Below are 72,089 nucleotides of genomic sequence, written 5' to 3'. Positions count from 1 at the left end.
CAGGCGCTGTCACTTCCCCCCCTCTGCACCACGCGTCCCCGGGCCTTGACAGCAATCCATTTGAGGGCCTCCTGGCACTAACCGAGTGCTAAAACCTAATCAAACAGGGTGGAAGGAAGAAGGGAAGAGGTACAGAGCGCCGGTCCCCTTCCACTTGTGTGAGCAATTCACCTCGGCGTGACCTGTTCAGACGTCCTAAATAAGCCGTGCGTGGAGCGCGGACGGGCTGACGACTCAGGGAAGCGCCACTCCGAGACCCCCCGAGCCCTTGCTCAAGGCTCCGCGGTCTTGAAAGGCCGAGGAATTCAAAGTCAACGAATAAGGAGACGGGTCGAACGACAGCGAATGCTTTTGAAAAATAGGGCCGCTCGCTTTCTATCCTTTTTTGAGATCATGCTTTGGTTGAAAGCCTGCTCCTTTTCTGTGTCCTTATTTCAAGCATATACTTTTTTGTGTTCTTTTTTCTAGTTATGGCTGGTGTGTTTGAAAAAAACTGCATAGATCGACTCCAGGCAACTGTTTTAGTCATGATGCTACATTACATAAATAGGCTAGGAAAGTCAAGCATTGTCTTTTGATTAGCATGCAAAAGTGCACCACACCAAATGTTTTGAGACTTAAGTAAGCGCTGCACATTATCGTATGAATAAAGGTAAGGCTAAAGTCGTTTTGTTACCTACATAGCTGAAGGGGTGGACAGAAAATGTAATTACAGTTTTGCTCCATTTTTGTATATTTTTTTGGGGGGGTGGGAATTATGTAACTAACCTGACAAACATATCCATAGCCGTATTTTAATAGGGAAAACCTGACCACACTGTCAAATAAAACATGAAATGCTGGAAATACATCTTTACATGGTACACACACTTAGATGTCAAAGATACAGTCTAAAGGAAGGAGAATGGGCCCCTGGGAGCCCACCAGATAAACACACGGATCAGGCTGGGGGCCCCTGCATGCACGGTCCCCCTCTTCCAGTCATGCTTCCCTTCTGTCAACACTTTACGCCACAAAAATGTACACACTTCCTGAACCGCGCAACGGAACCTTCCAGAATGTAATAGCAACACTTTCGCGAACGAGACGAACATTTTGACACCTTGCACGTCGACGTCGTGCAAAAACTGAGGGACGGGGTTAGGGTGGGAATAATAATAAATGATAACTATTATTAGTGTGTCTTGCGAGCACACTATTAAAAGAAAAAGTGGCTTTATTTGCAAGGCAGAGGTAGATTACTGTAAAGACTACTGGCACACTGTCCACTTTTGCCTCCTAATTCTTCTCCAGAGCTTTGGTGAGAATATAATTAGCCAGCGAGTGCTGGGCACACAAGGCCTCATTTGGGATTGGGTTCAGTAGTATTGTGCACTTCTCCTCTCCCTCCTCTGCGCCGAATGGCACAGAGAATTAACTCTGACGAACGGTAATTAATATTTCCCCTCTGCTGTATGAGGAGAGAGAGAAAGAGGGAGAGAGAGAGGTTGCCAGCACCAGGCACTTGCAGAGGGCATTGCCAACCTGGCCTCGCCAGTGTATTGTCTTTTGCAGGGGGAAACCATATTCCAATTAACAAACCTGGTGTTTGGCGATAGCAATGTTTCCCTCTATGCCCAACAGAACAGTGCTTATTTGGACACTGGGAATTGATTTTGAATAGTTGCACTAATGAATAGAACCTGTTTGGTTCCTCAGGTAAAGCATGGCGGTGTTGATAACAATGATTGTGTTGTTGTCTGTTTTTTTTTAGCTCTTTTCTGTCATTGGTTGTGTTCCAGGAAGTGGGGGACGTGGGCGGGGTCGCCAGAGAACCAGTACTGCCAGATGAGGTATGAAAGCGGCGAGCTCTGTTGGCAGGGGCCCACAAGGAACACTATGGTAAGCACACAAACACACACACAAGATGGGTGGATGGATGGACAGATGGACTGACGGACAGAAAGATGGGTAAATAGACTGGCAGGCTGACAACGGATAGATACGAAGACAGATTTGGGTTGGCAGAGGGGTGGATAGATGGATGCACAGACAGGCACACACACACACACACACAAACAAACACAATCCAAACCTACAGTGGTTGAGTCAGAACCCTATTGTATTCCTCATCATTTCCAGTAAACACAAGGCACAAGTCTAAATATTGACACACACATGTGAACAGACCAACAGGCACAGTGAAACAGACTCCCTGTTTGCTCACAGCCTTTCTACTGTCAGTCTACAATGACTGGTAGGATGGTAATACACTCCAGTCCTTTGATACTCCCACTTATAAACTTCTCCTCAACATCCACCTCTCTCTCTTTCTCTCCCTCCCTGTCTTTCTCTCTCTTTCAGTCCAACAGACCTTTTTGTCTATTATGTCACAGTTACGGGGCCCGTATTTCTGTGCGTCAAATTTGTTCAATAAAATATGTAGCTCGCCTTTTTTTGGGGGGGTTTGCCTGGAATCATGCCCCCTTCTTCAAATGGATTGAATAAACGCAATCTGCAAATGTATGTACTCATACCATCCAGGGACTCTTTGAAAAGCCTAAATTGAATTCCTTTGATACGGCACCCCCCTTCCTTTTTTTTCCCTTCTTCTTCTTTTGCCGTGTACAGGCTGCACAAATGAAGTCTGGGCCAGGAGTCGTCTCTCATTATATCTGAAACGGGTGAACCTCATCTCTGCTCTTCCTCCGCGCTGACGAGAGGCTCCTTTACCTCTTAGCGGCTGAATGGCAACGCCGAGCGGGCCCCCTTCTGCATTGTTTCAACGCGGGGTATTAAACTAATTCAAAGGCTGAGGGGGACCACGGCTAGCATGTAGAGACGCTCAGACCGTGGGAGGGGGAGTCCGACTTGCTGTTCCTAATTAGCTGCCGTGAGAAGCGCCGTCGCGCGGGCCCATTGTGTGTGAAGACGTGGGTTTTGATCTCTGGCTTCAGTTCTCCTCCGCGGCCCGCGGTCTGGTTCCGTTCGGGCGCTCGCCAGATTTCTCGGGGCTAGCGAAGGGAAGGTTTAAACGGATTGGCTCTCGACGCGAGTGATGCGTCCGGCTGGGTGTGTGCGTGTGTGCTGTATGAGGCCGGCTTATCACTACTGTTAGGACCAGCTAGATTCTGGTTCTCAATATCAAAGGAAACATTATCCTACCACTGGACACTACCTCACTACTCTACTCTACCCTTATATACTAGACTGCCCTACCACTGTACTCTAGCCCAGTATGCTACACTACCCTACCCCAGTACACTAGTGCCTTACCACAGTAAGTACCCAGCACTAGTACCCATGAACACTACACAACCCCACCACAGTAAATTACCACAGTATGCTACACTACACTGCCACAGTACACTACCTCAGTATACTACACTACCTTACCCCAGTACCCTAGTCTACCCATGTACACTATACTACTCTACCACAATACACTACCCCAGTACACTACACTACCCTACCCCAGTATACTACTGTTGGAGCCGTATCTGGGATTTTTGCGCACTACTAGAAATATGAACTCGTGGAGATTAAATTTGGTTTGATTTATGTATTGTGTACTACAAACACCTACCCTAGCCTACACCAGTAGCCCACCCCACTCCCCCCCACACTATTTTAATCCAACTTTTGGGCAAGCGAAATCACTGGTGCTACCTACCTGCCTGGAAGTTGAACACAATAAGCTCTTTCAGGTCTGTCTTTCTCTCCCTCACCTTCTCTCTCTGCCAGGTCTCTCTCTCTCTCTCTTTATTCACCAGAGGGATTGTCTGAGCAGAGAGAGACTGAGATAAGAGGGGTTGCCATGGAAACCCCCCTAGAAGTCAAATAACTTTTCCTTTTTTTTTTTTTTTTGCCTTTCGCCCCTTTTTCTTCTTGAAGAGGAAAAAGGGGAAATGGCACAACGAAAAAGTTGTGCCATTAAAGGGCCCAACAGAGGTAATGATATCCTGGCACATCCAACACCACAGTCCCACAGCAGGCTGTGGAGACGGCAGGAGGAGCAGGTCTGTAGCTGCCCTGTGTCAGTCACACCTAGACTTGTTGGATATGAAACAGCAATGGGGCGGCCCTCTCTCTCTCTTCCTCTCTCTCTCTTCCTCTCTCTGTCTCTCTCTCTGTGTGTGCTGTAATTTAATTCAGAGAGAGACCGGAACGCACTGTGTATCACAAATAACTAGGAACTAGGTGCTTCGGCATAATTCTGTCGTTTGTAGCAAGCGCCTCTCTCTCATTCCTTTCACCTCAGTGGAAGGCGCACGGTGCATGTTCCCAGACGCAGCATGGGGCAGCCGTGCTGGCTGCACAAAGGCAGGAGAATGAAGTATCAGGTCCTTGACATCGGACAATATTCCAGCCTTGCTTTCCGAGAGAAACGACACAGCTCTCGACCCGGGCTAACAACAACATCTCCTCTGCTCCGTCTCCCTGCTACCACTTCATTCCCCCCCTCCCACTCTCCTGCTTTTCTAGGTCACGCTGACATGCGGGACGGAGACAGCCTTGCGATCGGTGAGGGAGCCCAGCAAATGCCAGTACGTCATGGACCTTCAGACTCCGGCGGCATGTCATCCAGCTCTGAGGCCGCGCGGCGTACACAGCGAACTGTGACCCCCCCCCGCCAGAACCCGGAGGAGGCAGGGCCAGCGTGTCCCTGAGCGACCTCTGCAGACGATGACATGCATGGGGAAACTTGGGTACCCTTGTCCAAGTGTTTAAGTACCGCTCAGCAATAAACGCCCCTTTGCAAAGCTTGGTCCCATGTTCTGTTACAATAATTGTGGTGTTTCAGCTCACTTGTAATGTCATCTTCTCAACCTCTGATTGGATGTTGTTTTGCGTGTTCCGATACTTTGTTGTGTGTTTTACTCGGCTGTTGAATGTTTGTGGAATGTACCCAGATGGCTTTGAGGATCGTTTTGTTTGTGACTGATTGCCTGAAATTGCTTGTCCCTGAAAATGTCTTTATTTGTTTCCTTAGCTCACCTAAAACCACAACATTTCTGTTATTAGATTTTATATTGATGAGAATACCACTCGTGTACTTTATGCAAGTGTAGAGGTTTCTCCAACGTGTTCAATTAACCGTAATAACTTGTTTTTGAGGCAAGTCAAATATGACTGCGACATTTTCACTGAAATTGAGAGAGAAGATATATATATATTTTAGATGATATCAATCAATGATGAGAATAATCCCTGTTGTTTTTCAGCATAAGAAACTGCTTCTATTTGACTGAAAATCTTAAATAAACTATTTTAGATAATATAATTGTACTTTACCTTCATTCAGAACATTTATCTCAATTCAAGTGAGGGGGTCCAACAGAGATGGCTCGTGCAAGGTTAACCCAGCACGGCTTTTAAAGTAATCCATAACTTTGAGTGTATCTAATAAGAACAGCATACATGACTAAAACCACGAATCGTAGCATCTCTCAATTCATACCTGCAACGTCTGATTGTGAAGTAGCAGAGTTGCAGTATAGTTGACACATTCCTCCTGTCTGTATACAGTTGTGTGTCCTCGTGGCTGAGTCAGTGAGGCAAGTCAACTGCCAGGTATGCACCTGACTGCCTGATTGATTCCTACCCCCAGTGGGGAATCTGGGCTGATGTTTGCCTGCTAGCAGTGTCATGGCTCCCGGCCATGCGCTCCAGCCCAGAGATGTCTGTTTCTCCCTTTATCTGTCTTCAGCTCCCATCCAGTAGCTCTTCATGTGATGGCATGGATTTTTTTTTTCTTCTTTCTTGCACACTATCAACTCCAGCAATACCAGCCAGGGTTCTGGGTAACAGTGGTCATTTTTGAGGGCTGGCTATCAATGGAATGATTTGTTACAATGAGCCAGTGTGTGAATGTGGATTTTGCAAATTATGCAGGCAGCCAGCGTCTATGTGAGTTGTTAGTCAATCCTGCTGTTTACACTTGACTTATCGAGTCGTGTGCAACACTTGGTTTACCAGGTACTGTTCTCACATCCCAGCCCATCCACCTGGTCTACAGGTGGGCTATCAGGATCCGTTTAAATAGGCAAGGGAACAACCTCCCTGGTGTATTTATTGACAACTTCATCCGCTTTAAGCTACAGTGAGAACGGTGTGTATAGCCTATCTTTAGGGAGGAAGGGGCACATTGTCATTGTACATAGAACTCATCTTGTTCCATGATCAGGGGTGGGGGGTAATTTAAATTGTGCAACAGATGCCTGATTTAATGTGGACATAAAAACCTCTTTGCAGCCACTTAACTTGGGCGAACAGATGGAAATTCTGCCAATCACATGGAGGTAAAAAAAAACAAAACAAGTCAAGAGCAAAGCTACTTCAAACATTGCAGATGGCAAGTAGACATATAGGCATCTGGGGAGAGCTTCATACCGCGACGTTTTTATATACCGGTGTGAGATGTCAAACTGGGGTGAGGGAGGGAGGGGGGGGGAGGCGAGGCAGGGACACATCGCGTTGCCCCGTCGACAACAAAGACCCCATGCTGTTTCATCATTACTGAGGGGATAGGACAACCTGCTCTGCCCACACAACGCTGGGGTCCTTCTCTGCATCGCAACACTATGTTGGCGGCCTCCGACCATTTCGAACGGCTTCCTGTTCCCACACTGTTTTAAACGCTCTGCTCATTAATGTATGGGTTAGGATCAGAAGAAGGGGGGCGGGGGGAGGGTTACCCTGGGTGAGCTGTGGGTTGGGTTCAGCAGGGGAACCGAGCTCACGCACAAACACCTCCAGTCAGCAGATTTGCACATGAAGGGGAATGGATGTGGAAGTCTTTCTACACTGGGTGCGTGGGTGTGTTTGTGTGTTGACTTCAAATTGCTAAAAGGGCCCAGAGGCTTTACATTGCATTAAATCCCAGACTCAGCTCGTCTGAAACTAGTTTAGGATCCCTGAGTGGAAAGACAGTCTGCCAGGTGTTTCCTTGCTTGCCTACCTGCTTCCTTACCTGCCTGCCAGCCTACCTTGTGGTCTAGCTACCAACCCACCTCCCTGCATGGCTTGCTGCCTACTTGTCTGCCTACTTAACTCCCTGCCTACGTACCTACCTACAGTAGGTAGGTAGTACTGCCTGCATAGCTGCAAGGCTACCTGCTTACCTACCTACTTATCTACCTACTTATCTACCTACCTAACTCCCTACATACCTAATTTCTTGTCTACCTAATCACCCAGTTACTTTTCTGCCTGTCTGGCTGGCTGCCTGCTTGCCTGGACGCCTGGCTGCTTGTCTGCCTGCGTACGCCCACTGTACCTCAACACTACCCTCTCCTTGGAGATTGTTTTCTCTGCCTTGTATTTTTTGAAAAAGGCCAGTTAGACCCCCAGGGTGTGAGGGAGCGGCAGAAAGAGAGAGAGAGAGAGTGAGAGAGGGAGAGAGAGAGAGAGAGAGAGAGAGAGAGAGAGAGAGAGAGAGAGAGTGAGAGAGAGAGAAGGCCCTTTTTTTGTTGGGGGAGTCGGCGTGCGACAGTGACATCAATCTCCCTGGCGTTCAGCCCGCAGCGCCCGGAGTCACGATACCCAGGAGAACGGTGAAAAGTCAATTCTAGCCCCGGTGTCTCTCAAACCCACTATTTTCAAGGAGTTCCGTTACGCCGACTCGCCCGCACCAAACTCTTTGCTTGTCTGTCTGTGGCTAAAGCGACACGCGAGTGCCAGGGATGGCGATAGCAGCACAGTACGTGTGACCGGTTAGATATTCCAAACAAGGGCCTCGGGAAGGGCTGTACAGACCCACGTTGATGAAGATGATCTGAAGTGCGCCGCGTTGGCCGCGTCTTTCCGACTTGCTGACTAACTGAGCCGCTGGCTCCACGGTTGCTTCCCGGCTTTTTAATTGGCATCAGGTAAGACAGCGGAGAGCACGGCGGAGCCATGCCAACACAGGAGCATCTGGCGCTGTCTCTCTCTGTCACGGTCTGCCTTCGCGGCTAGGAGGGGCCGCGGGAGGAGGGGCCGGTAGGTGGGGGGGGGGGGGGGGTGGAACGAGAGATAGAGATATAGGCAAAGGTGCAGAGAGGTGGAAGGATAGAGAGAGATAGAGAGAGACAGAGAAAGAGGGATGCAGCCAAACAGGTAAATCCGATTGACAGGCGAGCTGGGGAGGCCAGAGGGAGGAGACAGACAGACAGACAGACACACAACGAGGTCAACAAGAACAATTAAATGGAGTGGAGGAGGTCAGAGGACCAGAGGTAGAGCACTGGCTTAGGGGGGGTGGTGGTGATGGGGGAGACCACGCCTTTGCGGTTGCAGCCCTCAGACTGTGGAACAGCATCCCCCCTTCGTCAGATCTGAACCCTCCATCCAATCTCTTAAGTCCCGTTGCAAAACTGACTTTTATACACCAGCGTTTGAAATGGCTTTTGCCTAGGCCCATGTGTTGATTCTTTTGTGCCTACGCTGTGTGCCTACGTGTTCATGTTGGCGTTTCCTGCATGGGTGACTTTTAGTCTTGTCTAAGTGGCACTTTGTTCAGTGTGGGTTGTTTTGTAATGTGCTTTGAAAACGTGTCGTCGTGGAAGGTTTTCTGGATATCCACACTGAAGTGTTTGTGTGTCTAGTTCCGGGCCACATCTGTCCGTCGGGCTGTCCAGCGAGGCGCTCTTCACAAACTCTCCCGCCTGTTATCCCCGCCTGGATGCTGGGAGTCAGATGGCTGAGCGGTTAGGGAGTCGGGCTATTAATCAGAAGGTTGCCGGTTCAATTCCTGGCCGTGCAAAAAAATGACGTTGTGTCCTTGGGCAAGGCACTTCACCCTACTTGCCTCGGGGGGAATGTCCCTGTACTTACTGTAAGTCTCTCTGGATAAGAGCGTCTGCTAAATGTAAATGTTATCGTTCTATCTTTTCACCCATCGACGCAAGCGCACAGCCTCACACCGCCAGCAGCCCCACCCCCCGCAGTATGTCGTATCCATTTCCACTTGACTCAATGACAAGAGACACTCTCTACACTAAAGTGAAGCACACACGCACTTACGCACGTTACAGCGCCACAACCCCAGCCTGCCCCCCCCCCCCCCCCCCCCCCCACGCCCGCCTCCACGGCACACAGATTAACATTCGGACCGGACCACCCATCAATCGTTAGGGGTGTCCTTGCCCAGTTGACGTGTGTGTGGGGTGGGGTGGTGTGTAGCCTTGAGAATGACAATTTCAGTACTTTAGGAGGGTTGGGCGGGAGGGGTCATTCGGGGGGCTGTGGGCGTCTGGCCGTGCACAATGTAAATAATGTCGGTGACACTGGTTCGGGAGCCAACATGACAGCACGGTTCAAACGGTCCCCCATCGCCCCTTCTGGAGGCAGTCTCCAACTGGTATAAATGGTTGTCCACCCCTCCCCCCCCCCCCCCCCCCCAGTTCCCATTAAGATGATAGATGACTGGAGATGCAGAGAGGCTTTAAGAGATGCTTAATCTTTCACGGAGAGGAAGAGAGGAAGAGCAAGTACACCGAATACAGATCCAACCAGCGACGGATAGAGACCGAAACCAAACCAAAACGAAGGAAGGGACAAAAGAGAATGGGAAGGGGGAAAGAGGAGAGGAGAGGTACTTTGAGGCGGGGCGCCAGGGGGTAGAAGGATGCAAATGAAATGGAAGACCCGCAAGAATGTTAAAGTCCGAGAGGAGGCCGTTTGCAGGAAAAGGTAGGGCGAGAGAGCGAGCAAGGGCAAGAAAGAGAGGGAGAGCAGGAGGCTTCTGGAAGGAGAAAAAGTAATCGGGGCTAAAGACAGGAAGGGGGCATATTCAGAGGGAGAGAAGAGGGGGAGAAAGGAGGGATGGAGGGAGAGAGGGAGGGAGAGTGAGCAGGGGATTCTGGAGGGCTATATTGAGCCCAGTCTCTCCACAGGAGCTTGGCTAATGAGCTCAGAGTTTCTAAGTAATTATTGGTTATCAACCTGATAATAGTCATTGCTCCATTTTCCATCGCAGTTTCCACATACTTATACAATTATGGAGAATAATTACTGTAGTAGATCCTCGTGTCTCTGTTGCGGCGTTTACATTTCCGCCATGCTATGGCTTAGTAATTATTTTCACATTACATAATGTATGTCAGGAGAGGTATGCTAAAACAATTTCCTAAGAGTAAACACCCACCCCACACCTTCACAATACAAGAAGAAAATACTAAGGCTATGCACAATTAATACAGGAGGGTCGTATCAAGCCAGCCTTGTCATACGACCCTTGACCTCTCGCAGCCGTTTCTATTTGCCGTGGATGTGATCCACCGAGTAAATATCGAGAGAGCCCTCGCTGCAAAGCAAACATCACAAATGTGTTTGTTGGCTTTGAAGAGGACGGGGGGGGGGCGTGAAGATGAGAGGGAGAGAAAGAAATCGTAAAATAAAGAGAGTGAGGAGGGAGAGGAGAGAGAGAGGGGAGGGGGGTAGAGGAGGCGAGAGATAGGGGGTAGGGCAAGGCTGTCGGTGTGGAGGGAAGTCATCCATTTTAAAGGGCTGTGCAGAGTACCGGCTGTTCTTTCATTACCAGGTGAGACACAGGGATGAGATCTGAGGAGACTGCACTCTGATGCATTACCCATGGACACCGCACACACACACGCACATACAGGTGCAAAGACACACACACACACTAGTGCATGGCTGTGCAAGCACACCCACAAATCACAGGCACACCATCACAGATCTGTACCCTGCCCACCATTCGGGGAGCAAACATTTCTAAATGACTCCAAACTGCCTTGGCAGTACTTACTGTGAGTTCTTTGCCACCAAGTCAACAAAACAACCCGTTTGTCTAAATGCACAGTGTAGCATACAGCATGACAGGAAGTCCATCCTGGAACAAAGGCAGTGCGGTTCAGCCTCGCCTGCTTTATTAAAGCGGAGCAATAGTCCGGTACACCTGAGAAACACTTGGTATGTCCTCTGCCATGGCTCATCTGGATCAGAGCTGTCTAGTGCAGAATCAAAGTCCACCAGATGAATATTTCATCACAGGAGAACCTGCCATTCGTCACACTCACAATGCTCGCATGCTCGCCATTCTCTCCAGTCTTGTTACCCCTCCAGCCCTGGAATTCGAACAAAAATAAATAAACACCTCGCTGAAGAGAGGAGGAGGAGCTGTGTGTGTGTGTGTGTGTGTGTGTAACAGGATTCCTTACACATATTTTCATTTTGTCAATGGGTTGCATGTCTTAATAATGAGGTACCCACATTGTTGTCACATTTGACTAGTTGTGATGGCTGGATATTGTGGAGCTTGACATGCTAAGAAGTCATGATCCACCATTTTCACAACATCTGGCTGTGGTAATTTCTTGCAAATTAAAATGTAAAGGACACCTCTCTGGTGAAATGTGGGCGCACAACACACATACACACACAGGAGATTTCATCATGAGATTTCATCATTTGAGCTTGGCTCAACCTTTCCAGAAGGAAAAGCAGATAGAGAATCCATGACAACCACATTGACACACCCTTATGACATAACCACACAATAACAGGAACTTTACATGCACAAAGAGGTTAAAAAGTCAATGGATTCGGTCGTAGTTTGCCCACTACAGTATTAAAGAAGGGAAAATGAAACTTTGCATTATTTTTATGTCTCTGCATCTCTGTAATTATAAAGCAATTCAGAGCTGACTGATAGTACTCCAGTCAGCTTTTTTTTCTCTCCCAGTCTTATCTTTCTCCCCCACAACTGCACAGGCCCGTACATGCATTTTAATATTGTAATTATTGAGTGAATTCTAAACACTATCCAAAAGAACGCTCCGGCATTTAAATGGATTCAGACAGCGTTTTTTCTTTTTCTCTGCATTAGAGAAAAAGAGAGCATTAGCACAACTCATACTTTTTTTTAAAGGGAGATTTATATAGCGTGTATTTTTAGAACTATCTCTTTTGTGTGTGTAGGCAGGCGAGGCTATTATTCCTCTCCGCTCATTGGTGTTGATTTGTACAAAGATACATTTGCTCAAAATGTTTGCATTGGAGTGCTGAGTGAGAAACCATGCTATCATCGTTTAGGCAATGGGTAAATGTTGGACACGGGAAGAAACGTAGGCTGCATTTGTGACGTTTCAGACGATAACCTTTCCTGAACTGTATAGCGAGTCCATACATTACAATAAAGCATTCTCCTGAAAAGCAGTGTCTGCAGAATGTTATTGCTCATAGTGTGTTTTCGCTCGCTTTTCCAAGGCGAGAATGTGCAAAGCTCAGTTATTTGACACCCCCAGTCTCCAAAGCCATCTTTCACTCGCTAAAATAAATGCATACATATGGAGAGAGGCTCTTCCCAGTGGATCACCTTGTCTCCAGGCATGTTTTTACTCGTTTGACAGAGATCAACAGAGTTTTCCCAATGAGCCAAAGTTAAAGGGAAGCAACAGCTCTGTGCCATGGGTGAAAATATAGCAGCTTGTGGTTTGCCAAATGCATGACATTGGAGGGAAAGCAAAGTTATTGTGGGCTTGTTTTCGTATTCGTAAGAAATCTAGAAAGGCTTGAGGATCCATTTGTTTGAAGTTACAGTTAGTGCCATTAGTGACAGTCAGAGAAAACTTGGATTTATTGCATATTTCTCTCTGAACAGTTCAAATGCATTTGCAAAGTGAAACCTAGATGGAAAAAAAGATGAAAATACCTAGATGAAGGGTAATTGACTATTGGATGCTCAAATGCCTTTAGAAATGTTTTGCATTGGGGAGTTCTGACTGTCATTTATTGTATAGGAATATAAAATGGCCATTGCATGTGAGTTGTATTCGATAAGCAGCAAAATGGGAATTGAATGGGCTGGGGGGGGGAGACGATTTGGATAAAGCAAGAGATCCATATGTCAAATCAGATTATAGGTTCACACACTCTATTGAAATTGGTTACTCTTCTGTTCGGAGTTGTATTACGTTGGAGATGCTCTATCATCTCGGCTGCTCCAGTAGCAGTAACCTACGTCTTCTGCAGCTGACAGGTTTCTCATTTCACTGGTCTCTCTTTCTCTGACTGTCTAACAGTCTCTCTCTTTCCTTCACGTAGGGTTTGCAGCATTGCCTCTGGGGCCGGGCGATGTTGTATTAATTAACTCGCCTCGCTGCACTCTCATCAAGCTGCCGGTAAATGGCCACGCTCCAAGTTTCCCTCCCGGAGCGCGCCAAGATGGCAGCATCCGTAAACAACTCAGAATTTACGGTACCGCAGTCATAGCTGAGACGGCGGCTTCGCCATTCACCGAGGGCAAGGCTTCGGCATGCTATTTTATCTAAAAGGCCGGTTCTGCAGTGCGTCGTGTTTAATTTGTAAATGCATTTCCACTACAGTCAGACTGCCATCGCTGTCATTTTTATTCTCTCTCCTGTACGACGTGTGTGATTTGCAATTGCATTCAGGAACAAAGTGCAATATTCTTTATGCGCGCCAATTAAGCCTATTGCTCCAAGGCAGCGCCGTCGTAAACAACATTGCATACCTTTTGTTATTGCACCCGTGATTAAAAAACCTCAGAATTACTATCTTTGTCAATATTAGAAGGATGTTGACAAGTGGCCTTGCAAACGCTTTCCCTCAGAGAAAGAGAGGAGTCTGTAATGAGGTAAATACTACACTGTTTCTCCTCACGAAGATGTCAAAAGAATTTGAGCTGGGCTGCTGAGGCAACTCGAGGTGGGTAAATAATGCCGTTCCCAGGGGAACTGCAGGCACCAGTTTAACTTTGATTAGCTGCTATAAATTACAGTCAGATTGGAAATTTTAATAAAATGTGTTGTCAGCAAAAGCAAACTAATTAATACCCTGGAACAAATGACTCCTTTTTTTATTTTGTCTTAGTCCCGTGAGAGCAGTTTACCCCAATGGAGGTAATCATTTCTGATTGTTCAATGAAGCTTTGACAGGGAATGCTAACCAGGCCTTGTTTCTCATTTCCGCAAGTGCAGACATCCGCTAAAGAAATAAACAAAACCAAGAATTGGAACTAGCAGTAGGCTATTTGGATTATGTTCTTCTAGGTACCAAACATGAAGAATACAACGGTTTGGCATCAACACGCTGCACTCAAGAGGGCATTTGCCATAAAAGTGGTGTCAATTTGCTTTCACTTACAGAGAATATGATTGCACATCTAATGGCTATTGTGTTTTAGACTTTGGAACCACACTAATAGTTGACGTAATCTAAACAGTTCCAGCTATGTGAAGCACTGTTGCAGACAACACTCACACACAGTCTAGACAACATATCACAAATTTGCTTTTTTGTCAAGAGAATAAGTATCGAAGTAGTCAATCATCAGAAATACTTTTTGCACTACACCATCAAAACACCTGTAGTTCTGTAGTCTGCAGACAAAGTCAAAGTACCATCTTTAAACTGGTGCTACACACTGTTATATTGGTGGACCCAGCACTGGCTCCTCTCCTACTAGTAACACGAGGCAGTGAGAGTAAACAGACCTCACTAAGGCCCACCAAGCTGAGCCTCCAATCTAACATCATTATTTCCAACTGAATATTTTGAGCAGATCTCATCTTGGCTCACTGCCGAGCAAATGAGAGGAGAGGATCGTTCCCACTGTGGCTTGGTCATCCCTAAATCAGGACTTATTAGAGATGAAAGCATGGGAGCCAAGACAACCTAACAGCCATCAGCTATTTTCTCCCCTTACCCATCCAGCGTGGACACCGGTGGATGTGCTCAGACGTGTGTGTGTGCATACAGTCTCCAATACACACATCTGCACGCGTGTGCACACACACACACACACACCTGCTGTGTATCTCCAACACCAGGGCCTCCACACTCCAGTGAGCGCTTGGCTTCTTAAAGGCACACATCAACACACACACAGTGAGGCCCCCAGCTTCTGCAATCCATAAAGACTGTCCGGTCTGTGTGCAGTGGAGGAAGAGGGACACACACACACAAGACAGTCTCTCTTTTCTCTCATTCTCTATCTCCTCGCCGTCTCCTGCCTCCTTGCCTCAATCCTGTTTCACGGGGGCGCGGCGAGCTGCTGTGTTCCTGACAGGAACTGTGGCATGGGCGTTTGGAGGGGAGGCGGGCGGGGCAGGTAGTCACGGGGACTTGCATCGCGTGGCTCTTTTCCGTGGCGGGGGGCTGAGACAGGAGTTGGGGGTTCTTTATCAGCGCCACACAGGGGCACTGGGCGCACAATGGGCCCGCGCCAACACGCCGAGCCGGGAAACTGACATTCTATTATGCAGCTGTACGGGGATTGTTCCACTGCGTGCCGCAGAGAGAGAGAGAAAGAAACCTGGAGAGTGTCGTCTGGTGCAGTGTGTGTTCCACAATGCGGAAACCTCACCGACGAGGCATGGGAGTGAATGGGAGGGAAAGAATGAACCTGACACCGGCATAGTGGAGAGGTCACCAGAACGGTCGCTTTCAATGTTGGGCCCATCATTGGTCGTGCAGAGCACACAGGCCGCCGCCGCAAAATGGCTAGCAAGCTCTGTGCTCCGCTGGCGAACAATTGGAGAGGCAGAAAACTTGACAGCAAGTAATGATTTGAGCAGTCTGCCACTTCATCAGTTAGCAACGAGTGCCTTCCTCAGCCATCACTATCTCTTGGGAGGTTTCGCATTAACCCGTTAAGGAGTAGCGTCACACATATGTGATCGTTCGAAAGCGGGCCCCACAGAGTACCGTCACACGTGTGATTCTGAACATTCCAACCGACTATTTTCCGATAGACAAAAACTATATGAAAAACGCTATAGTATGGCTTCAAAATTTACAATTAGGAGGCTAACAAGTAACACTAGCAGGTAGTAGCATTGTTACGAGTATTATGCTAGGTTGCTAGGTAACGGAAGCTAACTAAAACTTAAAAATTACTCACTCTGGTGGAAGCGTCGGTAATATTTAGAACTCACTCCTTAAAAGGTTAAATGAAGAGTAAAATGCCACTGACATGCGCTTGGTGAGTTCCAGTCCCAAAAATGGATGGAGACTAACCGGAAACAGACAATAGAAAAAGTTTGAACCTGTGACAGGCACCTTTCCTCACGACGGGTGACTTTGCCCAGTGTACGGTCGCGACCGTTGACTTTTCCTTCCTTGCCACAGAGAACTAGCTAGACCACAGGGGGAGGACTTGTCTATGGCGATCGCTGGAAGAACTCGTTCCAGAGACAGGGCCTGAAAGCCCCTCTAATCATCACCCCCCGAAAGTCATCGGGTTTGACAGAAAGAGGCATGGATTTCTCCTTTTTGTTTGAACAGACACAGTTTGGCGAGCGAAGGGAATCTGTCCGTGTGTCACACAGGCACACAGGCACTGTCCGTGTGTCACACAGGCACACAGACAGAGGCGAGAGAGGAGATGGCCTTGTTTTCTTGATTTGGGGGGGCGGGGGGTGGTGGTGGCGCTGGTGGGGGCAGGGGAAGCGATTTTGCCTTCGCACTGCGAAATGGGAAATGACACGCTTTCCCCAAACGAGGCGCCTCGGCGTCCTGATATGGATTAGTTAAGGCTGTTATTCTAATCTGCACTCCCTTGTCTTCACAGCCTCATTTACTCTACGGAGGTGCCAAGCCCTCATAGGGAGAGTTACATGGGTCTGGCTGTTAGCATTCCAGATGAAACGAGCATGTTTCTCCGTTTGAAGGTGACGACTGATCTGACAGCCCTTCGGTGATCTGACATGAGTGGGATGCCAGGGTCCCCCCCCCCCTCACAAATTTGGCTCTCACCGTTCAGATGGCGCCTACTATGACGGGCAGGGAAGAGCGGAAAGCTGGGAATTACATTTAGACATTTCCATTTAGTAATTTAGCAGACGCTCTTATCCAGAGCGACTTACAGTAAGTACAGGGACATTCCCCCGAGGCAAGTAGGGTGAAGTGCCTTGCCCAAGGACACAACGTCAGTTGGCATGACCGGGAATCGAACTAGCGACCTTCGGATTACTAGTCCGACTCCCTCACCGCTCAGCCACCTGACTCCCACATACTTCCGTGAAGAGGTTGGATATCAATGGGTGGAAATTAAATCCCACTCAAATGACATTTCGAGTCAGCCATCTTGATGAGAAAGCTTGGGGGGGGGGGGGGGGGGCGTCACATAATATAACGTCCTAACGATAACTTTTCTCAATGGAATATACGCTACCTGATTCATAACGTTTACTAAGATTCCTGTCAAACGTATCTACAGTTAGGTCCATAAATATTTGGACACAATTTTCATCATTTTGGCTCTGTATACCACCACAATGGATTTGAAATGAAACAATCAAGGTGTGCTTTAAGTGCAGACTTTCAGCTTTAATTTCAGGGTATTTACATCCAAATCAGGTGAACGGTGTAGGAATTACAACACATTTTATGTGCCTCCTCCCTTTTTAAGGGACCAAAAATAATTGGACAAACTAACATAATCATAAATCTAATTGTCACTTTTAATACTTGGTTGCAAATCCTTTGCAGTCAATGACAGCCTGAAGTCTGGAACCCATAGACATCACCAGACGCTGGGTTTCGTCCCTGGTGATGCTCTGCCAGGCCTCTACTGCAACTGTCTTCAGTTCCTGCTTGTTCTTGGGGCATTTTCCCTTCAGTTTTGTCTTTAGCAAGTGAAATGCATGCTCAATTGGATTTAGGTCAGGTGATTGACTTGGCCATTGCAGAACATTCCACTTCTTTGCCTTAAAAAACTCTTTGGTTGCTTTCGCAGTATGCTTCGGGTCATTGTCCATCTGCACTGTGAAGCGCCGTCCTATGAGTTCTGAAGCATTTGGCTGAATCTGAGCAGATAATATTGCCAGAAACACTTCAGAATTCATCCTACTGCTTTTGTCAGCAGTCACATCATCGATAAATACAAGGGAACCAGTTCCATTGGCAGCCATACATGCCCACGCCATAACACTACCTCCACCATGCTTCACTGATGAGGTGGTATGCTTTGGATCATGAGCAGTTCCTTCCCTTCTCCATACTCTTCTCTTCCCATCATTCTGGTACAAGTTGATCTTGGTCTCATCTGTCCATAGGATGTTGTTCCAGAACTGTACAGGGTCTTTTAGATGTTTTTTGGCAAACTCTAATCTGGTCTTCCTGTTTTTGAGACTCACCAATGGTTTACATCTTGTGGTGAACCCTCTGTATTTACTCGGGTGAAGTCTTCTCTTAATTTTTGACTTTGACACAGATACGCCTACCTCCTGGAGAGTGTTCTTGATCTGGCCAACTGTTGTGAAGGGGTTTTTCTTCACCAGGGAAAGAATTCTTCTGTCATCCACCACAGTTGTTTTCCGTGGTCTTCCGGGTCTTTTGGTGTTGCTGAGCTCACCAGTGCGTTCTTTCTTTTTAAGAATGTACCAAACAGTTGATTTGGCCACACCTAATGTTTTTGCTATCTCTCTGATAGGTTTGTTTTGATTTTTCAGCCTAACGATGGCTTGCTTCACTGATGGTGACAGCTCTTTGGACTTCATATTGAGAGTTGACAGCAACAGATTCCAAACACAAATACCATACTTGAAATGAACTCTAGACCTTTTATCTGCTCCTTGTCAATGAAATAACAAACTCCCATGAGGGAATAACATACACCTGGCCATGGAACAGCTGAGCAGCCAATTGTCCAATTACTTTTGGTCTCTTAAAAAGGGGGGGGGCACATATAAAATGTATTGTAATTCCTACACCGTTCACCTGATTTGGATGTAAATACCCTGAAATTAAAGCTGAAAGTCTGCACTTAAAGCACATCTTGATTGTTTCATTTCAAATCCATTGTGGTGGTATACAGAGCCAAAATGATGAAAATTGTGTCAATGTCCAAATATTTATGGACCTAACTGTATGTCGTCAAAAGAACAACCTTTCTCTCCTACATGCTGAGGTCACGACAGCACGGTTCTGCGATGAGGGCTTGTGGTGGCAGTGTTTGTGACCCGCACGTTTGCTCATTCAGATCAGTGTACTGTTGACAAGGACAACTCGTTGGCCACTTATCCTTTAAATAGTGCCGCGTGAAATGTTGGAATCAGTGTTTCTGTAATGACTTAAAAAAAAAAAAAGGACATTTCAGAAGGTGCTTCATGAGATGTACTGCGTAGAAGAGGGCCCTCCTCGATTTTTCTCTGGAGTAGCTGTGCCTTTGCCCACAGGGGAAAACCACTCTCCAACCACTTACAACCTTTTCATTTAATACGTTCAAGAGTATTTCACCGGCGGATAAAAGACATCGCTCAACAGAGGCCAAATATTCAATGAACGCGTTGTTCAGTGGACGGAGAGAACCGGATCAACGCTACTGAGAATCAAGGTGAAGAGGGGGGAGACTGGAAAAGCTCCACACTCCTCCGTGTCTCCCCAGTACCTCGGCCCACACGCTACGAGACCCAGTTTCATGGAGGAAAGCTGCTCCATTCACAGTTAAAGTACCGCTCCCACGTCCTGCAGCTTTGAGCTCCAATTTTAGCAATGAGAACACTGTCCTCACTTCTGAAACTTTGCTACCCATCACTGCACTTGCAGTCAAAGTACCCATCCTGCTGGTCTACCTAGTCATGACTTAATGACTCATCTCGTTTCACGTCTTTAAAGCCACGTTATCCATGTGCTTCGATGAGACCCGTTTGGGGTTGAATGAGGCCTTCGCTTGCGCTCCTCCCCAACAACCCAACCTCACTCCCGCAACCGCCAATCAAAATGTGAACTTTGTGGTTGCTGTACAACTGGGTACGATCACATTCTCACTGATACATTGACACTTGTTTAACATGTTTAATGCCACAAGTGCTCACAGGGAGAATCTTATCCTGGCAAGAATCTGACGAACAAGCCGGAGAATGAGAACGATAGGGCGGGAGAGGAAACGGAACGACACGAGGAAACTCGCTCACCTACAGTAGGATAGGATGAATAATAGATATAGACAAAAAAAAAAAATTACCTCAAGTACCTACGCCAGTAGGGAGTCTTGTTTGGGTGGTGGTGTTTGTGTATGCATGAGCCAGCCAATGGGCTGTGTAAACATGCAAATTGGTTCGCTTGGATGTCTTGAAAGGAATGTAACATTGTCATGTAACAATGTTCTCATCTAATACATTGTTGGCTATGAATGTCAAAATGTAACCAGTATATCCCATTTTCTTGTATTTTGAATATGAATGAATAGAATCGTATACCGGAGAACGGGGCTGATAAAGACTAAGAGAGTCCTTGCGGATTGGTCATTCCCCCAGTTGAGTGTCTTATTGACAGGAAGATATGTGCCTGCTATAAATGTGTGTAATAGAAAATCTGCCATGCCATAAATCAAACTGACAGACAACCCGCATGCAAATGTGTTTACTGGTGTCTGCTGACATCAGCAGCGCCGGACCAAATTTACTGACATGCTTTATTTATCAGCTCCCCCGTTACCGACGTTGTGATTTGAGCAGGGGAGGAGGGGGGTGGGGGGCGAGGATGGGTGGTTTGACAATGGAGGGAACATCTGTCTTTCTGTGGCACTACCCACTCTCTTTTAACACTGAATCATCAATATAGTTGTGGGTGGGTGCAAGGTTGGGGGATAAAGAGAGGACACTGCAAATGATGCTTCGGTGGGGTCACCTTTCACAGACGCATGCCACTAGGTTTATAACCGAGCCAAGATCCTAATTCTGAAAACGGAGATTATTCCCAAGGGCATGGGGAAATAATCGATTGGCCTATCCTATACTAGTCATACAACTTCATAGAACACCAACTCCGAATGTAAATGATGCACACGGGCTTCGCACCATCAAATTCGCAGGTCTTAACCCTTGTGTTATCTTCGGGTCATTCTGACCCATCAGTCATTGTGACCCACCGTCGTATTGCGACAAATTTACCTCATACAAAAACAAAGTGAAGCATTTTCTTTTAACTGTCGGGCTGTCTCAGACCCCCCACATTGGAATGGTTAAAAGAAAATTACTTGTATTTGTTTTTGTATTGGGTAAAATTGGGTAAACACAACGATGGTTCGTTATGAACCTTTGGGTCATGTGACCCGAAGGCAGCACGAGGGTTAATGGAGAAAAAAACCCGGCAAATCTCGTGGTCTCCTTGCAGTGCAGATGGCGGCGCATCAAAAGATAGGGAACGCGGTTTCTTTCTGTGGTCTGGTTTAAGCTTTGACCCATGGCTTTCAATCCAAACGCAATTTTATATTTTTGCCCCTCCAGTATGAGGGCTGAAGAAGGGTCACAGAACATAAAATGGTGTGCACTTACAATTTAAAAACTCATTTTAGCCCCTGGACTGGCCCAATCATTCACTTCTCTCCCTATCATCTCAAGATCTGAATTGCTACTTGTTCAAAGCAAACAAGAGTTCAGAGTCTTTTCTTTGGAAAAGCACCAGTCAAACTAAATGACGGGGTCCAGAAAAATCACAGGCACAGGCGCACACACACACACACATGCAATGCGAGTGAGAATCTAGGCCTACATGACAAATTGAGCGATATCAACTTGAAGCAAACCGTCAAAAGCTTTCTTGAAGCAGCTGTTGGCCAAATCCTATTTCTCCTGGCACACCCTGTAATCGGAACATATAGCTGTAGAAACTTCAATCACATCTCGCACTGGTCCGTGATGATAATACTGGCTGCCTGTCAAGACACACAGGATAGGAGCTAACACGGAGTCAGTCATGCAAATCCTCTTGACATGCCAGTATCAGTTACCCAAACAGCAACGACACACTCAAGGCGGATGAGCGTGGAGGTTTTGGAGCCTTCAGACAATTCACGTAATATTTTGCGGACGCACAACAAGTTCATGTGACTGTGAAGACAAGCGTGTAAGAGGACTTCTGTTGCCACGTGCAGTCTAATGGGCCAGTAAATGTCTGGAGAACTCGAAGCTTTTTGAGAGGCAGATTAGACCCCTTATCCATCAGCAATCATGCAGAAATTGTGGAATTACTACATGATTGAGCACAGCGTAAATATTGTCTTCATTAAACTAAGTAAGGTTTTTTTGTTTACGCTTGAAGAACTTGTTTGGAAAGCTGTGCGGGCTGGGTAATGGTATGTCAGTGTCCTTCCAATGCCCCTTAAAATGACAGTTGGGCAGTGTGAGGTGTCTCCACAGCAGGGAAGCACACTTCAAAGCAGAGGCCATTTCATCTTCACTGAGCCAGCGGGGCTGAAGTGGAGCATGAGATAAGGAAAATCAATACTCTATATCAGGCTTCTTCCTTCAAGCCTTGTGCTGCCTTTGTGACAGCACGTTTTAGTGCTGGTGTGTGAACCATGCTCCAATTAACTTTCAGGGCAGCTCGTAAACAGTTATTTTCAGAACAACTCCGACCAGAGACGCACTCTAAGCAAAGCAGAACATTGATTTGCGTTCTATAACTTCCAAGTCTGTGCTACATCATAAAGCTTCAACAGTAGAAGATAAAATGCTAAAAGCAATCCTACCCTGTAGTGACAAATCAATGAAGCAAGAAAGACAAATTCCCCCTGAAGCCTGGTACCAAGAAGGAATGGTCATTACAACTATGGTCAAGCCAGAGTTAATTGTGTCAAACAGCTGATTCATACCTAATTGAGGCTATGGTAATCAACTATCTAAATGCATCAGGAAAAACGTACACCAAATGTTCACAAACAAGGCAACATTTGGTGTACCTCGCACGCACATCATTTCCTGTGTTTTACGCTGCTCCAATGCAGATAGGCGTATGAATGCAAATCATTGAATCAATGAATGCAAAAGAATACTGGCAGCACTCCAATGGAGTCTGGACATCACAGTTTGCAATACAAAGTACATAAACCCCCCCCCCCCCCCCCGTCTACCCAAAGAAGGTCAGAGGGTAAATTGTACAAATTGAGGGGGGGGGGGGGAAAGAAATCTAGTCGATGACAGACATAGGTCTGGTGTTGTGAATGGTGATCTCCGGTGAGCATACAGGGGTCACACAGGTCACCTTTACCCATCAACAACAGTACTTGCAAGGATGTGTTCTGTGTGAGTCCCGGCCCACGTGTAACTGCCTCTACTGGAAACGTTAGGAAATGTGACACTGCTGAAAGGTTCAGCTGAAGGAGGTTGAGCAGTACACATCAGACCCATCCACAGAATTGCATTTCCCTTCAACTTATTTATTGATGTACTGAACATGAAAAAATACAGTAAGTATTGTATTCCAAACACAAAGAAAAAAACATGTACATCCTTTTAAATACTCAACAAAAAGATATATTCTATCCCCCCAAAAAATGCTGTGAGCCAAGTCATACTGTACAACTTCAAATAAATAATCATTCTCACATTTAGAATTGAGATCTAGTGGGGGCATGAGGGTCCTGTTATGTCATGCCAGAACATCACTGCTTCAGCGTCGGAACACACCAATGGGCCACGGAGGTGGTTCTCGGTGTTCCTCTGAAGAGCAGTGAGGTCTGGAATGAGACAAGGCAGGCCTACCCCAGAGCAGCAGGAGGGGCTCAGCTCATCTAGACTCAAAGTTTCACTTCTACAAGGAAACAAAAGGTAAAACTAAAAGTTCAAACGATAAAGGGAAGAAAAAAACAAAAAAGAGAAAAGAAAAAAGAAAAAGCAGTCGCAAAGATAAATATATAATGCATAGCACACTGCTCATTTTAAGGGGAAGCATGACTAGTAATTAGTTTAAATACAAAGCAGGATGCAGGTGCAGTATTCAGTGCATCTAAGGCCCGACCAGCCTCTGTTTGTTCGAGATAAGCAAGATGTTGTTCGGCAATCTCTTGCGACCCCTTTTTGCTATGGTCACGAACTGCTTCATTGTTCTTCCCCAAAGTGAATAAAGCAATATACACCTTTTACGATTTTTAAGACAGGTTATATGCATTATGTATATATGAATATGAAGAAAAAAAAGTAATCAAATAGTTCAAAACTGTGGTTTATATCCATTCTTTACCACATAAATATATATATATCTATAATGTTTATATATAAAACAAAAACAACAAAAAAGTCTATAGTTTTTTTTATATCCAAAGCAAGACTACAGACCAGAAAACCAACAACTCCATAGGACGAATGTAGTCCATAGGACAACAAATCAAGTTTTTCAACTGAATGTAAACAACTTTCAGCAAAACTGAAACAAAAGGCAATATCCAAAAATCTAAATCATACTATACGTACTCTTAAAAAAAGAAAAAAAAGCACTTTTGCAATAAAGTCCAAAAAAACTCAATTAAGTTAGGCAAATACTCAACATAAAAAAGGACTTATTTACATAGCTCTAAGCTCAGGAGTAATCCTTCCCATTCTTCATTCAAACTACTTTTCAAAGCTGCTGCCATTCTCGGCTTGTCTTCCTCCCTATCATACAAAGCAGGTACAACCCTTATTGGTTTGATCAAGACAAAACCAGTCTTTAATGATATAGTATAAGTACACCACAAAACACCATGAGCTGTCTGAAGGGAATCATTTAGGAAGAACTGATTTTTATCCCCCCTTTACCTTTAAGATATTTCCATGTTATAATTTTGCATGCACTTTTGCGAATAAACCTTTGTATTTTTCTGTCTGTTTCCAAATCAAATCTGAATGCGAGTTGCTAGTCATATAACAACCAGGATGTAAGGACAACCCACAGATGATTTTACAAATGAAACCAGCACTGCCATTGATTCTAGAATCTAAAGATAATACAAAGATCTCAAAAGGTATCTTTTACATCATAAATCTCTCCAGAAATTTCAACCACTGCAAACTTTCTGGTAAAGTTCAAAAGCTCACAAGGTGTCATATGAAGATATTTGTCAAAGTATCCAAGTCAAAATATTTGTTCCAGGTCCAGTAAAAAGTTTCTCCAAATTTTTCTTTTTATAAAAATAGATGCTTTTTAAACCCACATCAAAGAGGTTCTTAGCTCTTTGGCAAGGTACTGCTTTAAGAATTTTTTTTGTCTTTTTCGCCATTAATTTTACAATAAGCAACATTATGCAGCCAACCAATAACCAACTCATATTAATACAATAAACAAAATACTTACAAAACTGCAAATTATTTTCAAATAAACACTTTGTTAAACCACTTAAGACGCAAACGCACCTAAGGCAAATCAGAACACAGAAAAATACAAAGTAAATCACTACACAAAGCCTTACAAGACTTACTGTTTCAAAGCAGATGTGCAACAAAACGACAAAAACCTATCAGTAACATTTTTAAAAGGTCCATCTGTAAAGACAGCAAGAGAATGCAACGTCACAGGCGTGAAAACCTGCAGTATTTTTTTTTCTGGTTCAACATAAAGTAGTGTAAGAATTTGAAAGCCTAGCAATGAAGGAAAAAAAATGAAAATCACATTGTTGGACGCTAAATATCGTTTCCCTTCGTAACATTGATTTACAAAGATGTTTTTACTAATGTAGAAAGTTTACGGTCGGTAGGTTTCCATTTTTCTGTAGAGTTTTCTATAAACAATCTGAGTGGGTATTAGGCTTTGTGCGTTTTGTTAGTTTTGAACGAGACTTGCAGAACTCTGTCTCCGAGGCGGTATCCGTTCAAGCTGGCGATGGCCATGGCTGCCTCGTCGTAGTTGGTCATGGTGACAAATCCGAACCCTTTGCACTTGTTTGTGTTGAAGTCGCGGATGACCTTGACATTTGTGACGGCGCCAAACGGCCCAAACATCTGCCACAGGATGCTTTCATCTGCGTCTGGAGCCAGGTTGTAGACGAAGATGCACCAGCCAGTGCCAGCGTGCCCCGGGATGTTGATGCCAGCCAGGCTGGTCACTCCGTCGATAGCCATGGGGGAGAACCTGCTGTAGAAAAACAAAACAAGCCCGGGTCAGGACGACAGAGAACAGGGAAGCGTTTCTTACATGGAAGCATCACTTGGGAGTCCTAACTGGAACTCACAAGGGGCTCTGCAGAAAGGATGATGAAACTAACCTTTGGGAATTTATACATTTGGGAGTCTTTTAGTGCTTCAGTTCTTTGCTGTGCTTCAGTGGACATTCTGGTGTATAAGTTCAAAGACTACTATGTTTCAAAGACTACCATGTTTCAATCCTTATGAGTTATTGATTAAACGCATATTACTCCCGAAGACAGACTGAAAGTACCCAGTATAAACTGAGCAGGTTATTGGACATTGGTCATAAAGAATATCCAATTTCTAACGCATCTTTATTTTATTGGGTAGCTGTAGTTTAATTTATAAGGAGGTCCTCATACCACTGGCAATGATAGTTGACTGTTTGGAGGTAAAATGTTGCTCGAGATGAGTCTATTTTGAAAGGCTGCTTTAACTTTTAAGGCAAAATGGCCTAATTCCTAAACTGACCCACTCCTATGAATTAGGATGGGATGGATTTCCTAGAGATCAAAAGCTTTGAAGGGTGCGACGCAATATTGGCTGTTACTCAAACGACTAGAATAAAAGTAGCCTGAAATCCTGCTTGGTAGGTAAATTGAATTTTTGCAGTTTGAAGAAACAAAAACCAAAGTGCATGGGAGGGCATGAATTATTTCAGCAGGTGTCAGATGAGATTAGCTGCTCCAGTTGGCCTCTCAGGGAACATGCAGCCTGACAGGTGTGCTCGCAGCATCAAGGACCAGGAGAGAGATTAGGCAACCAAGACACCAGCCGACAAGCAGGGGGGGGGGGGGGGGAAGAATCACAAAACGACCATCACCAGTGACAGGCCTTTGTGCTTTACTGTACTTCTAATCAGGCATCTGGGAGGCATTTTATGAAATTGAGCTCAATCAAACTGTTCATTGTGGACATTCTTGAAAGGCAGCAGATGTTTTAAAGAGGACAACATTTGTTATTATAGATCAATTCGGAGAGAATTAGCAGTATGAAATACTGAAATGCGAGTGTAATAAAACATGACTGAAAGCTGTCAAGTCCAAGGACAGGCAAATGAAGAGGACTTATGGTTGCAAGTATGAATCAGAAAACCAATTGCATCAACTCAAGTATAAAATAAATGTAGTGAAAAACATGGGCTACGAGAGTCCAGAGCAGGCCATGGTGGAGGTGCATGTAGAAAGAGAGGATGAGAGAGGGAGGACAGGGAGAGGGAGGACGAGGAGGGATGATGGGGAGAGGGAGGATGGGGAGAGGGAGGACGGAGAAAGGAAGGATGAGGAGGGATGATGAGGAGAGGGAGGATGAGGAGAGGGAGGATGAGGAGAGGGAGGATGAGGAGAGGGAGGATGAGGAGAGGGAGGATGAGGAGAGGGAGGATGAGGAGAGGGAGGGAGGATGGGGAGAGGGAGGATGGGGAGAGGGATGAAGGAGGGAGGATGGAGAAAGAGAATGCCCAGGGTCACAGGATCAGGTATGGGGCTGGCTGTGTGACATGTGACCCGTCACTGGCCTTTCTCCTGCCAGGGTGAATCAGCCTCAGAGCCTAGCAGAGCGTTATCCCCTGACCGCCTCCCTCCCTCACACCCCGTGTGAAAAACAAACAAACACTAATATCTAGCCTCACATACCAGGCACACTTCACTACACACTGGCAGGCCTGAAACCCCCCCTGGGCATACACACCCACGAAGCTGTGGAGATATTGGGGGGGGGGGGGGGGGGGGGGACCTGGAGGTTCATGGGAGGCTGGGTGTCTCTGCCTTATTTAGCTGCAGACACACCCAGGAAAGAGGATTTGAATATATAAATTACCTTTTCACTCCGTAAGCCATGTTTAGCAGATTGTCCAACCTGAATAAAATAAAAACCAAACAAGGTGTTAGTAGAAGCACATAACCAGAGGTGCATTGATGGAACACATTTTCATATATTATGCCAAAAATGCCTACACATTGGGAATCAAACAAGCCAACTGGAGGGTTCCAAGTGGGGATAACTCAAGTTATCCCCAAGGAAACCATTTCCTGATTACCCCACTGACATTAACCTTTGTCAAAAGGTCCACCAGAGGCAAAGATGGACCATGAAGACCCATGCTTTTATGTAATCGTTGCAAGTGATCAATTACATACAGTACAAAGAGTGACATTAAACACCTGTGACCAATATCCTTATAAGTACAAGTTTCTCATTACATGCGAGTCAACCCACCTCCCCACACACAAATCATCTCTATATAAAAGTGTCTGTTATTCATTTGCAACGGGACGTACACAGCAAAGTGTGGTTGTGAAATGAAAGTTGGGGAATTGATAGACCAAACACAAAACAGACAATACCGAGTAGAAGGACAATTTCCATTAGTTTAGGGGCCTAACACCTAAACGATTCCATCTCTGGTGTTCCTTGGCTCAGCTCTAATCATCATTATTATTGGTTGTGGGTGTGCCCCGTTACCTGAAACGCTGTGCCTGCTGTGCGAGGGGTCCAGGGTACCTTCGATTGGGCGACTGGTAGAGCTGGGAGAGCAGCGCCTGGCTGGTCTTCTGACTCGGGTTGTTGGCGAACTTCACCGTGATGGGCTCGGTGGCGCCGGGCGGCTTCTGGCCGTTCAGGCCCTTGATGGCCTCCTCTGCTTCGATTCGCCGGTCGAAGCGGATGAACCCCACCCCTCGGGAAACTCCTGGGGAAACGTCAGAGCCTGTTGTTTAGATGTGCGCATAGCAAGGTCCCCCCCCCCCCCCCCATCACTCATCGATTCGCAATGGGCTTGCGCACATCAATACAGTCACTGCAATTTAAAGAGATTATCCATGACAGATACAGGGATATCAACATTTGTGGTCAAACTGGGTCATTGCTCAAAGCTCCAGACTGCTTAAATAAATCTAAGTAGTCTTTAACACATCAGAGCTACAATTCCCATGAGGGAAATGTATCAATGTAGGAAATAAGCCACAGGATTCAAGATGGTTGCAGACTAGGGTACCAGAAATATGACTGCAGATGGAAAACCCAGCGGATACATTAGTACGTACTACACACACACACACTTGCTCTGCAGTCACATTTTTAAATTGAAGACAAAAACACATACTAAAATTGGCTTGGCAAAAGAAAATGACATATGGAAGCCTTCTCTAATCCTTGCCTGGGAGAATATTGTAAATTTCTTCTGTAGAGGAGGCAGGAAATGGCTCGGTGAACACAAGATTCTGTTTATTAGTATTTCATAAGGATTCCATTTCCACATGGCAGTTGGGAAATGGAGATTATAACTGTAAATGTATTTCATTTCTTGCCATGAAAACCCAGTGCTACAGCTACACCTTAGGGGATGAGGACAGGGGAATCCAGGGGAGGGGGTGGGGGTTAGAGGCAGAAGAAATTACCAATCACAGAGTCTTCTAACTCCACGGCCATTTCATATTCCATCCATCTATGCATATTTATGAATGGCGCCAGTGGAAAATTGCATTTTGGAGACCGCATACGGACACCTATGATGCATTCCTCTGGCTGGTTTGTCAGAAAATGCCAGTCTGGAGGGAGGGAGGGAGGGGGGGGGGGGGCAGGGGGCACTGCAAGCAGACAGAGAGCGCGAAAAAGAGAGGGAGGGAGAAACAGCAGGGGGGGGGGAGGGCTCCGTCACCTCCTACTCACCGGTCACCTGGTCCACCAGAATGCGCGAGGTAATGATGCGTCCGTACTGAGAGAAGAGCTGCTCCAGCTCCTTCTGAGTCATGGTTTTTGGCAAGCCACTGACGTACAGATTAGCATCTCTGATGGAGGCCGAGCTGGGCCGAGCGTAGGATACCTACAGGAGGGAATCCAGGAGGACGCGTTAGCACTCGTCCAGACAACGCCACCACAGCCCCACGCTCACTCGAGAAACGATAAGAGAATGCTCCGTCTTATGTATTCATGTCTGGGCCTAAACATTTACATTTATTCATTTAGCAGACGCTTTTATCCAAAGCGACTTCCAAGAGAGAGCTTTACAAAGTGCATAGGTCACTGATCATAACAACGAGATAGCCACAAAACATTGCGAGTAGCCAAAACATGAAGCACACATTGTGAACAACCAAAATAAGTGCCCAAAGGGAAGAACCATAAGAGCATGTAGTTAAACAAGTTACAATTAAACAATATGAACTGCTATAAGTGCAAGTGTACCTGTGGAAAAAAAAGACAAGCAACAATAATAAAAAACAATATATCACAGCGAGTACAAACAATTTTAAATCAGTTACCACTAACCACAAGAGCAACAAGTCTCTGAGCAAGAGTCATTGTGATCCTTGAGGAAACTAACATCGGGTCAAGCGAACCATTCCTAAGTACCGTTGTACTCCCGGAACAAGTGCGTCTTGAGCCTTTGCCTAAAGCATGCCAGGACAATTAAAAGCTATAAATTCAATGACAAACACCCCACACACCATCTTCTCCCCCCCACCATATAGGCCACAGCGCATTAATAGATAAAATAAAATACTTCTGGAACAGTTAAAAGGGGGGGGGAATACATATTCATGAGCGGACTTCTGCCTCTCCTCTGATGGGTTCTGGATCTTTCCAGCAACACGAAGCCGTGTGTGAACAGCAGGGATGGGACCAGGCCCTGGGACTGACATTAAGTGTTTCTGCACAGACGAAAAACAACTTAACACAGCATGGCCTGAACAGGCTTTGAGCCTCGCGTTTCTATGGCACTGCATGTTGGTGCGTTTCATTTGAATAAAAGGGGTTTCTTCTCATACATTTCCATGTTTAAATTAGTAGAGCGGCAGGTATTGTGTGTTGGGGTTGTGTATGGGGAGTCCTTTTACAGTGAGAAAAGGGTCAGAGTCCTAACCACTCAATAGAGGTGACTGGAGCTAGATTTGTGGAGTGATTGCTGAGCCAGGTCAGTCTGGTACTGTATTTATGGCAGAGACACCCAAGCCTGTGTTGACTAATGTGTCCATTGGTTTTCCTTGAACAGTCAAGATATTGAGGGGCGGATTCTGTCTCTCTGTTCGTGAGCCAAACCAATGTCTCTGACTTAGTCATAAATCAACATTTGTCCATAAACACAGCCAAGTAATAGAAAGCGGGGGGAGAGACAGGGAGAGACAGGGACCAGAAAGTCATCCACCATGTGCTGGGGATCAATACATCATTACACCCCTGAGCAGTCATATCAATTCATTTTCCTCAGAGCACAATCCTTCTTGTGTGTGAGAGTGTCTCACGCACACAGCTTGTGTAGGACGGGTGTGGTTGCGCTTTTCCTGAGTGAGTTTACAAAGTGTATGTGCAGAGATCAACGTGTGTGTGTGTACCTGCCTCATCCTGCTCCTCCCAGTGCTGGGCGCCTGCAGGTCTGTGACAGGGCCGTCTATTATCAGGAGAGTGCACTGCCGCCGTATTTAATTACAGTGTCAGGCCCGCTAAATGGCGCTGCGCCTAAGCCTGCTCGCAACCTCGCCCGATGGATAGTATCAATACAATTCACTTGCTTTAATTAAACCTCCAAATAGGATCCCTTTTGGTGCTTCCCGATCGATGAGACCCCCGCCTGCTCTCCCCCCCCAGCTCTGATGGGGAGATGGCCGGGGGGGGGGGGGTGAAAGCTGACTCCCCCCCTCCCCAGTCGTACTGTCTCACTTCATATGATGCCAATACTTGCAAAGTAGATTCCTCTGGCACACTAGGGTTTATTTGCACTTCTGACAGAGCAGCTGGAGAATTTCGGTGATGTAAAAAAGAAAAGAAAATGGTGTTCTACTTTCTGAGGTTTAGGCTGGAGCTAGTGTGTGTGTGGGTAGGTGTGTGTGTGGGGAGCAGGGGGGGGGGTAGTGATATGTTTGATTCATGCAAGCACAATGGATCTGCTTGCCACACGCCACACCTCTCCCAACCTCAATATACATTTACGGTAATCAAGCTTGCAGTACACAATTTGGTGCCATTCAAAATCCATTCATTATCTCTGAATGCAGCTTTTTTTCGTGTGTGTTGCATGCAGCCATTGTCTCCCTCTCCCCTGCTCCTCGGCAAAATACAGATGATGCCTCGCACAGCCCCGTGGGGGGGAGGAGGGGTCATAAAAAAATCACATCCAATAAATCAGAGCCCACCGTTCACAGGGTCCTGATGCACTGTATGAAGCAAATGAGTTTCTCTCCAGCACGTCTTGTCCTGTGCTGCCTGATGAATGCTAATAGGAGCCACCTCCCTGTGCCGGCATCGCACACCGCCGCTGCACATGCAACCATAGAAACTGTTCTGCTCTACATACTCGAGGCCTGGAGCTGTGCTGACGATATTAACAAAAGGCTCCATTTTCTCCCCTCACTGCTGGCTGTTTTTTAACTTGATGCCAGTCGCCAGAGTTAATGATAAAGTTGGATATTTAACCGGTTTAACCAATTTCATCCCTTGCACGGATAAGATGGAAATATGGTAGGTATAAAGTGGGGGTATCCATCACTTTCGAAGCAGATGTGGTAAGATTTGTGTACAGTGATTAAAAAACATGAATTCATGGCATTAAACCACATATGCATCAATGACGGCTTACCTTAATAGTTTTGGTCTGAAGTCTCAGGCCGTTTAAGGTGTTGATGGCTTTTTCTGCATCTTTCGGGTCCACATAATTCACAAATCCATAACCTAGGCTCTGCCCTGTAAGAGGAAAAAACAGGTTTAAGATCCAAAGTACGTTGCTTGAACGCAGCAAAATAAACAAACAAATCAAATCCATCAGTGTTAAATCGAGAGCTGCAAAGGTCAAGTTGGCACATTGCCCAATCCTTTGGAGCAACACAACAGCCCACCCTCTCCTCCTCCTCCGACGCATGCCTGTCTCCGTCATGACTTCTCTAAATCACCAGAAACCAGGAGGTTGCTGCTGAACACAGGAAGTCTAACAGTCTTTGTCTGAAACAACTGCCAATTTAGGCCCTGAAGCTGAGCCCATCATCCATTATTTTTATTTTTTTTAACACACCAAAAAACAACAACCCTTTCTTAAATTACCAGATGGTTCCTCCGGTTCACAGTGAGTCATCTGACACAGCAGAGGTCCGCAGAGGCTCCCTCCATCATTTATCTCCAAAATCTACAATGGATTGACACCCACTCCTTATGTGCACATTGGCAATTCAATTTCCTACGCCCACTCCATTTTGGTCTCTGTGCAATTCCACTGCCAGTCAAGTTCACAAGCAGCAGCGGAGGCAACAACTTCAATTTTTTTTAAATTAATAAATAAAATATAAAAAAACGGAATGAAATGGAAACCTCATATGAGATTATCTTAAATTGGCTTGCAAGTCGATATGTTCTTACTCCCTTGGTAGCACATACAAATTATCCCTCAAACTAAGTTCACGGGCGGCTACATAAGAAGGCTAATATTGTCGACATCAAATGCACAGATTTCATGGTTCAACAGGGATTCAAATTCAATGAGGGTTATCAAGAGGGGGGCTCTAAAGGGCTCTCTGCTTAAAAACTGTGCCCGATGCTAGCTGCTATTAACAGCAAAAGGCTTACCACCTCTGGTTCGGACTATCTGGCTCAACACCGTGAGTCACCGCTAGCACGGGCTCCTCAGACACCGTGAAGAGCAGTTCATAAACTTAAATTCACCTTGCATCTCGGGGAGTGCTATAGCCAGGAGAAACACGAGAGCCTTTGAAATGTGCTTGTGAAATGACAGTTCTTCAGGAGCCTGGAGGGCAAACAAAGCCGCTCCCCTCTCTCGCTGGGTTCTGCCATGTGAAGAGGAAGAAAACCGCCGTCTGAGGCAGCAATTACTCTGGGTCCTTCTGTGGAGGCAGCAACCGTCCCCCTGCCTCTCTTTGTTCCGATAGGGGGCTGCCTCAAACATCTGCCTATACTGTAATTGGCTCCCCAGTCGTGTTGTGCTGGGCGGTGTGTGTGTGTGCGCGCGCGTGTCTGGTGGGATCTCCCATTTAAACAGGACATGGTCCACGGCCCAGGGTAAAGTCTACGGCTGCGAGCCAGGAGGAGGACATCAAGGGTGGGCAGCGGCAGCTCAAGGGGAGAAAGGCAGCTCTCTGGTGGGATTCAACAAGAGGTGGCCCCGGAACACCGCAGTAGGTTGGCTTAAGCTAAACACACAGCCACAGGGGCCTGTGGCTGTTACATTAGTTAAATAAGAAGTAGGGCTTAAACTAGAGCGTAGTCTACATCAACATTCAGGCCTATTGCCTATTTGTATTCATCTACAAATTCACACGTTTTTTTTTGTTCTCTCTCCAGCTATTGGTGTAAAAGCTAGTAAATGCATAATTTCTAAGCAGGCCAAATTGGAGCTGGAAAGCAAATAAAGAACCTTCCAAGCCAATGTGTGTCGTTTCCACCCAACAAACATGGCAACAAGTCAACTAGCCTGATTTCTATCAACCAGCAAATGACTTTGCTTAATACCCAGCACACGCCAGCATGACCACAGAAGCTTCAACAGCAAGACGAGCATACTGTGCCGGGAACAACCAGACTTTACTCCACTAAAAAAAAACACTTTCAAGATAAAACTTACTGACTTGTTATCTTTTCCATTAAAGCTGTGTAGTGCACCCCATGTTCTTGTACATACACACCACTAACTCGACCTGAAAACGCTTCTCTTGCGGTCTGAGCAGCACCTGGAGAGTAACCTTACTTCGAGAAATGAGGCATCGGGTTACTGCAGGGCCTCAAGGTCTTTTCACGCTAGGTAGGTTTCAAACGGTTTCATTCATTTAGGTTTGCAGCGCACGTCAATTATTTAGAATTTTCTCACTTGCCGTGTTAAATATGTAGCTTGGTGAGCATGTTTGTGCTCACTCTCCTCACAAGGCTGCGCTGAACACTGCTGCTCATGTTTACACCGAAATCTTGCTAAACAATCCAAACCCAAATCACCAGTCAGCCCGTCTTAGCCAGCTAGGCAGGAGGGCAACACTTCTATCCTCTGTGGTTAAACCACACAGTCACATTCACGACTGGGATGAATACGGGAATTTAAAAATGTATATCAAGGAATAACAAGCCAATGGAAGCATCTGTAAGTAGAGTAGCCCTATTCAAAACATAAGTTCCCATTTTCAGATCATGTTCATACTCTCCCCTACTGCCAATATGCATCCTGTTCGTGTGTGTGTGTGTGTGTGTGTGTGTGTGTGGGGGGCTACTCCCATATGCCCCATGTGACACCCTAAACAGTGAGCCTTTGGCCAGATGACATGCTAATGCATCTCTTCTCCTGAAAGAGACAAGTGGGGAGCTACAGTGTCACTGGTTGTTGCCAGGCCAACCAGTTCCTATACATAACGACTGCAAATGGGTTTTTAGGGAGAATGGGGGTCCTTTTATTAGAGTAAAAAAAAGCAGAAGTAGGCATGTCAGGACAGGAACACACTTAGCTTAAAAATGCTTGGAGATAGCCATACATTTTTAGATTCGAAACAAACCATTACTAGCTGGAGAGCTACAGAGAAGCACGCAAATAGACGGGCTCTCGTTTGAATGCTGGTCAGCTACACGTGTGCATTGTAAAATATTTAACGTTCTAAATTTTTCAAAGCCAAAGAGGTGGTTGTGCGCACCATTTTTTTTTTGCACACCTTTTTAATGAAGTCGGACTACCCTGGGGTGTAGATCCATCATTAAATAAATCTGCGATGGTGGGAATCATTCACATGTCCTCCAGTCTCCATTCATAAGAAAAGGGGTTGGCTGCCTTAGACTGAGGCGGTGTTGACTTCTGAGGGTAAAAATGCTAATGAAACAGATGCATTTGCTCTCCATCGCAACTGCCTTCCAAGTCCCTAGGAGACTGAGTTATGTGCAGCAGATGGGAGGGAGGTCTAAGTAACCTTGACTTGCGCAGAGAGAAGTTCTGACACGGCGGCATCAGATATTCTCTATCCAGTCACGTCTGAGAAGCAGTGACGGTGTGCACTCTGACCAGCTGCAGATCACCCCCCTCTAGACCTTCAGACTCTGTACTCACAGCTACCAGGAGTGGTAGGAACTGTCCCTGCCGTCAGCTCCCAGCTGACAAGGTCATGAACAGGTACAGACACGAGTAGGTAAAATGCATTTATAGGGCTCCCAACCTTATGAATGATCACTGCCAGAGAGGAAACGTGCTTTATTAACACAGGAGAAACCTGATGCTGTCTACAACAGTTCAGCTTCTCTCTGGTGTGTGTTGTTGTGTTGTTTTTCTTTTTTTTCTTTCTTTTGGGGGGGAGGGGGGGGGGGGGTGCAATCCTCCTTTGCTTGTGGCTAGGAGGACAACGCACGCCCTCTGTACTCCAGTGCAAATGAAACAAGTGATATTCCACAATTAAATCAGTCCTTTATAGAGTAAGTCAATCTGGTTTGCTGCTGGGTACGTTTCATAATGGTTTACACTTAGATATGGCATCTAATTACAGAATTTTGCTCATTCAGAGCCCTCTTTCGCCTCTACTAAGTAGGCTATACTCTCAGAATGCAAGAGCCCTGCTGTAATTGGGGGTAAAATGCAGGGATTTCATAATTCATGACACAGGAGACCAAAGGTATCACGCATGGGGAGAGGAAAGAGGGGAGAGTGGCGGGGAATGCAGTATTGCCATAGCAGTACAACAGACCATAAGCTAAAAGTAGCCCATGTTGAGAGCTGTTTCAGTATCCACCCACAACAATTGAAGGCAAAAGCATAATGTAAATATATTCAAAATAACGCTAAATTACATAATGGTTTACGTTATAAATCAAATAAAAATCAAATAATTCATAGTTACGTTACCTGTTATTTTATCGCGCACTAGTTTACAGGACTCAATCTCCCCGATGCTCCCAAACAAACTCTTCAGCTCTTCTTGGGTCATGTTCTGAGGCAGATAGTTGACTATCAAGTTAGTTTTACTGTCCTCCAAGCTCCCTGACTCTACAGGAGAGGAGCAGTTGTTCGAGATTGTGGAGGGGCCATTGCTCGTGTTGTTGCAAGTTGGCCCATTGGACAGCTGTGTTTCCATGGCGGCAATCACCTGCTAAAAAGACAGAAAAAGTCCAGTCAGAACCGCATGCAATTGAAGCCCATTGAGCAGCCGCTAGTGGACGGTTAAAAAAGGATGCTTCCATTTCCTATCGGCTATACTGTATCTTTTAATTCTACTGGTTTCCCAGTGTTTCCCCTAGGTTTACAGCTTTGGTGGTGGCGGGGGGGGGGGGGGGGAGACATGGTCGCCCGACCATGTAGAGACAGAAATGACATGCTATCGTGTAAATAAGATAAATAACATAAGGCCATTTAGTTTGTTTAATAAAAGACCAAGCTATAGACCTAGGGAACCTTAAATGACTTATTTTGTGATCTGGCGCGATATAAAAAAAATTATGAACTTGACCTTCCAGGGGGGGCACCCCCCTGATATAATGGTAGGGGAAACACTGTTTCCACTATGACAAAAACATTCATGCTACTCTCACTGCATGTTCCATAAATGTATCAGTCTTGAAACACAAGATCAAGTAATCTTTTTAATGAAATTGCCAATATGACCATCTGGGACCAGACATTCTAACCCAGGAAATGAGTATTGAATACTGTTAATTGGGCTATCTGTAACTTTACCCTACCTTCCACTGTAAAGCACAGGCTGTGCACCAGATTTAAAAGTGTTTTCCAAATATGGATTATTGTTGGAAATGAAACAAAGGTTATATTATGCCTTATATTAAAGGAAACCCATAATAGTTTCTGAAACTAAGCAGACAGATGTCCTTTTCAAGTTTATGGATGAAGCAAAGAGAAGCTCCTCAAGTTAATTGCATTTGTCCATCTGGCAGAAAACAAACACTTTGATGAAGCAATTGTGTGTTGCGTTATGTTAAGAAAGGCCTTTCAAAGGCAAAACTAGTGCAGTTGAACAAACTTGTCAACAGTGGTATCGACTCTCTCAGCCAAATAGCCTGTGTGTGATGAAAACAAAAGATTTAGACATGAGACTCGAGTGCTGGTAAAGCAACTGAGGGAGTACAGGCCCTTCTTCACAGCTTGGCTGATGCGCTACAGTTAGCAGCATCTCCCAGAGGGGAAATGAAGAGACATCCTTAGTTAACACATCCAGACACAAGCAGTATGCATATCAGTATTATTACAGTAATAACCACATTGGGTTATTATATACACACACACTAATTATTTTCAAATTTAGATGGTCAATTTCATGCTCTGTGAGGCCAAAGCTGTCATACAATAATCAAAATACATACATTCAAAAAGACAAACAATTAAGTGCACAGTTTTAGACCATACCAATACAGCAAAATACCCAAGGGCAACTTGAAGCTATTTAAACCCCAACTTAGAAAAAGAGAGCAGTAAAAAAAAAAAAAAAAAAAAAACACAATCGGCTCAGATCAACTTAATTTGGTTGTCCAAAGTAAGTTGCGGGAACTTAAGGTCATTGGTATGGCCTGAGCACTGAGTGACGCTGGCCAAATGAGTTCAAGAAGGAAAGCCACAGACCCCGGTCCAAGGCTCGGCAGCCCACGAGCCACTTCTAAGCAGAGAAGCCACATCGCACAGTCTGACTGCCATGTTAGTTTGGAGTTGCCGTCTGCAAAAATGTGACACAAGAAAAAAAGGACTGTATGTTAGATCAGCAGCAACAACATCAACAGTCAGTGGGGATCACATGTCATTGTGGAAGAGGATGCGGAGGAGGGGGAGGGTCTTTGCACTGGCGATGCACAGAGTTGCTATATACTGGGAGTGTTTCACCTTCATACAATTCCTCTTTAGCAAAGGATGAATAGCGAGACTTGAAGACATATGCAAGAGTTGATGCCATGAAGAAAAGGCACAAGAGATATGAGGAATGACAATCGGATGAGTGAATGGGGTGCATCACGGGGAGATCAGACGGATATCAGACAACGCTAATCAAACTGGGTCACGGCGCTCGCGTCTGCTGCTAGTCTACACTGACACGCACAGCGACCAACGCTGTTCGTGCAGCACACTATGCATTAAAATCCCCCTCTTGCTATTCAAGAACATAGCATGGGATCAACCCACTTTTCAGAGACGTTAGACAAGTCATACAGCCAACATCACACCAGAGTAGCACAGCTCAGAGACTAATATATCAAAGAACATCACATAGCCTATGAATATGCCTCCTCTCCTTGATCTCTACAGACTAGTTTCCTCCAAACCTATGAATATGCATCAAGTCTATTCTGCATATTTATAGAGATTGCTGTTCCAATAATTGAGGCAAGCGAAGGTACAAACTGTCAAACAAAAAACGCAGCACAAATGGACGTCATGTTTTCGTGTCCTTTGTGGAAGAGCTTTTCAGTCCAAAACACACTCCCTCAAGTGTAGCCCAATCAAATCTCTTGTCCCAGCAGATAATAAAATATTTCTACATGGGGAAAATGTGTCAGATTTGGTCTGCACAAAATAAGTGCATGTGGCCTGATAGTTTGGAATGAAAAGCACATTTATTTTAACAAGTCAAGAGTGCATCATCAACTTAGACATTTTTATCGTACATTTCTCAGGAGCTACTAGAAATGGCTACATTTGATACAGTGGATGGAAAACAGGATATTTAACAGCCAAATGATTATTTTAAAGTAAGGTTTGACAGAAAAATGCATAGCTTTGCATTGTTTCCACAGCTCTAAACTCACAGCACACATGATACTACCCATTCTCGTTTCCTCCTCTCCCTCCCTCCATCTCCTCTTTCATATGGATTATGATTTGAGGGTAATGATCAAGTGGTCTTGATGGAGGGGAGAACCAGGGGAGGTGGAAAGGTTATCTGATGCTGCCCTTGACCACAACCAGATCAACAATGAATTTTGACCAGTAGCCAGTTAACCAGTACAGCCCAACAACTCTAAATAATTTAGAAGCTATACTGGCTTTAAATGCATCTTTCCTTAATACTGAAAAAGACAGTAAATGTTATTCTACAATGTAAGTCTACAAATAAGCAGGTCTTTCTCCACTGAAGAAACCTATACTCTAAAAAGGCATTCATTGTGTTAAAGACCCTTTGGAATAAAGTGTGAATCTCACCCTGCTAACCATCAGAGGCTAAGATGGTAGTGTCTGGTCTTGATATCAAACTATAAAAAAGGCAGGAATATGCGTGTCTGTGGCTCGATTATGTTGAGAAAGGAGCACTGAATAAAGCTGTACTTCGCAAGGTGTATTGCTCAGGACCCACAGACGTGCAGTGTGAAGTTGTTTGGAGGAGAGGTTAGTGACCAAAAATAAAAATGTATTTGTCTGCCGCCATGTTGAGCTGCACTATGCCATGAAGACAGATCTCTGCACTACTGGCACACTGCATCAGTTGTAAATAACTAGGCATGGCAGAAGTAGGGGTCTTACTATTGCAAAAAGACTCTTATACCAGCTACACCATCAGAATTCATGTTTGTTTCCTTTAATGGATGTATAAACTGCCTCTCTGAAGTGTTAAATAGCTATCGAATATTGAGGGTATTACAGGTGACTACACATATGAATGTCTGCAACCCACTCATGTAAGCTAGCTACAAGTGCAAATGCACAAGGCAGAGAGAAATGTTGCCACTGGCAACAGTCTGACACTGAACTTTGCATGGAAAGACGACTTTCTTTGAATTGTTTGACGCAAATGACACGTTTTAATCAATTGTTTACAGTCTCTACTTCAGTTTATTTCCACAGAGTTTCTGTTTACTTAACCCTGGCTGCGTAAGATTATGTAGAACACTTTAATTTTGAACTGCCATTCTTGTGTGGCACTACACACGACGGCTCACAAGAAAGTACTTCCCATGCCAAAACTCCAACTGGCCTTGATGAGTTTACCTGCATGCCAGTCAAAGTGGAAGAGGAAACACTGGAGTCGAAACTCTTCTTCTACTGACTGTCAAATTGGCAAGGCTGTTGGTTCTTAATGACTTAGCCGTCAAACTTTCCCTTAATAAACAGTGTTGACAAAATGAGCATTAATACAATGTATTAACAATGCATGCAACATGCATCTCTAGTATTTAAACCATGTATTTTGAGTAGTTGGGAAGGGTCTCACATATCTGCAACCAGTCCTGCACACATTAAACTAAAGCAGCTGAAATCAAATGACGCCAAATGGATTGAGCACCTCCACATTTTTCAGTAAACCTGAGCACATCAAGAAGTGACACTACACAGCTCCGGTACAATGGAACTATTCTATTAGAAATACTGGCATTTCCCTCAACCAAGGTCGATGCTGTAACTCCACTGGTAAGCTTCTTATTTATTTTTTACTAGGGCCTCAGAAATGCAACCTAGAATTTACTGATGAAAGAAAATATTTAGGCTGCACCTGGATACTCGTAGAACTGATCATGCAGTCTCCACAAGAGAAAACAGACTGCAGTCCTCCCAATATGGCTGGTGTGGGAACACTTAAAAATATTAATGAAAGGTTAGACGATTTTTAGCATTCAAACCTCAGATCGTCTCAGTCATCATAGCACACGTCTACTGCCTTTAAGGTGTCCTGGCTCATCAGATAGACTAAGCCATTCTTTTACTGTCTCCTACTGCAGACACACAACAGTTGACGATGCAGTGCAGGCCTGGACTTCCTCCTGCATAGGCCTGATTCCTTCATATTCTCTCAAATCTTCACTTGTACACAAACAACTAGACCCAGTCACTATGCTACTTTAACCAAAGGTATCCAAAGCAATGCAGTTATTAAACTGCAGGGTTCGACATAAGCAATGGCCCGACGGCCCGGGGCCAGTAAAAAGTAACGTTGGGACAGTTAAACTAGCAACTCACTGGCCCGATCGGGCCACTGCAAATTATTGATGAAAAAAATAAAATAATTGCATCGTAAAAGTTAACATCCTTCATATCTTTTGCTATCTGCTAAATGCATAAATAACTTTGCAGCTCGTGGGGCGCACATTTGGCAAATCAAGAGTTGAGTAGTGAGTGACGAGTGGTTGTCAAATTGTAATTTCTCTAATCTCGATACATTTTTTCACAACTGGCGCGAGACAAAAGTGAAGATGGCAGCAAAGTAGAGCTACGAGTTCAAACGGAAGCAACTTTTTTTTATGGAACTAAGATGCACTGTGTCGTCTGTCGTATGTTCCCGTCTAAAGCAGACAAAAGTGGATCTTTTTACACAGGCACCGACAATTTTCGAAAACAATCCCTGACCAGCCATGCTAGCAGACAGCACCTGGTTTGCGCGTCAGCTAAGCGGATGGTTGACAATCCATCTTCCAGGCCGTTGACCATGCTGGTCAGGAATTTAAATGCAGATGCCCATCGTGTTATTGCACGACTTATAACAACGGCATATCACGTAAAGACGGGCCAGCCGTTCGCCTCGTTCCCGAATGGTGTCCCGAATGGCGTCCCGAATGGTGTCCCGAATGGTGTCCCGAATGGTGTCGACTTGGGTACTTAGTATCATACTGATGAAATGCAATGGAAGCTTTTATAAATTAGCATTGAGGGACCAGAGGTTTCAGTTTCAGCCAGAAAGTCGTGCAGAGATGGCTGTCAGCAGGGAAGAGAGCACGTCATGTTTGAGGTTAAAAGTCAATTGTTTTGCTGACTCTTACCTTATTATTTTTTTATCACTAGAAATGTGATTTCATTTTTGTTCTTTTTATATCCAGGATGTGTTTAATAAATGGTTAAACATGTTAACAGAATAACATAACTTATAAGTCTTTGGTTTTGTTGTAACAATGATAAATTACAACTTTGAGGGGTCGAGTAAAAATGGCCTTGGGGCCAGTAAGTTTCAAACCCACTGGCCCGTGGGGCCAGTCGCAACAAATGTTTATGTTGAACCCTGAACTGACATTAGCTTCTGATGTCAAGACTGGCTGAACTGTCAAATGAGGAATAAGATGCAGAGCACCCAACTGTGATGCTAAGAAACCACTCAGTTCAACTTCAAATGATAGTTTCACCTTTAATAAGAAGCAACGAGTGCAAACATTGGCTATTGTCCTGCTACAGACACTGCCACAAGGCTGAAATATTTCATTAGATAAACACTTGGAAAAGGGAACTTGGCAAGAGGCCTCGCACAAAAATCTCCGTAAAGGCTTTTGGTTCCTGCAGCCAGCCAGCAACTAGCTTCTAGTGCTGGCATTTGAGAGCAGAGCATCTTGTTCCCCTGGAGGCCTTGAAGAACAGGGAAGGGTTGGGTTTTTTTGTACAAAAAAAAGAAAGGTAGCTAAAGATCATGAGGTTCTTTTTATGTCTTCCATCAAGAGTGCTGGAATAAACCCGTGCACCTCCACCGCTTTACCCAACAGAGCAGGCTTCCTTTTAAGACTCATTAAAGTGCAGCGAGCTTAGTTACTGCTCCTCTCACATCTGACAACCGTCTCACAGAGGGAGAACGCTCGCACGCAATGATGCTAAGAAAAGGAACGTCTTGGCTGAAGAGGGTCAACAACTTTCTTGGGGGGGGGGGGGGGGGGCGGGGGGGTGAATGCTTTTGACTTCTGACACCCTGGGTGTTTAATATTTCATGGCCAGCTGCCGGACACACTAAAGGAGCACTCTGCCAACACTTAGGTTAGACTTTCATCCAATGATGCCTCTTGCTAAAGATGGCTGGTGGGCTGCACACACTTAAGACAACTGAGGCTGAGAGAAGTTGGAACTGTTACGCCATCACATAAGCCTTAGTGGCTAATTGACATAGCGACAAGGCAAGGAAATTGGGCTGCAGTGACTGCAGGATGAGACTAGGCAGTTGATGATAATCTGCTGAATATGCCATGTTTGTTAATCAATGGAGGCATGAGGGAGGACAACAGCAACCTGGGGAAACAGTGGCCTCTGTGAAGGCTTTCTGGAACCATCATTGGAATTTCGTTTTACTGCTCGACACTAACAATTAGGTGATTTAGAACACAGCTCATTTGAAGCTCAGGATGCTTTTTAAAACCCACACAGCCAAGAATGCTAGTGAGCGCCCCCTGGCAGCGAACTGAACACAAAGCACACAGCAGCCGCCATTGAGCAAGACTGAACATTTCAAAAGGGCTGTTAGATTTCTTCCTTTAAATGGCAGCCTCAGTAAATGCCTTAAAGTAATGAAAACTAGTCTTAAGATCTAGAATATCTTCTCATGGACAAACTGTACTCAATAGAAAACTGTGGCACAATAAGATTTCCTTTTCTTTCTTATATGAAGTCTGTCAAATATAAAATATGGCAGGCAAGGGGAACAGCTCCAGTAGTGAGACCCACAGTGAGAAGTCAAAGACATCTGCTGGCAAGATCCCGGGCCATGTACTTCAAAGTGACAGTAAGGCCGCTCATCTACCACTCCCTAAGAGCTGCTCAGCCAAATGACCCAAACGATCTCCAAGGACTGCAGCTGGCATTAAATCAAGCAAGCATGTGTGAGATGTTGGTGTGCTGGTGTTCCAAATACCTCACCAGCACGCTCATCCTACCATTAAAGACATCCAGGAGCACCTCATTCACCAAGCCTAAGGAGTTCTGACATTACTATTGATCCGAGTCACAGACTAAGACTAAGGTACTAAAACGCACCACTTACCAGCCTCTTAAATATGGTTCAGGCTCCTGTGGAATGTTGCAAATCAAATAAACTACATTAACCCTAAAATTCACTTTACTAATACTTTTTGTTGTGTGAGGTCAGGGGACATGACATTAAGATTAGATTTCAAATGGGTCTTATGGTGTCTTTAGCACCTGCCTATAGCAATAACATTTACATTTTTCAGAAGGGCAGGTTCTCCAACACATGTGGACCTTCATCTATAACAGAAACTGAAAAAGCTAAAGCAAAATCAAATCAGCTAAAGGCTAGTTCCTCCAAAGTCAGGATCAATATGTGGTTTAATATCAGACACATGCAAGTCTGAAAGTATTGCAGGACACTGAGCATAACATTGCTTTATCCGTAACCAGTTCCACACAATACATTCATTTTGCATCCATGTTTTCAGAGAGAACCCTCCAGCCCACCCAGATCCAATGGGGGGGGGGGGTTTGTGTGAGCGTCTGACGCAGTGACAGGGTCCAAGGACACTGCGGAGCAGGCCTCAGGTAATGATCTGCCACACTGGGGGAGGGACGCCCTGTGGTACACACACAGCACACGAGGAGGGGCTGAACACTGCATGCCAGCACTCCACACAGCTCATCAGAAACCTCCACTGCAAATGTAGAGGGGCAGGAGATAGAAAAAGGATGAGGGGGAAGGAAGAAGAAGAAAGGGGGTCGAAATATTTTCCCTACACTGGAACCTCCCACTGTAATCTAACCCCATTCTCGGTCAGACGCACACTGGGCTGTGTGGAGCGAGGTTCTACCTTGGCCTTTAAAAGTGCACTCCCTCTCCTTTCATTTAGGAGGTCTGTCAGGTCTTTATTTAGAAAGCCAAGTGTCTGGGCTCAAGATTACATAGACAATTGTGAACATCCCCTGACTCTTCCTCAACTTGTGTCGATTTAGAAGAAAGAGGACTGGTGAAAATACACCTTAGCTGGCTCTACTACAACACCTTGGATAGTAACAAACACATCCCAACATCCCATCCACTTGAGACTTCCCACTTTGAAATGTTAACTGAATTAAGTCAACAATAAAATTAAATGCTCTGTAGACAGTACATCCTTAAAAGTACTATGAAAGATGAATAAAGTAAACGAAACTCAAAAAGAGAGCGTTATTAAATTATTCCGATTTCAGAAGCACAAGAGCAACTCAGAAGCCAGGGTCAACTGGATCGTAAAGGGCAACACAGACTGCAGACCACGCCCTCAATCCCTCTGGTAGCCACCCAGCCCCTCCTCCCCATCCCTATACCCCCATGGGGGGCTGGGGCTGACATGTGAATCAGCAGCCTCTTCGTAAATTAACTGGCCACGCTTCCAGTTGCTGGCTTGACAATTTGTAATGTATTCACGACCTCCTGACTGACGATTACTCACCGCAGACTGCCTACTCACTGGAACCCAGATGCCTAAGACAATGCTGAGGCATCTTGACACCGCCTGTTCAGTACTCAAGGTCAGATACCGCAACCCTAAGCACTAGACAGACTGTAATAAAGGCCTACCTTGACAAAATAGGAGACACCTCAATGCTAGGGAAAGGTGTACTACATAAAATACTTTTAACAGTGTCTATGATACCTTTAACTCCTACCTTTATCTCCCACAATGAAACAAAATACCTGTTATAGCAAAGTATGGAAAAGTATGCATGTCCAAAAGAACCCCTATCCCTTACTATGGTGTCAGCCAAAGGGGACAGAAATGCACTTCCTGCGGTCATTATGAGATGGTGTATTGTAGTAGACTATGGCGTATACTGTTGCTCCACATCCCTCCAATATGGGCTTCTAGACAAAGAACTACATTTAGGAAGTAGATTTTCCTTAACTTTAAAAAAAAATCATATAAATGAAATTCTGGCTTCAAATTTACATTTTAGGATGTAAAAATCAAAATGGTTGGATGTCCGAAAAAACGAGTAACATTTCAATTGATTGAAACGTAGGCGAGTTAAGCGTGGGCACTGTAGTAATTGGTTAATCTGTGACACCTGCGGTGGAAACGCAATTGCTTGAAGGTGCAAATTGGACATATCTTTGCTGTGGCAACCAAACTTTTAATGTTATTCTCAATGTGACGAAAGTTTAATGAAATATGCAACGGTATTGTGTGATTATCACGTTTTGCTCCAAATACTAGTCACATACAATTTACAAGATCAATGTTCAGGCTTGGGACTCCAAACCTTAATCCGAAGTAGTCTATATCAAGTCACAGTATAAACAATTCAGCACTGAGAAATGTAGAATGCATGAAAGAATGAAATTGCCACATTGAATGCAAGGCAACTTGAATAATTTAAAATTGAAAGGTGAATGCTCCTACAGTACCACCTCACGCTTTTTAATAAAGTACGATAACTAGCTACCTAGTTCGATTCTTAAATTAGTAGAGCACGCAGACACGAACTGAAACACGACTGCATTGTTTTACATCACAATTGGCTAGCTAACTAATAAAAACAACTTGTATTAAGAGTTTGGCTAAATTCAGAACGCTTAATTTTGTGCGGCCGTCGGACTAGTTATTGGCCAACCAACCCGGCCTAGCTACTACTAGTACAGAGCTAGCAACATAAGCTAACCGCAACAGTGTGTGCTCGACTGTGTTAGCTGCATTGCAGTTGGCTTTTTTATTACATAGCCAATTTACATTACGGATCAATTACAGTGTTGGCCATTAAAGTTCTCTTACCTTAGATGCTAAATACAGCGCACAGCTATTTTGATACGTGATAAGGTCCATGCATCAGTTGCTTCCTTCTTCGCCAAAGTTAGCAAGCTTGACAATGGGGGGGGCAGCGGCGGGAAACTAACTACCCTAAGTAAACTGAGGAGACCACAGCCAATCAGAGACAAGAGTGCACGTCTCAGTTGCTGCAAGGAGATGGTCATTTAATTCGCTTCAGGTGTGTTGAGGTAGGCTATATTAACCGAAAGGACTGTCTGGTATTGAATTATACTGAACGTAAATCACAGTCAAAGATAAACACAACATTTGCATTCCGAGAAGTTGCAAGTTGGTGTTTCTCAGGATGTATTTTTTAGAGACACGAATTTTCCAAGTGTGTGGCACATGGAATCTCTGAAAATGTGCTGTGGCAGTGATTTAACCGTCATTGCTAGAGGCAGTGAATTAGTCACTAGAAGCCGAAATGTGGCATGAGTAGACGTGTGCATTCGGCCATCCGCCTTAAAATCTGAACTTAAAATTGGACGTTGATAGCATACTGTAGAAGGCGGCAGGCTACATTATTAGGATAGCCTAGACTTCATGTCAAATGTTATTAAATGGTAGGCCCTATAGGATAGGCCTACGCCAAAGATAATGATGTTCAACAGTCAGGATGTATCAGGAAAGGCCTGTTTCAATCAAACATTAGGCAGTAGCCGGTTGGAAAAGCTAGAAACGTACACCTCGAATTGCGCAATACAGTTGAAACACCTAGGCCTTTTTGATGAGGGAGTGTATGCCTTAAATCCAGAGGCAATCTATGTGAACGTATTTACCACACCAGTGGACTATGGTTGAGCTCAACTACAGTCCATTTTCTGAAATCAGTTGCATGCACCTTACAAGGCTCATTCCGAATAGTAAATCAAAGTATTGTTGCTATAAGGGATTTAATGGTCAAACCAACGCGAATCTCGGGGCGTCTAAGATCAACATTTACAGACCACATATAGCCAATAAAATTTAAGAACCATCACTAAAATTACAAAAGTATACATAGGCTACTGAGGCAAGCATAAGCTAAACAGTAGCTACCTCACGTTCTCCCGGCACGCAACGTGTTGTAGTTGGCTATGCTGACACTGGAATGCAATGACTATACACTCACATTTTGCATAAGGAGATTGATTATGCTAAATACATATTACAATTCTACATGAATGCATTTGAAATGTAGCTAATGCAAATGAAATAGAGACGATAACATCGACTTAAGCGTCCTTAACAGACGATGCATGATAGTCTTGGGCTATACCAGAACATGGTCTAATACACTGGATTTGAGGGTAGAATGATCGAAATATAAATGTAAAATGTTATACATGAATGAGCAAATATGTCAAACATCTTACCGTGTCTATAAATGAAAGTTACGGACGTCCTCTGGCAAACAATCTCTTGGAAAATAGAGAATCAAGAAAACACTTGGCAATAGCCTAAAAATATGAATTCCGCCTTTCTCTTAGCTCAAACTTAGAAACATAAAAATCAACACATAAACAAGGTAAAAGGATGAAATAAAATATTTATTAAAACAGAATACAGAATTGGGTCCCTTTGAGCGAATGCCTCAAATGAAAGGAAAATAACTGAAGAAATAAAAGGAATCAAATAATTAAAAAAGTCGGCTTCTGCCTGTCTTGCTCTTTACAGGTTCACCACACAAATACGCGACATCACTAAGTGAAAACTGAGGAAAGGAGGAGGTTGTCTTTAAAGGAAGATAGTCCTGTCAGCACATATATAGGGCCGTATCACCGCAATCGTATACCTCTCCGCTGTTTCATCCATTCAACGTACACACGAGCACCATACACGCGGAAGTATACCCGGAGTCGCCCCGCATCCACAGTGATGCAGAGTGGTGCCTCAATATAATTGGCTATACATGGTCCTCCTTGGGTTCAATATCCAAGCACACCAAAGATGCTATTCGCCCCTTTCCATGTCATTCAAAATGTTCAAGCGTTTTTCTAAATATGGAATTTTAAATCGAGCATAACTGGCCATCCAGTGCCATATAGAATGTTTTCAGCGCGAGAAAAAACAAAACAATGTTGTAATTTCGTGGTCAAACAAAGTATATTTCTGCAAGTTGCCTTACATCTTCCGAATTTGACCAAGAACCACATCTGATGGTATAGGCCATTTTACAATCAGTCTGTCCTTTTTAACGGGTGAATAATTTGTCTAGCCTGTTTGGCTTATAGTAGCATATCAAAATACACATTTGACATCAGGACAGTTGATAAACAGTCCAACTTGTAAAATGCAACGTTTTACGAAATAGCCTGCATGCATTCAGTCAGTTACGGGTCATTATTCAGTAAAAAAAACTGATACATTGGTAAATTAACAGTGCAATGAAGGAGTGCTTTTCTCTGTTTCCACGTGCACAGTACCACTAAATCTGAAAACAAAGACTTGTGTTTGTTGAGCGTTGAATCTGTTCAGCACCATGGACAGCGAATAAGGTTCAATTGAGCTCGCGCTGTCCCTCTGATCTGCACAACATGCTCCACGCGTATTATTAGAACGTTTATTAAAGCTATAGCTGAGCTTACGCAAAACATTTCAATTTCATCAATGCCTTAACTTACTGCTCTATACAGAGAACCTTGCACACATTTTTCCGAGGGCGGAACGATACAAGATACTGATAAACAAGCAGATACTAAATAGAATAACGAAAACTAACTTTGTGAAAGCCCTGCAGCATGACACAATTGGCATTACGGTACATATGCCCACGATGAGGGTGTTGCAACAGTTGAATTGGTAATGTGAATTGAATAGGGCTATAACGTTAACACGCCCAGAATAATTTCTCACTACCAATGTTGCTGAGAACAATTATCATAATATACATACTGTGTGCCGTTTTAAACATTTCAACAGTAGCATGAAAGTACCAGTTATATATTTTAATTATTTCAGTAACCTTATGAAAACCTAAAGATACTTATATTTTGGTCAATAAATTAAGATAGCATGCCGATAAATGTAGAGCCAATTCAGTGGATGTTCCAAAATGCATAATTTTCTCTTTTAAATGTTTTCAATTTCGAGTACATACATGCAGTACTGGAAAAGGGTGTGTCAACAACAGCAAATACTGTGCAAAATGGCAATCCCCTAGTCACATTACTCCATTGCCACAAATACTAAATCTTTCAATGGGGATGCAGTCAAGTTTGACTTAATGACAGTAGCCTAGTTTGTTGCAACTTCTAGCCCTTACTGTGGCTGACTATGAAAGGCCTCAATTGTATATCATATTACACTCAGTTTGAGCCTCCTGAATTATATGCAGATAATGAAACATGGCAAATCCCTAAAGGCCAGAAAAGTTGCTCTTTAGAGAGTGAAATCTTGGAGTTGGATCAAATTCTCACACAAAGTGGAGCATATTAATTTTGTGCAAGGAACCTTTGGTAGCATCTACAATGGGCATGGCTAATGGGTTCACACAAAGAAATGGGACAGAGGTAAACTTTTGCTCTAATACATCCTTGCAATTATCTCTCATCATCTCCTTTCAAACGGTGATAAGAACTATCTAACCTCAACAGTTGCAGTTAATGTGACTTGGGAGAATCTCGGCCTCTTGCTGCACTGACCATGTGAGAGCAGGAGATGGAAATAAAGAAAGCCATTTCACATTGCAAAGTGGGGGGGGGGCTCTGTTTAATGCTATTGGAGGTTAGTGTGCAATGGGTGAGAGGTTACGGTAGCATACAAGCTATCAGGATGTTACAGACTCTCTGCTCGAGCACTGGGTCAAACATGTCTTTTTTCAGATTGGTTGCTTTTATCATACCCATATACTGACAGCCAGTTCAATTACAGAGCAAAATAGTTGAAAACTAGATCCAATTGTCACAAATCTTTTCTCTAGCCCTATTGGATGAACACTGAGAAGAACTACATACCTACAACAGCAACACTTTTCTCACTGTGTAGAACAACCACTATACCGTCTTCAAATTACCCCTGATGTTACAAGGCCCACATGGCTTCAAGTCTGGAAAACTAAATATGAAGATGTCAAAACCTATACCTTACCAGACTTTGGTAGCCTGACTCCAGCTGGGTTCTCTCTGAACGTCAGGCTTCCACAGCAACCTTCTGTCAAGCCAAGCCATTCCTGGTCGACAGTGAAGTGACAGCTATGTTGGTAGCGACAAAATGGCTCTACAGAGAAAGGGTGAATTGGCATTATTGTCTTTTACTGTTTCCCACTTAAGATCCTTCAGGAAGAAACAAACATTGAATTCTTTATGGCTTGTCACTATCTACTCAATGCCAGTTGATCTAAACCACCTGTTAGATTGACAAACAATTTATTTTTCTTCTTCTTTGGTTTTGGTTGGCAGATCACATCCAATTAGAAGGTGCACACACCGCCACCTATTGTGATTGAGTGTGAAGCCAGTAACAGCCTACCAAAAATATATTTCTTCTATAATCCAGTGTCTTTATTTATCCTAAATAACACCCTCCACTGGTCTTGCCCTTCCCCCTATCCCCGACCACAACCTCCACCTCCCTCTCACATCTTTGCACCTGATAAACCCCCCCTCCTCTCCCAGCTATCATCCCACAATGGAGTCAACAAACTATTTACTGACCACACCCTTGTTCTGGAATGAACCATTTCCTGGCCGAAATAAGATGATTGTCCACCTAAAATGTGTATTAACGTTTTAACTGTCCAAAAGCAGTGCAAACATTTGAGTTTTAAAGTTCCAAATAATAGAAACTCTACAGAAATAGAATGCAGTTTGTATCACTTATCAAAAGGTAATTTCCATGTGTAAGTGTTAGTGCATTAGCCATTTTTCATTCTGAACTAAATAAAACTAATTTGAGTGGCAAGATTTATGAATATGGGAATTTTTCCTCCAGCGTTGTTTAAATATGGTGCACATATTGTGCCTCTCGGAACAACTGCTTCCAGAGTTTTTAAGTAGTTTCAACACTAGCAGCCCAACTACAAGCCAGTGAAACCATTATGCCATACTGTACTCCTAGTCTGTCTACTAAAAGGAGTTATCGAGGGGCTCTTTACTGTAAGACAATATCATAGTAATGGAGGGAGGAGCACAGACATACAAACCTAACAGTGCTCCTGGGGGTCAGCGCCTATTTGTATTTTCAGGGACACAAATATGTACTACTTGTATATCCCCCCAGGTGATAGATCCGTTCAATGCCAGGTCATTAACTTAATCCATCTTTGTGATATGGAGAGCCAGGCCACAGCACAGCACAGCTCTTCTCATCTCCTCTTTCTTCGCCATAATCAGTATCACTCTTCTGGTGGGTCACACCCACTGCCGTTAAATGTCAGGGGTGAGCGCTCTTGACCTTCGCAGCCTCCAAAGAGCACTTGCTGTCGAACAGCAAGGCCATGAAGGGGGCTAACCTTTTTTTTTCTACTACCAAAGTATTTCCTTCCTGCGTGTCCGATAGACTGGTGGAAGAGGTTAAGATGTCAATACACATTCCTGTGAGACATTAGTACGCTCTGTCTTGGAGGCCCTTTAGTGTCAATGACCATGGTGTTGTACTCAGGTGATTACAATGCACTCCGTAGGGACCCAGATGAAATATGTCGACATGTTCTTCTTAACACAGCTGAAAGTAGATAATGAGCATAATTGCTGTAAAATACCGCTTTTAAGGCCATGTTTCTTGGCTGCTCGTGAAGATTGGGCGTTTAGTGCTATTATCAGGTAAAAGGGCCACGGGGAAACTGAAATAAGATATCATACAGACAAATGGTCAGATGGGACTTTCAATAGAGAATATTGTGACACCGTAGAGAGAGACCATGGCATATTATTATCAACACTATTAATAACACACCTTTACCTATCATTCTTGAGAGAAAACATTGAATGTATTTTTCACATTAAGAGAATATAGGCCTGTAAATGCTTCCAGGAAACTACAGAAAACACTTCAAAGGAAGGGTAAAGCAAAAGCAGGAAGTGTTTTTTTCCATCAATTACAAAACAATGGTGTTTTGCTTTAGGTGCACTATTGCTTCAGGTGCTGCTCCTTCCACTCTGGAGGAATTATGCCTGCAACCGCCTTTATTACAGACAGCGAAGGTTCAACTCAAACACACTGTCGGTGTCAGTCCAGAGCAATTGCCTGATCTCTAGCCCTTTTAATCCTGGCCTCATCTCCTCTGATGTCATTTTGGTAATACATCTCACCAAAGCAAAGCCTGGATACACAGAAGCGAATGAGCTCTGAGATCACTGCCTCTCCATAGAACTCCCTTGGCCATGGTGAGGGTGCATGATGTCACCGATTCTAGCATATGTAGGCTGGGGCCTGCTGGGAAATAGAACTCCCACTGTGGCCATAACAGCATTTTAATGGAAGCTCCGGTGATGTCATAACGAGAGCACAAGGGACTCAGGCAGCCCATGTTGATGGGCTGCATATGATAGTATGCATTTGAGTTACTGTTTATTTCAAACTATCAATATGCTCAATCTCAAAGGTACACAGTTGTATCCCTCTCAACTTATTACAGGTATTTTTCTTCCTTTTATGTTTAATGTAAATTTCACAATAGTTCTATGGTGAGGTTTTCTGATGAGAATTAATACACTAAATTAGGTTTGCTTAACTTTAAGGTCAAAATGTATTCCATTATATTTACAGTAGTCTACCTGTCTGAAGTTATAGTCTCACCTAATGAAAATAGTCTGCTATCAGTATTAGACAAAAGGTTCAAATATTCAGATATTAGAGTATTGAACATAACTTGAATAAACAGGTTGCAAAAAAGCAAAAATGTGTTTGTGATCAACTTGACAAATCTGTGTATTCCAAATAATTAATCATTGTAACAGATGAAACCGTGAGCCTGCCATCACTTCCTCTGAGCGTTTTATCAATAGTTGATTGGGATTCATTTTTCATTACCTTTCAGACAAACCAAAGCAAGTGGAGTCACTTTGTCTCCTGAATAAAAGAGGCACTCTCTTATTGAAAAGCTGTTCTGTGTGATAAAAAGCCCTTAAAGCTGCAAAAAACAAATAAACCCTGAAAACAATTTATTTCATCTTGATCCTAAGGGAAATACTGTTTGTGGTAGAAGGGAGCGAGGGTTCGGATCTGGGAGAAAATAGGGCATGAAATCTCAATTAAACGTGTCAAGATCCTGAGAAAACGTTTTTGTTTTTTTGGGTTTTCCTCTCTTTACTTCTCCCCCCTAAGACATTGAGGGGTGCTTGTCCACCCCAAGCATCATTCTCCCCTGAAATAGGTTGGCCTAAATAGTCTTATTGGCGAGTGGAATGGACAGTGGAGAGGATGTCTCCTCGGGGCACGGGGGAGGGCAGCAGGTGCCGCGGAGACAGCGATCGATTTGGTTGTCCACAGATAAAATAAGAAATCGGCTGGCTTTATACGCACCGCTCCTTGGCAAGCCTTCACAGGGCCCGAAGATTAGAAAGCGAATTTCCAGACAACAAACAAAGGGCATCATTAAAACAACGATGCCGCTTTGTCTCGTTTCAAGTGTGATTTGATCCGAGCCGTTCCTCGTCATCCAGTAGAGCAACTCAGAACTAATGTCTACAAGAATGCCAATGGTAGTTACTTTGATGTCTTTTGAACAAGAAACTGATCAGTATAGACTGTCATGGGCAGTTTTTAAGGATTTCCTCATCCTCAAGTTATTGTGTAGGCCTATTACATGCTGCATCATTTCATTGATATGTTCTTACTGTAGTAGGAGGTTTCCAATCACTGTGCAGAAGCTCTTTCAAATAACCAAGTTCTACCGACTTTTCCTTGTCTATATCACTACAATTTCTGATTTTCAGTAACCATTACCTCATGCTGAATTAATGTCATGAAGGCTGATATGAATTATATTCAACAAAGGTGCAATGGATGGTTGCATAAGGTGCTATATGGACATGAAGACACCCTTCAAGTAAAGCATTACTGTGCGCCATGACAAATTCTGAAAGGCAAGACAGGAAGATTAACCATAATAAATGGTGAGTTTTAACAGCCAATTTTACCAGTATGAGGACCAAAAAAATTAGAATGGCCATGTTACTGTACTTGTTTGAAGCTTTGGAAATGAAAATGAGCATCTACTGTACAGTGAGTGGTATCAATATAGCTGACAGTGAACTTCTTGGAAACCAAATGGCTGTCACTAATATTCCAGATACATGTTTCAAGGTGTTTCCGACCTTGCATTTAAAAGTGCCATATAAATGCAATTTATTATGCATTAGCCCTATTGAAATTCTCCAGACTCCAGCGGTCTAAACACTAGGAACCAACAGCGGAAGAATCTTTTCCGAATTAAAGAGAAGATTTCATTAGAAGACAAAGAGAGAAGGATAAATGTTATACATTTGGGTCAAACAAACGAGTGATAGGATGATTAATTATTCAGCCATCTGAGTTTGCAGAGATAATGGATTCCTACCAATATGTAATTTAACCATAGAGACACAACCTTGGTCCCCTTTCACTTCCCTGTTTTTTTTTGTTTGAGTTGGTAAAACAATGACACATCAGTACAATAAACAGCCAAATGGCCCCCATGTCAAAACATTTGTAATCATGAGACAATCCTGCCTGATTGAAGATGAATAGATAATGTGTTTCACTCATGATGGCAAAAAGCACAATTTCAGCAAGGACCAGAGTTCAATCATAGAGGACAGCAAGGACCTGTTCCCTTCAAAAAACTAGTGTGGTCATACTGTGCCTTTCATGTGTCTGCATCTGCATTACTAGTTAGAAGCTCATGAGTACATTTGAAGTACTACACTCCAAAACCTAAACTAAACACCAGCATGAACGACAACATATACCACTAGTATTAGGTTGTTATTCAGCTAACCAATGCAAATAAAGTCTCTATCCTTATCCTGTTATATCTCAGTGCAGCATTTGATACCATTGATCACGACATCCTAATCAATAGACTGGAAAAGCTTATTGGGTTCATGGATAGTGTATTGAACTGGATGAAATCATATATCACAGGAAGGAAGTTTTATGTTAGTTTAGGAGACCATAGGTCCAAGAAACATGAGAACTGCTACGGGGTTGCTCAAGGAAGCTGCTTGGGTCCATTACTTTTTTCTCTTTATATGTTACCACTCGGCGACATAATCAGAGAACATAACATAGATTTCCATAGCTATGCGGATGACACACAACTATATATATCCACTGAACCCAACGATGCAACGGCCATCAATTCCATTACCAACTGCCTGTTGGCAATAAACAAATGGATGAATGATAACTTTCTTAAATTAAATGAAGACAAAATCGAAGTCCTACTATCTAGTCCTACTAACTCTCACATTAATAAAGTGACCAAAACAGCTTTCTTTCACCTGAGGAATATAGCAAAGGTACGACCATTCATAAACCAAAATGATGCAGAGAAGTTAATTCATGTTTTTATATCCAGCCGGCTGGACTACTGTAACGCACTTTTCACTGGTCTTCCCAAGAAAACCACTGAAAGACTACAGCTCATTCAAAAATTTGCAGCTCGATTATTAAACAAAATTAAAAGGAGAGAACACATTAGTCCTGTCCTAGCTACTTTACATTGGCTCCCCGTTACCTTCAGAATTGACTTTAAGGTCCTTTTCCTCACATACAAAGCTCTACACGGACAAGGACCTAGCTACATTGCTAACTCCATTATAAACTACACACCAGCTAGAACACTGTGATCATCAAATGCAGGCCTATTAGAGGTCACCAGAAGCAGTCATAAGAAGATTGGTGATTCGCCCTTTGTCAAGTACGCCCCAAAACTATGGAACAAATTACCCATAAATATGAGGGAAGCAAATACGCTAGACATTTTTAAAAGACAGCTTAAAACCTACCTTTTTACCGAAGCATTCAAGTAATTTTATCTCAGAAGGGTTTTACTACTTTTATTAGTTATATTATGGTTTTTATAATTTGCTATTTTAATTATTACTTTTATCACTGTTGTTTTTATTGTTTTTATTGATTTTATGTAAAGCACCTTGAGCTACAATTCTTGTTACAATTCTTGTATGAAGTGTGCTATATAAATAAAGTCTTACTTACTTACTTACGAACCTCTTGTCAATGAGTTCATCTACTAGCCTATGAATCATCCGAAAGAATCGGAATTCAGGAACCTCGTAACCATTTAAGGTTGATGAGGAGGCAAGTGTCGTTCTGACTCAGAACTGCAGGTGCCCATCAATGCGAAAAGCAAAAACAGCAACAAGAACAAAAACAACTCAATGCCTATTTCCTTTAAGCTTCCCCGTTCCTACACTGCCATGAAAGATCACATGCCCCGATGACGCCGGCCCATGTTCGATCACAGGAAGCTCAATGAACGCCATCACAGAGGCCTTTGCAATCCGACGGACAAACACTCTGAGCACAAAGCTGACGTGACCTGCAGCCAACGGCATGTCTTAGCTCGTCCGGGTACCCTTATTGATTTCAACAGGTTCGGGGGATGAGTGACACACAAGCAAATACTCCACATCTTTAGATGAGTCGGATTGTAAACGACGGAGTTTTGGGGGGGTGTCGGTTTTCTGTTGCCACAGGCCGATGTTATATGAACCAAGGCCTGTACACTTCTATGCAGTTTTGGATGTCGGAAAAGTTTGAGATCTTGTCAGGTACGTGCAGTTCAGAGGGTAGGGAATACTGTAGGGATTGATGGAATATGAGTAGGCAAATACCGTGAGCACAGATGCCTGCAAGTATGAAGGGTTTGAGTGGTTTAATACTGAGCTACATCAAGGCTGCTATATTTGAAATGTTCCCCACTGGTGTGATGTTTGACACTCCATCTACCTTCTATTCTCATGCAAAGTCCAAATTACCTGCACTCGCTGTTAAGGAAAATCTATTCTTTACAGGCCCCATTCGTTTGATAGGCTACAACACCCACATCCGTAGGGGGTGTGTCTGTGTGTGTGTGTGTGTGTGTGTGTGTGTGTGTGTAAGAGGAGGGAGTAGTCTTTGCAGATCCCGCGTTAAATCTTGCAAATTACCTCTTTCCATTTCAAAGCCACAGTCTGGGATGTTGTTTTTTTTTGTTTTACAACTCAAAATATATCTAATTTAAAATGGATCCATAATTGAATCTGAGATTTGCGTTCCCTGATACTGTGTGCCTGTCCCCTGACATGACTACATCAGAGCAAGAGCTGCGTTTCAAAGTCGCTTTCATGAGATTCCCTGAGAATATGGCTAATACGGCACGCTTAGGAAGATCACAATGGGTATAATCCTGTGTTTGGAGGGGCCTACCTACCAGAAGAACTCTAATAAAAAACTCTCCTGTCTCCGAGCAGAGAAATGTATGTCGATTATTTCACTGTTGCTTTGACTGTATGTAGAACAACTCAAATGTGGCAAGAAGATATAGTTTGACATTCATAATGTTAGCTTAGGTTGATGAGGTGAACCAAATAGATGTGCTACAAAATTGTATTTGTAAAATTGTACAGCTATTTAAGTTACTGCAGAAGGAAGGTTTGGCCACAGTTTTTCATTGTTAGTGAATAGAAATACAACTTGAAAAAGGCTACAGTTATATGGTTAAGAGTCCTTGAGTCCTGTGGATAATGACTGACCTAAAATAGAGGACTATTTGTGTAATACAATATTTGCTCTTTTGTTGCCATTGGTAACCACCTCAACCATTCGCAGCCCAATTAACTGAACCTTTATTTGACACAGTCCTTTACCTATTAGTTTCAGAAAACAGGACAAGCACATGCAGTCTTTTGGTAGTTTATAGCATGTCTGCACTTCTGAACAAAACACTGCCTCTTGGGAAGAAAATACAGTTATTTTTAAAATGTGTTTTACAAATCAAGATCAATAAAAAAATCTAAATGGGCAAGTATCACAGCATTAATCTTCTGGATTAACCAAGGATTCTTACTGTAATTAATCAATTTTGAAAAGGGGGGGTGCCAATTAATCTTTAATTCTCTAGAGGAACACATAGGAAAGTGAACTACTGTGCAGTGAGGTTCAAGTTATGCAAGTTCAAAGCTTGTTCGATATTGGTCTAATATGGCCTATTATGAGTCTGATGTGGTTATTTCAGAACCAGCTGAGTGTGCATGAAATGAGTCCACAAGATGGAGGGGCGAGTCTCCACATTTGGGAAATATAATTTGAAAAAGAAGCAGCTAGCAGACCTGAGTACAGTTGGCATCTTGTTGTTGTTGTTGCAGAGTGTGGGCTGGTGTAAAACAGGATTAACCTCTTCCTAGTGTCATTGGCCCATATTCTTCAATTTCACATCTTGATAGATATTGAGTTGATGTATGGCTCTGACTGTACATGTCAAGAATAACTTTAGCACAGTGTTAAGCGTTAAGTAAGGGATATTTGTCAGTAGATATTCATGCAGTGTCTATTGTTACGGTCCAATAATCACACTGGTGGTTAAAGAACACACATTACAAAACAGATATGTTTAAAAATGTACCTAAAAGTAAGGACGGCATGAAATAAAAATCTGTCTGGGGCAGATGTACTGACCTAATTGACAGGCAGGCACATATGCCAGAGCAGTGCTTGTTTGAGAAGTCTCTGTTTCTCTCTCCAACCCTTCCTTTCTCTTTCTCACTGTGCCTTTATCTCTCCTTCTTTATCCCAGTTCTCTGGGATTCTGATCTCAGATGTAGGGCTGTATATCATATCATATTATATCATAGTGAAGGATGGATGCAACAAATCCACTCAAGTTTGTAAGCAGCCAAATGAGGAAGGAGGAGTGAAAGAATAAACTTCCAGAGTCGTGAACATTGCCAGTCCAAAGTCCTCCCGTTTGTCACATGCAAAAGAATTGAACAAAAGAACCAAATGAATAAAGGACAAAAAAACAAGACTGACAATTGGAATTTATAATAGCAATGAATTTGGGACAAGCACAGACACATACAAAAAAAAAAAGGATTTTTGTGGAGCAAGTTTGATTTAATAGTCACATAGCCCTTTTGCGCTTTGCAAGTCTCAATGAGACATGTCACCATTTCTCCAAAACCTCAGAGGTACATTTGTAATACTATACAGCTCAAGAAGAGAAGTGTGTCAACATTTCTAGGGGCGAAAGAGAGAAAAGAGAGAGAGAGAGAGAGAGAGAGAGAGAGAGAGAGAGAGAGAGAGAGAGAGAGAGAGAAAGAGAGAGAGAGAGAGAGAGGGACGTGCATTGCAGCGTCGCGCTGTCGGCCTGATGTGTGAGTGGAGAGGTGTTGTGGCACTGAGGTAGGAGTCACACTGTGTCTGCATTTCATGTCACCTCAGGGATTCTAGCTACCACTCGCCAGCAGAAACATGGCCTGGATTTCACACTAAAGTCTGATCCAGAAAAGCACTTTTACTATTGCCATTTCAGGTACTGTGGGGACTGGTTATTTCACAATGTCAGCTATCATGTCATGTCTAAAGCTTTGGGAGTGCTATTTTATAGTTTCAGTTTTTGGTTTAATATCAGCTTCATAAATTTCTTTCAGTTCTTCACCTACTCACCGGGGGAACAATAAAAAGAAGGTATCAGAAAAAGTGACCCGTGTACCAGCCTGTTGAAGCAAAAAGTAAACAAACAATTTCCCCTTGACATCCAAACAGACATATGGAAACATACAGCACAACACAGATATACAGAAGTTAAACCCGAGATTTCGGTTTGGAAGTGACGCTAAACTGGAACCCCATAGGCCCTCTCTCCAGAGAAAACCGTTCAAAGGTCCAATCTCTCGTCTCGTACCCGGCAAACTCCACATCTCTCTTGGTTTTGATTCTCCACACTGGCAGCTTTCGAAGAAGCAGGCCCATTCTGGGGAGCAGTTTAGAATCAAGCTGCCAGGACAAGACAGCTCTGCAGCCGGGAGAGAGAGAGAACTGCGGAGGACTCAACGGGCGTCTCTGTCAAACTCCAGGGGCCCCCTGCTCAGATTCCCTGCCTCTCATTAGACGAGAAGGATGACACACAGACGCCGGAGAAGGAGCGGAGGGAAAGACGGTGAGAATGAGAGAGGGAGAGAAAGAGAGAGAGAAACACAGAGAGTGAGAGACACTCTTTCTCTGACAAGTTTGGCGTAATGGTTCTCGGTTCCGTTGAGTGATACCGCTAAAACAAAGCTTTGAGTGAGAGAGGAGTAAAAGAAAGAGAGCGAGCGAGAGAGAGAGAGAGAGAGAGAAAGAGTGAGAAAGAGGACTACTGTAATTGGAGACTGCTTTGACAGGCCAGTGTGGTTTCCAGAAAGAGTGGAAGCCTTGGCACTACCAGTACAGCAGCTCTAGTGGGTACTACCATAGTGTCAGCCCGCAACCCCTCCCCCACAATCACACACTCCCTACTTTGACCCCTCATGCTGTCTTTGTAGTATCGAGGGAGATACAAACACCACTAATAAACATCCTTCATAAGGGTTTTCAGTTGTGTTCTCAGTGTAGTCCTGATCATGGCTTGTCCAGTATTCCCAGTCCGGTAAGGACGCAAACAATCAAAAACGCAAACACAGGATGTTGGTAAAAGTACACCTGTAGATTTGAAACGCGGTTTCGTTCGGATGAATGGCTCTTCGAAACATTCAAATGAGAGAAGCAGCTTTCATTACACGCCGTTTAAGTGTCTCGGTTTGGTTGCGTGGTGCTCAGACCATGTCCGTCTCCTCCTCCTGATGCTCCTGGTGTGACCGCGGGCCAATCAAGTCGACGGCTGACAGTTTTCCTGTGGGGATGGATCCGCCTAGAGGCACATCGTGGCTAAATCTGTATGCACTGCGGAAAAAACACCCCGCAGGCCAGCGTGAAAGCCCTGTCATAAACTGTGAAGGCTGCATCTACTGCTGTCAAACGGCAGGTACCCGAATCCCGCTGTCTGTAACGACGGAATTTTACGCTTCGGCGAACATGCGTGGACCACCATGTCACGGCGCGCCAAAAACCAGGAGGGGGAGGGAGACGTAGAAGAGTTGCCTGACAGGCACAAAGAAAAACAAAATGGCCTCCTGTCAAGATGGGTCAGCGGGGAGAGTCCTGTCTTCTCTGCCGTCCAGAACAAATATGACTGGAAATGGGGGAGTTTTACCAGAGAATATGCAGGAGTCCCTTTATATGATAAGCAGTTTGTGAATGCTGAACACCACACAGTATCAAAACGTAACCATCCTTCAGGTGATGTTCAGCGGACTCAAAACATGAGTTAACTGTGCTGTTGTTGTTAAAGGGTTATCTTCCATCCTCTATTGTATATAGAATTGTATAGAATCCATTATCTTTGCTTCTATACCCTGCAACACAATAGAGGGCAAACGTGTTTGTCATAAGTTATTAAAAGGTCTGACCTAAGAATCAACCAAATGTTGTGTTTAGACACAACATACGATGACTCATGTTGACTTCCCAGCCCATGTGTTGTTACATACTGGGAACCTTCTATTAGGAAAGGCATGGTTTCATAACCTATATCTGGATAACAGATAAAGTCATTTCATGGTTACAGCAAATCATTTATGACACATTCTACAGAACCTACTGTACTCTGAGCCACTAGGGTGAGTAAAGTGGTTGATAACGCCTGGCATTTCCACACGCGCGTATTCCTTGCGGGTTTATCTTAGGTACACGTGCCAGACTGCTTTATGGCTTATGATGTCACCCGGCCGGTAGTGGATGTCACTGGAGCATGGTGAGCGTGGAACATTTGCCCCCCGAGAGACGAGTGTCACGGCACTTCCTGGGTGCTTCAGCCAATGGGGTGGAGGGGAAACATAATTGACACACAGCCTAAAAATTTCAGTATGTTCTCCCTCGTGGACACCACTCTATTATTGATGCTTTTGTGGTGTGACCAAGATGTCACGTCAGGAAGCCAGTAAGGCAAGGGGAGTTCCAGGAACGACAGAAAACAACATGACAACCTGTCATTTGTAATACGTCTGTAATATGTGTCAACGCCTCTTAGCCAAAACAAGGAGGCTGATTTAAAAGAGGCTTTTGTGAAAGCAATAACGTTTGAATGTCAAAAAATAATTATTGTTGTAATATATTCTAATATTACAGTAGTAGAGGCAGCAAAGGCCATGAATGGCCACAGGGGGGAAAGGAAATGACTTACCACCTTCCTGACAGTTCATAATTCCAGTTCCAATATATTTTATTTTTAAAGTTGCTTTTGATAGACGTCTTTTTCGTGTTTAATATATGGCTTTCAAATACCTTTTTTTCCCCATCTTATCTTCTTTATAGACTCAGATGACACATGACAGTGAAAGGGAAATCTCCATTATTGAGAGCCACAGTTTTGCTGCCCCCGAATAATCTAACATGGCTGTATCTGAATGCACTGTAATTGCAGCTGCTCTGAAAAGAGTCTCGGACGTGTGGCTTTATTGAGAATGATGAATACTGACTCAAACAACAGGCTCGTACATTGTGAGAGGAAAATGGATTTCATAATATTTCTCTCCATCCGCTTCTGTTTTTTTCTCTCCAGACATTTCAAACTGAACGTGTTTGGATGCATGGCACAAATGTAAACAGAGAGAGAGAGAGATGTGCAGGTGCACTTTCCACAGAACTAGCAATTGTCTCAAACCTTTGACAAACATATTGTGCGCTGTGATTGCTGGCTGTGAGTCCATTGTTGAATTCTGATAGGACTGCACTCTGGCTGTTGCCTTCAGGTTCCCTATGGGAACCTCCACATTCTCTTCAAGGTTCAGATAGTCATTCTGTAGAGAGCTGCCACTGTAGAGTACTTTAAAGTCCAAGTAATTGGGTGTGCTTTGCCTTCGGCAAGGGCACAACCTTTGTTCTCTCACATATATATTATTATTTTTATTATTCTTTTTGCCCCCCTAAAACTCAGTCAATATTTGGCCTACATAGACAACCTAGGTGTCAAAAGTTTTGTCTTGGTAGCGATTGAGTTGCTTCTATTGGGATTTACGTTCCGTTGCATGGTTTAAGTGGAAATTAAGTTTTTGTGGCGAAAAGTGGCTAGCCACAGTCAATGACGCTACTTACGTCAATAACGTCACGAAAACTCGCGTGACTACCTCTAGCAGAACATTAGTTTAGCAGCTCGTTAACTTCTGGGAAATAGCTAAGCTACTGCTTTACTGCAAGGCAGCTGCAGAAACGCCACAAGCAAAGAGGCCAGGGTGATAACTATTTACTAATTTTACTTTGTGATATGACACACAATTTTGACGTGTAATGTACCATAGACATATATACATGTCTATGTAATGTACAATATAAGCTGATTTTATTAAGGAAGTACATCTACTTTCGGAAACAGTCTACTATGTCACTGAAGTATTAGCATCATGACATTAGCCTCTGTTGCCCGGGCAACACATACTACAGTGGTCTATGATGCATCTGTTTTCAATCGTTAAAATAAACATTCCTCACAAATACATTTTCGTTGTAGGATTTATTATGACATTACATTACAAGTAAACGATTTGTGGGTGAAATTATCATTACCTGTGGTTTCAAACCAGTGTTGCTCACTGAAACGCTGTAGCCTACGCGAGACACTACAAAAACATTACACAGCTGTATAGTAGGAAGTCAAACGGCGACAGAACATGTTCGGCACTCCCCTTACTTAAATCAAAAATCTATCTAACTACTAACCTTAACTTCATTGCCACAGCCTAAACTTTGTCAATCTGTTCATGAAAATAATTAATTTCAGCCTAAACCGTACAACGGAACGTTAAATCAAATTCAACCAACGCAATCGCTACCAAGACGAACACAGCAGTAGTCTAGTACGGTACCGTAGTAGTACAATTTACCGGGGCAGCTTCTCCACACAGGGCTATATCGCACTTGGCGTTGTTACTGACAATGATCGCTACCAGTGAGCTTTTTATGAAAGCGATTTTCCACTAAATAAATGTCAAGCTTATTTACGTTTTTGGGGGCATACTTTCAGTTAGCAGATGGTACTGTTTGAATCGCGATTCTATCTTCTACTGCCCAGTAACGTCGTACAATAATCTTCAAAGGGGGTTCTTTATTCATGAATGAATGCAATATGAGTAGGCTAAATTCCTTAAAATATCATGAGAAGGGAAAAACTTAAAAGGACGTTTAAATCATAGAGATTAGGTAAATTTTTACACCGGTCTGCCAAATTTATTCGTTTTGATTCAACAATGAGGCTGCCTCTTGCAGGTGAAATGAGAAGACATCTATTTCATTCTACACTTAACTCGTATTTTTAGTTGTAAATGAGCAGCAAAAAAAAGATGCTTTTAAATCTATGTAATTTTTATAAATAATAAGTAGGCCCTATGCATTTTTATATAAAATATACAGAAATATAAAAAAAAAATTTGTAAAAATGTCATTACAAAACGGACCCCTGTGCAACCGACGCAAGCAAGCACACCCTACAATTTCCCAAGAAATTGTACCCTCTCTAGTTGACAATGTTGGGCTACCGTCTCATTTTGTGGTGGAGATCTATGTGTGTTTGCGTGCGTGTGGTTACTTGGCCATGTAGTATTTGGAACGATAACCCAGGGCTTGTAGTCCTCATAACTATGGGGGAAATAATCCATATCTCGTGTGATAAGGGAGTCAGGTGGCTGAGCGGTTAGGGTGTCGGGCTAGTAATCTGAAGGTTACCGGTTCGATTCCTGGCTCTGCTAAATGACGTTGTGTCCTTGGGCAAGGCACTTCACCCTACTTGCCTCGGGGGAAATGTCCCTGTACTTACTGTAAGTCGCTCTGGATAAGAGCGTCTGCTAAATGACTAAATGTAAATGTGATTCCTCATCTAAAACACATAAATGTAATTCAAGCCTCTAAAATTGAAACGGACCCTCTATGTCGATAGTGATGCCTGTTTTAAAAATCCCACAGCCAAACTCCCCTGTTCTCACATGGTGACCTAATCTCTGCAGCATTATGCACACTCACTGATCTCAGAATATTCCCCTGCACTGATCTTTACACAATGTGGATGGACTGCAAAGCAACGATATGGTTGCTACGCTACTGACAATCCTCCCCTCCTGCTTCTGTTTGAAAGATCAATCCGTCTGCTATGTTGTGGGAGATCCCCCCGGGGCAATGAGGGGAGGTGGGTCTAGGTTAGCAGGCCAGAGGGAAGGTCTGACACGATGACGGCCCTTCTCCACATAAGTCTGGCTTCAGAAGAAGGTGTGGGCAGCGTGGGGGACGCTGGAGTGCTTGTTCTGGCACGCTTCACACCCCCGGGGGTCTGAGTCCACTTCTCTTTTCCAAACGCTCATCATCAGACAAGACCATAAAAGAGACAAATGGATCGCGGTGAGGAGGCTCATCCGGAGGCCTGCGTCATCTCTGTGTTGAATTTGATGGACGGGAAGGAGCAGAGGAGGTTTGGGGGTGGAGAAGGGCGGGAGGGGGTCTTTGAATCTGAACTCTTTGGAGTGGCAAGGTTAAGTAGTGTTCCTCATGCTTTGTTGCACATCGATGTCTATGAAAAACAAAATACTTTTGTAAGAGATATTCGATATTGATGAAACAATAACATGCCTATTCTCTGTGTGTGGGATCTTGGCCACTGACGTGAGTGAGATACGGTTAAAAATCCAATTTACTGATATTGATTGTAAAAAAAACAAAAACAAAGATACATATGGAATTTTATTCACTGTTTTGTTTTGGTGTTTAAATATATTTCTGATGGTTAGACATTCAGTAAGGTTTGTTTATGTATATAAGTAGTCTAATGTTTTTAGGGATTAATACAGCTTTACTATGCTTTTGTGAACAGACAAATAGAAAGAAACACTTATCTCCTGTAGACTGTTGGCTTTTTGCCTCAACATGCAAAACCTGAATTTGAGTCTGTGACAAACTGGTTTTTGGTTGTGGCACAGATTTAGCTGGCTGAAACAATGATTTAAAAGTATTTTAAATAAAATATGATCTATAGGGAAAAACTCATACTGTACACAACTGAACATAAAACTGAAAAAGAAGCTATGTCTGAGAAATCTTCATGAACATAATTTCTTTTCAACAGTTTTATGAGTTGTCAAGGTTCGTTGAGCCGACCCATTGTTGATCCAACTTTTCATTTTAACAACCGTCAATGCGTCAAATAAAACTTGGAGAATGTAAATTCAACTTGTCAAAGAACTGCTAAATTCATAAAAAAGTATCAAACTGTCACCGTCAAGGTTCCGCACAAGACAACCGCCTTCGCCATCAATCTACAGTTCCTGATAAAAAAGTGGGCGACCATAAATATCCAACTTCAGCCAATTTCCTCTCACATCTCCGTTCGGAGAAAGAGAACATTAAAAATGAGTAAACAGGAGAAAAGCCATCTGCGATCTTGGCCTGGGAGGCCCCGACAATAAATACAGAGGCGGTAACAATGGTCATCCGCTAGCCTGCGACCTCCTGTCGCCGTATGATAAATACCTGCTGGCGGTCTCGGTCAGTGTCGAAGGGGAATTGCGCGACTGGGGTGGGCACCACATTTCAGTTTGGCGTGATGGCCTCTTTTCTCCACTCGTCCCCGTCGACCCCTATCTAACATATTTATTGCCGGTAAACACACCAGATGGCAAGGCCTCAAGGAGCAGGTCACAAGAAAAAATACTATGGGAAGACGTGGAACTGTGCAGAATCCTGGAGGAGTTGGCGCTGGGTGGCGTGGAACTGGAGGGAAGTGCATTGGTGTCAGGAGTGGGATCACTTTGAATGCAATGGTCTCATGTTTCCACTTCTTTCTCAATGTTAATGCTTTTTGCAAGGTTTTGCTTCCTGATAGCTGCTAGGCATGCGTCCGAGGTGGCTGGTCACACAGAGAGAGAGAGAGAGAGAGAGAGAGAGAGAGAGAGAGAGAGAGAGGAGAGAGAGAGAGAGAGAGAGAGAGAGAGAGAGAGAGAGAGAGAGAGAGAGAGAGAGAGAGAGAGAGAGAGAGAGAGAGAGAGGGAGGAGGGGGGAGAGAGAGAGGGGGGGGGAGAGAGAGAGAGAGAGAGAGAGAGAGAGAGAGAGAGAGAGAGAGAGAGAGAGAGAGAGAGAGAGAGAGAGAGAGAGAGAGAGAGAGAGAGTGTTGTAGGCAATTTCCAGCCGCTCTACAAAGTGCACGGTGCCCAGTAATTGTTGTTTAATTGTTTGTGAAATGTTGCTTTCTGGTTGACAAGTGGAAATGGGTGTTAGGGGGAAAAGTACTGCTTTCTCAGGTGCTGCTCAATAGGTTTCCTCTACATCAAACTCACTTAGGCACTTGACAAACGGAGTTGAATAATTGCTACCGTAGAATACCTATGATCACTCGATGGCATTGAAGAAAATTATCTAGTTGCGAATAAAAGTGCGTTTTGGAAAAATGAACCAATTGAAAATACATAGATTTACGCAACATTCTAATTGCGTTGTTTTACTAACAGAGCGGTGCGTTTCAATGCAATTCCCTATGTGAGATTACGCTTTACACCGTCGTATGTTTATGCTGAAGGACGTGTAAGACAGCTCAGGGCGCAGATGTTTCTAAACTCCAGCCCAGCCTCTCTGTATGTAGCTCAATCATTTGGAGCATGCCCAACCGGTGCAGACCAATCTCCCAAAAATACAATGTAGCCTATTGAGTAGGCTAACCTAGCAATACATTACCTGTTTGCCACACTGTAACTGAATCCTTCATCCTGAATATGTTTGTCACAAGTTATCCTAAATCAGTTTCCTGCTAATATCTGCTGAAAGAAATGGGCTTGTAGAATGTTAACTGTCTTGTTCTTTGACTATATTTCTATAGTGCCACAAAAGAGGCTGGTTTAGAATCCAATTATGAGCAGCTTTTTAAGCAGAAAAGGGAGAGAGCTCATGTTGGTCTCCTTCCTCAAGGCCATGAAAAATCACAAAGCAGTCATTTACATCAAAATTGGTCATCACACTGAAAGGATCGTTCTCCCTCCTGCTATAAGGGAGGATCTAGTTCACCCATCCCTCCATCCCTTTCTCTCTCTCTCTCCTTCCCTCTCTCTCACTCTCCAGCCCTCTCTCTCCCCTTCTGCTTTATCAAGGCACTGAGACCCCCCTGGGAGTCACTGATCTCCAGTGCACTTCCTGAAGAATTAATGACTTCTAATGTACCAGTTAATGCAGAAAAGGCAGAACATCCATCATAACTGACAATTTAATGGCGCTTTCATAGATGGGCCACTCGCATCTTTTTTACCCTCCTTTGCCATTTTCCTCTTCCCCTGTCTCCCTCTCCCATGCCCACGCACACACTCTCGCACGCGTACACAAAAACACACGCACAAAGCGGCATCGTTAGCCTTCTCCAGCTCTGACGGCGAGAATGTTTTCCAGGGGGATCGTTTGGTTGTGAACGCATGATACACAAAATAGATTGAGACACGGAGCGTCAGTTTTGCTCGAGATAAATGAAACAGGCAGAAAGCAGGTGTACGGCACTCCTGAAGGGAAGTGACTGCGTGTGTCAACAGTCTTGTTTGCTTTACTTCACTTGAAAGTTCTGTTCCCCACACACTTTCCAATCAAGCAGACAACGAAAAGAAGGCTGGTCAAATACACCAGGTTCTGAAATATTTCGTTTTAAAGAAACAAAGAAGATGATTTTTTTTTCGGTAAACCCTGTGGAAACATTAATTGAGTCATACACCAGGGACAAATCCCCAAGGAAAACACCTGTGCCGTTTGTAAAAACATTTTTAAGGACATCTGTTTATGTTGTTTGACAAATCTCATCCTCTTTCTTAAACTACCATTGTATATATAAAAGAAAATATATTAACCAAAAGTAGAGATAGATGGAAGGCCAAACAGGAGGTACATTTAGAAGGCCACTACTCCCTCGACAAGCTCACCCTGGGAGATAGCTCGGCTCTAAACAGATCTCAAATATGTTCAGAAGATTGTCAATCGATAGGGCTCTGTGCTGCGTACACTCTGGACTCCTGTTTGGTTTCATTACGCTCGGCTAAAGCCATCGTAGGACCAGAATAAGTCGCCCTAGGGTCTGTTCTTGGGGATGCACTCCTACAAGGACAGGGTTTTGGTTGATGGGTGGCTGGCCAGCACATAGCCCAGCACCTGCATGCACACATAGCCGTCACAAACATATGCAAGCAAGCACGCGAGCTAGCACCACTCACACAGCACGCAAGCTAGCACCACTCACACAGCACGCGAGCTAGCACCACTCACACAGCACGCGCATGAAAACAGGCTCTCCCCTCGCGCACTCTCACACATGTAAACACACAAGCAACACGCGGTCAAACTTGCGAGCGCACCAATTCACACACCAACACGCAATGGAACGTGCATGCACACTGACTACTCATGGCCACCAACCCACACTTGCTGTAAGCAAACATGCACACACACACACACACACACATAGACCATCACCCTACACACACACAATCACCAACACTTAGAATAGAGGCCTTCACATAGATTTTCTGTCAAATGCGCTTTGGTTACCTTGACTTGTGGTTGGCTAGTGAGACTTGGCAGATTGTGCTGGAAGAGGCAGTTTCCCCAAAACCAAACATGAGAGTGACCTGCCAAGTCAAACATTCAGGAACCTGAACTTGCTGAGAACGTAGTTCCAAGTTTTACAGTGGAGAGTGTGTGTGTGTGTGATCTATACTCCACTATGTGAATTATATGTGATCTATTCTGTTGCATCGCTCACTCACACAACGACCAAAGTCAAGTCGGCCACTGCACTTCCTATTCAATGTCACAAACACAGATGTCAATTCACATTTTCTTGCCATAACCTCTTTGACTCCAGCTGACTTGGCAGTTTCTGCGATTGTGTTTTCTTTTTAACAGACTCTTCCAGAAATGCCTTGGCAAGATTGTACATTGTAGCTACTCCAGATGCTCCTCATCTAGACACTGCTGTCTAAAGGACAATGTTGGTCGAAAGTGCAACGGAAGCATGTTAGTATTGAACCAGCAGATGGTAGCAAAAAATCTTTGTCATTGACCCACAAGTCAGACCATCAGATACAAATACAAGCAAGGACGTAAATAGATTAGATGGTCCTCAACATACGATAACAACTGGAATGTGCTTGCATATTAAACAGGAAACTTAATGGAGGTTGTTCAATCAATGGCCTCTGCTTCCTCTAAAGAGCACCCATTTGAAAGTGTACTGGCCACAGTCTTGGGCATTTTTCTTTCTCCATCCAATTTGACTATTCCCTTTACCTGCTCCTCTCGTTCTCACCCTCTGACACATACGCCAGTCGATTTCATGGTCACACCGTCTCTCAAACTACTTCTTAACACCATATTCTCCTCTCTTAAAAGCGAATCCGACCGTCTCTGTGCAGATCAGTCAGGTGTCCCAGGGCTATCCTCAGTGCTGCTCTGGATGCCCCATGAGTCAGAGGGTCAGATCGCGAGCTTGTTAGCTTGGCTTCAGAAGGGGCACTGCAACGGCAAGGACACACGATGACCTTTTTAACTCTGCCATTTACTTGTCTGGCAATTGTTTATATAATTGGTTATAGGGGATACATCTTTAAGTGAAATAGACATTGTGCAATAACGACACCACCCAGGCACCATTTTTGTCTATCACAGCAGTCCCTCAGGAGAAAGCTTCTTGAGAAATACTGGGAGATTGGTACGTGGCTGAAAGCCTACAGTAACTCATACTGTATCAATTTCAGCACCAGAAAAGATATTGAGAGCCGAATAGCCTCTGGAAACTGCCAAATGATGTTTAGCAATATCTCATTGAATTCCTTCATTATTTCTTTACTGGGCTCTCTGCTTCAGGAATCACAGGAAATGGATTCCATTATCTGTATCTCTTTCTCT

At 44.0% G+C, this 72,089-nt stretch overlaps 1 protein-coding gene across 6 annotated transcripts; it reads right to left on the bottom strand.

Annotated features, from left to right (window-relative positions):
* Positions 1-23,086: 23,086 nt before the first annotated feature.
* elavl2 (ELAV like neuron-specific RNA binding protein 2) lies at positions 23,087-48,930 on the bottom strand. Of its 6 annotated transcripts, none has more exons than XM_062449542.1 (8): positions 48,557-48,930; positions 38,359-38,449; positions 36,634-36,874; positions 32,404-32,507; positions 29,499-29,652; positions 28,293-28,518; positions 27,648-27,686; positions 23,087-25,776 (listed from the first exon to the last, which is right to left on the bottom strand). In XM_062449542.1, exons 2-8 carry the CDS (start codon positions 38,428-38,430, stop codon positions 25,446-25,448), a joined length of 1,167 nt encoding a protein of 388 aa, XP_062305526.1. In that variant the 5' UTR covers positions 38,431-38,449; positions 48,557-48,930; the 3' UTR covers positions 23,087-25,445. The 6 variants fall into 6 exon arrangements, with proteins under 6 accessions (XP_062305526.1, XP_062305529.1, XP_062305527.1 ...); XM_062449545.1 differs by having other exon boundaries at positions 28,332-28,518; positions 36,634-36,877; positions 48,557-48,929; XM_062449543.1 differs by having other exon boundaries at positions 28,293-28,515; positions 36,634-36,877; positions 48,557-48,929.
* Between the last annotated feature and the right edge of the window lie 23,159 nt (positions 48,931-72,089).

The sequence above is a fragment of the Osmerus eperlanus genome, chromosome 23 (assembly GCF_963692335.1).
Source record: "Osmerus eperlanus chromosome 23, fOsmEpe2.1, whole genome shotgun sequence".
In the NCBI taxonomy this organism is placed as follows: domain Eukaryota; kingdom Metazoa; phylum Chordata; class Actinopteri; order Osmeriformes; family Osmeridae; genus Osmerus; species Osmerus eperlanus.
This window is presented reverse-complemented; position numbering and strand designations above follow the sequence as displayed.

Bases quoted from the DNA above. Each gene is read 5' to 3' on its own strand.
- elavl2 (XM_062449540.1), bottom strand. From the start codon at position 38,430: ATGGCAGTCAGACTGTGCGATGTGGCTTCTCTGCTTAGAAGTGGCTCG. The intron at 29,653-32,403 runs GTAAGCCGTCAT...TCCCTCCTGTAG, and splicing joins TTCAGACCAAAACTATTAAG to GTATCCTACGCTCGGCCCAG. The intron at 28,519-29,498 runs GTGAGTAGGAGG...ACGTTTCCCCAG, and splicing joins TCTGGTGGACCAGGTGACCG to GAGTTTCCCGAGGGGTGGGG.